Genomic DNA, 72,089 nt, shown 5'->3' with positions numbered 1-72,089 from the left:
GTTCTTAGCTTCGGACCAAGACTGGATGTCACTATTAGTTCTACTTGACCTTATTGCTGCATTCGACACTATAGACCACAACATTCTTCTAGATCGCTTACAAAACTACACAGGTATTCATGGACAGGCTTTAAGATCCTACCTGTCAGACCAATACCATTTTGTAGAATTAAATGGTGAATCCTCCAGTTTATTACCAGTTAATTATGGGGTCCCTCAAGGATCAGTTCTAGGACCTCTGCTTTTCTCTATATACATGCTTCCATTAGGGAACATTATTAGAAGACATGGGATTAGTTTCCATTGTTATGCTGACGACACAGTTATATATCTCATCAAAACCAGATGAAATAGCCACAGTGTCCAAATTAACTCAATGCCTTAGAGAGATAAAAGACTGGATGAGCTGCAACCTTCTATTGTTAAACTCCGATAAGACAGAAATACTACTCATAGGTCCAAAAACCAGTGCACAGAAACTCTCACAATTTAACTTCCATTTAGAGGGATGTACTGTTACTAGTAGCTCGACAGTGAAAGACCTCGATGTTATATTAGACAGCAACTTGTCTTTTAAAAATCATATCGCTCATACTACCAAAACAGCCTTTTTACACCTTAGAAATATCGCCAAGCTAAGAAACATCCTGTTTGTATGCATTCGTGACCTCTAGACTGGACTATTGTAATGCATTACTAGGTGGTTGTCCTGCATCTTTAATAAATAGGTTACAGTTAGTCCAAAATGCAGCTGCCAGAGTTCTCACTAGGACAAGAAAGTATGACCATATAACCCCAATTTTATCATCTCTACACTGGCTACCTGTTAAGTTTAGAATTGATTACAAACTGCTGCTACTTACGTACAAGGCTCTTAATGGTTTAGCTCCCATGTATCTAATAAGTCTTCTAACGCGTTACAATCCTTCACGCTCTCTGAGATCACAAAACTCAGGACTTTTGGTAGTTCCCAGAATATCTAAGTCTACTAAAGGTGGTAGAGCGTTTTCTTATCTAGCTCCCAAACTTTGGAATAGTCTTCCTGATAGTGTTCAGGGCTCAGACACACTTTTCCAGTTTAAACATAGATTAAAAACTCATCTCTTTAGTCAAGTGTACACACAAACATAATACATCCTATAGTATCATGCACTAGTACATCAGACCTGCACATTTTTATGAACAGCAGATATGTTAATCCCTTTCCACTGCTTCTCTCTTTCTACCCATCCCGAGGCATCCAGACACTGTACCAGCTCCCAACGACCTCTGTGGGACAAAGCCTTTGGACGTCCACTGAGCCGAGGCCAACTCTAAGAATCCTGAGACATCTCCAGTTAGACTCTGTGATACTAAGGAGATCCGAAGTCCATGATCTTTACACCAATACAACATATAACTGACTGTATATTACAATCACACCCCCAGTGTCACCCATATGAGGATGGGTTCCCCCTTGAGTCCGGTTCCTCTCAAGGTTTCTTCCTTTACTAATTTAAGGGAGTTTTTCCTTGCCACTGCTGCCTGAGTCACCTCAGATTTGCTCATAGGGGAATAAATACATACACATTGTGAACTATATATATCTAATAATAATCTAGAATTTTTATTCTGTCCATTCTTTTACTTTTATCATTTGTTATTTCCTTTATCATTAATTATGTTTACCTTCTGCTCTATGTTTATGTTCTGTAAAGCTGCTTTGAGACACTGGCTATTGTAAAAAGCAATATAAAAATAAACTTGAATTGAATTGAATTGAATAGTGATCTAGCGGTGTAAGGTAGAGTTCAGTAGTGTGATGGTGGATGGAAAAAAGCTGTCCCTGAACCTGCTGGTTCTGGTGCATAAGTTCCTGTATCTCCTTCCTGATGGAAGGAGGTTAAACAGTTTGTGACTGGGATATGAAGAGTCCTTGATAACGTTGTGAGCTCTGTGCCGACATCTGCTGTGGTAAATGTGTTCAATGGCAGGTAGTTGGGTGCCAGTGATGCGTTGGGCAGTTTTGATCCTCAGAGATGTGAGACGTGAACTCCCAGGAACTTAAAGCTTGAGACTCGCTCTACCTCAGTTCCGTTGTTGCTGACGTAGATATTCAATTCAAGTTTATTTGTATAGCCCGTTTTACAATGGGCTTTGTCTCAAAGCAGCTTTACAGAACATAAACATAGAACAGAAGGTAAACAAAAAACAGATATCTCCTGCTGTTGGATTTCCGAAAGTCCACAATGAGCTTGAGATTGGCACAGCATGCTGACAGATTTCGGATCTCTTCCCTGTAGGTCGATTCGTCGTTGTTGTCGATCTGGCCGACTACGGTGGTGTCATCTGATACTTGATGAAGATGTTGGAGTTATACAGAGGAGCACAATTGTGGGTGAACAGGGAGTAGAGTAGTGGGCTCAGGACACAGCCCTGCAGGATGCCAGTGTTCAGAATGAGGGTTGAGGATACCTGGTTTCCCAACCTAACAGATTGAGGTCTTTTGGTGAGAAAGTCCAGAATACATCTGCAAGTGGAGGTGCAGATACCCAGGTCACTGAGCTTAGTGATCAGTACAGTGTGGAGGACTGTACTGAATGTAGAGCTAAAATCAATGAACAGCATTCTGATGTAGGTGTTGCTTTTATCCAGGTGGGTGAGAGCTGAATGAACAGCTGTGGAAACTGCATCCACTGTTGACCTGTTCGGGCGATAGGCAAACTGGTGTGGGTTCAGTGTAGGTGGTAGGCCCGCAGTGAGGTGATTCAGGACCAGCTTCTCAAAGCATTTCATAGCAATGGGGGTGAGTGCAACTGGGCGAAACTCATTCAGGCATTTGGCAGCTGAGTGCTTAGGCACAGGTATGATTGTTGTGGTCTTTAGGCATGTAGCAACTGTAGCATGGGCCAGTGACAGGTTGAAAATGTCAGTAAAAAAACCTGTGCCAGTTGTCCAGTGCATGCTCTGAGAACACGTCCCGTTATGCCATCCGGGCCATCCACCTTGCTTGCATTCACTCTGCTAAACACTGAGACATCCGTTGTTGAGAGTGAAAGTGGGCTGTAAGCTGTAGATGAGTCTGTGGTTGAGGTGAAATGTCCTGTGATTTGGTCAAAACGAGCAAAACAGTGATTGAGTTCGTCCGGTTGGAAGGCACTGCTGGTTGGTTGAGATGTGCGTTTGTAGTCTGTGATGGTCTGGATGCCTTTCCACATGTGTCTGGGGTCAGAGTTGCGGAAGTGCTCTTCTATGTGGAGTTTGAATATGAGTTTTGCTTTCCTGATGCCTCTTTTCAGGTTGGCCCTGGCTCTTTTGTAATCCTCTGCACTGCCAGATTTAAAGGCAGCATCTTTTGCTTTCAACAGTAGACGGACTTCAGAGTTCATCCACGGCTTCTGATTAGGAAAGCATTTCACATGTTTGATGGTAGTGACATTGTTAATGTACGTGTTAATATGGTCCAAAACGGATGATGTGTAAATGTCCATGTCTGTAAGTCACTCTGGATAAGAGTGTCTGCTAAATGCTGTAAATGTACATGTAAATGAGGTAAACAATACTGGGACAGACTCTTTAAGAATATTAATTGGAAATTTGTTTGGACTTACAATAATAAATATATAATTAACAATAAAATTAGTGAACTATATTTTAAAATTATATACCTAATTTATCCAACAAACCAATTTCTACAAAAAAGTAAAACTGATATATCAGATTCTTGTGCCTGTAATATAAATACAGAATTTGCACCTTTTCTTTTGATTGTAAATGCACTTGGTTTTTTTTGGTTTTTTTGATTGATGTTGAACATGTTTTTGAATCATAAAGTGGGACAAAAATTAATGTACAGAAAAAAACGTTATTTTTTTATGAGGAAAGTAAAATGGTGAAATTTCATTTTTATTTTAAATTTGTTTTATTTGAAAAATTTCATATCCATAAATGTAAAGTGCTCTGAAAAGAAACCAAACATTTTACAGTTTAAGCTTTAAATGAAAACTTATTTTAAAACGTACAGGACTTACAAGCCAAAAAGCTGTCAAAACTATGGACTGTTACAAGGCTGATAATTCCTCTTAGTTGTATTTTTTTCTTTCTTTCTGTCTTTCTTTATGTCTGACCCACTGTCAGGCATAACTGGGTTTCCCCCAAAAAAAAATAACTAAAAAAAAATAAAAGACAAAGAGTGGTTCAAAAAGCCCCTTATGAATAATTTAAAATCAAGGTCCGTGACGTCGCCCGGTATGGCGCAACCCTGGAGACCTGGTGGCCGGGTCTTTCCCCACGGGGCCCGGCCGGGCTTAGCCCGAAGGAGCAATGTGGGGCCGATCTCCAGTGGGCCCACCACCTGCAGGAACAACCGTAAGGGGCCGGTGCATTGTGGATTGGGTGGCAGTTGAAGGCAGGGGCCTCAGCAACCCAATCCCCGGACATGTAATCTGGCTCTAGGGACATGGAATGTCACCTGGCTGGGGGGGAAGGAGTTGGTGTGGGAGGCTGAGAGATACCGATTAGAGATAGTTGGGCTCGCCTCCACGCACAGCTTGGGCTCTGGAACCCAACTCCTCGAGAGAGGCTGGACTCTCTACTACTCTGGAGTTGCCCGTGGTGAGAGGAGGCACCATGTGTTGGAGTTCACCCCGTTGAACGAGAGGGTCGTTTCCCTGCACCTTCGGGTCGGGGATAGGTCTCTCACAGTTATTTTTGCTTATGGGCCAAATGGCAGTGTAGAGTACCCGACCTTCTTGGGGTCTCTGGGAGGGGTGTTGGAAAATGCTCCGACCAGGGACTCCGTCGTTCTACTGGGGGACTTCAATGCTCTTGTGGGCAGCGACAGTGACACCTGGAGGAGCGTGATTGGGAGGAACGGCCCCCCTGACCTGAACCGGAGTGGTGTTCTGTTTTTGGACATCTGTGCAAGTCACAGTTTGTCCATAACGGACACCATGTTCATCAAGGGTGTCCATCAGTACACGTGGCACTAGGACACCCTAGGTCGGAGGTCGATGATCGACTTTGTGGTTGTTTCATCTGACCTCCGGCTGTATGTCTTGGACACTCAGGTAAAGAGAGGGGCGGAGCTGTCAACTGATCACTACCTGGTGGTGAGTCGGATCCAATGGCGGGGGAGGAAGTTGGACAGACTTGGCAGACCCAAATGTACTGTGAGGGTCTGCTGGGAACATTTGGCAGAGTCTCCGGTCAGAAAGATCTTCAACTCCCACCTCCGGCAGAGCTTCAACCAGATCCCGAGGGAGGTTGGATACATTTAGTCCGAGTGGACTATGTTCTCCACCTCCATTGTCGACGCGGCTGCTCAGAGCTGTGGCCGTAAGGTCTCCGGTGCCTGTCGTGGAGGCAATCCCCGTACCTGGTGGTGGACCCTGGAAGTAAGGGATGTTGTCAAGCTGAAGAAGGAGTCCTATCGAGCCTGGTTGGCTCGGGGGACTCCGGAGGCAGCTGATAGGTACCGGAGGGCCAAGCGAGCTTCAGCCCGGTTGGTTGCGGAGGCGAAAACTCGGGTCTGGGAGGAGTTCGGTGAGGCCATGGAGAAGGACTATCGATTGGCCTCGAAGAACTTCTGGCAAACCATCTGGCACGTCAGGAGGGCAAAGCATTGCCCTGCACACACTGTTTACAGTGGGAGTGGGAATCTGCTGACTTCGACTGGGGACATTCTCAGACGGTGGAAGGAGTACTTTGAGGATCTCCTCAACTCTACCGACATGTTTTTCACTGAGGAAGCAGAGGCCGAGGGCTCGGTCTCAGACTCGTCGATCCCCCAAGCTGAGGTCACTGAGGTAGTTGAGAAGCTCCTCAGTGGCAAGGCACCGGAGGTGGATGAGATCCGGCCTGAGTACCTCAAGTCTCTGGATGTTGTGGGGCTGTCTTGGTTAACATGTCTCTGCAACATCACAAGGGGGACCGGAGGGTGTGTTCCAACTACAGGGGGATCACACTCCTCAGCCTCCCCGGAAAAGTCTATGCCAGGGTACTGGAGAGGAGAATTTGGCCGATAGTTGAACCTTGGATTCAGGAGGAACAATGTGGAGTATGGGGTCTGGGGCCCTCTGCTAAGGGCTGTCCGGTCCCTGTATGAACGGAGCAGGAGTTTGGTTCGCATAGCCGGCAGTAAGTCAGACTTGTTCCCAGTGCATGTTGGACTCCGACAGGGCTGCCCTTTGTCACCGGTCCTGTTTATTATTTATATAGACAGGATTCCTAGGCACAGTCGGGGGCCGGAGGGAGTCCGTTTTGGGGACCACAGGATTTCATCTCTGCTTTTTGCAGATGATGTTGTCCTGTTGGCTCCCTCAAAACAGGACCTTCAGTGTGCACTGGGACGGTTTGCAGCTGAGTGTGAAGCGGCCGGGATGAGAATCAGTCCGTGGCCGTGGTTCTCAGACAGAAAAGGGTGGCTTGTCTCCTTCAGGTTGGTGGAGAGCTCCTGCCTCAAGTGGAAGAGTTTAAGTATCTTGGGGTCTTGTTCACGAGTGAGGGAAGGATGGAGCGAGAGATCAACAGGCGGATCGGTGTATCTTCTGCAGTGATGCGGTCGATATACCGCTCTGTTGTGCTCTATTTACCAGTCGATCTACGTTCCTACCCTCACCTATGGTCATGAGCTTTGGGTCATGACCGAAAGGACAAGATCCCGGATACAAGCGGCCGAAATGAGTTTCCTCCGTAGGGTGGCTGGGCGCTCCCTTAGAGAGAGGGTGAGGAGCTCGGTCAATCAGGAGGAGCTCAGAGTAGAGCCGCTGCTCCTCCACATCGAGATCTGTTTCGGATGCCTCCTGGACGCCTCCCTGGGGAGGTGTTCCGGGCATGTCCAACCGGGAGGAGGCCCAGGGGAAGACCTAGGACCCGCTGGAGGGACTATGTCTCTCGGCTGGCCTGGGAATGCCTTGGTATTCCCCCAAGTGTCTGGGGAGAGGGAAGTCTGGCCCCGGATAAGCGGTAGAAGATGGATGGATGGATGGATGGATGGATGGATGGATGGATGGATGGATGGATGGATAAAAAAAAATGATGGCAATACTCGCAAAGATGTAAAAGTGATGTTTATTTTACAGTGCCAAAGAGGTGAATACAGACCCAACACTATGTGTAGCATGCCCCCCGAACAAGGATGAGACTTACTGATGGTTTTTTGTGAACTTTAATACAAACACACATATCATCAACCAACTAACCAACGTAAGAACTTTTGCCTCTTCTGAGGGGCTGCAAATATAGATAAAACATTAGCCGTATTTGGAATATCACTAAATAAAAATTAGAATAAAACTGAGCTAGCCAGAGCGCGCGCCTTGTGAAACAAAAAGGGGCATAGCCTTAGACTGTAAATCAACTATGGAAAGCCAAAAGATTCAAAATAAATGACAATCGCATTTCCTGTCATAAAACATACTTATGGTTATTTACACTATGTACAAAAGTAACAAAGGAGCAAAACTGTGAAAAACAAATGTATGTATGTATGTATGTATGTATGTCCACTACTTTAAGACAGACAAAAGAGTTTGCTCACGGCACCACTCTTGCACGCTCACTAGCCAGGTAAACTGACCCAGATCTTTCTCTGGGACGCCTTCTTATACGCCAAGTCTCGACCCTTTTAGTTAAGACCATCATTAACACAAGAGGTAAGTACAACACAATTATATAAAGAAACATGTATAAACAAAATATTTCTAGAAACAAAAAGCTGATCAAAATAACAAACACCAAAGATAAACAAAAATAATAAACACAGAATAATAATATCTAATTTAACTATTCCCCCTGTAACAGACAGGATAATGGAATATTTTATGTCTTTTTTCTAAACACAATTCAATTTCTTGTACAAACAAAGAACATTGTTTACTTATTACTCCTGTGTAGTAATTTAACAATTTCATTCTGACTTCACTCTGGTTTTTTTTTTTTTTTCCCTGCTTTTGTGACAACAGATGCTGGGAGGTCTGACTGTTGAGTGTTCTGCATTTGATTTTCCACAGCGCTAAGGTGTGATTGAGCATCTGCAGTTTCTGCATGTTTTGTATTGTCAGGACCAACAGTCTCTATTTGGTTGGAGACTCTATTTGGTTGTGAGTCATTCCATGTCTCCTGTTCCTCTTTATAACACCTCCAGAATCCAACTGGACACTGTAAGATCTCGAATCAATGGGCTCCACCACTGTCCCCTTTCTCCACATCTTATGAGGCTCAAATGGTTGTATTCTTACAGAGCCACCTTGTTTTAATGTGTCTAACCACTTATTAGGTCGCCGTCGCGAGAACGAGCCACCACCGCTAGGAGGCGAGAGTGCATCAACTTCATTGTAACTTCATTGTAACTTTTAAGCATTAAATCCTCTAAATACACAGTTAAATTATATACTGTTTGAAAGCTTAGACTCTCAGGATTTTATTAAGTGTACACACAAAGCATAATATGATTTATAGTAATTTAACCATTTGATAGGCTCTTGAACTAGGTGGTGCTAGTTCGGTTTGCTTACTCACCTTTAAACGCTGGTCTTTAAATTTCCCTTTCTTCACATTGTCACTAATGTTAATGTATTTTCCAAAACAAATGCTTGTAAAAATCCCCAAGAGTCCAAGGAACTGGACTTTTAATCCAAAACGCTTTGCTTGCCTCACTAGAATTATGTTTCTGACGTGTCAGATTTGTAGTCGAGGGTCTAACGAATCAAACAAGCCCTCTCATGAGCCAACCAGTGCCTGTGGTGCAGAGATAGGCAGCTAAGAAGCCAATGAGGTCTCTCCATGCTATATGGGTCACCCTCCCGTTGACTGACAATTGCTCCCTCCAGTAGCGATTTGATGTTTCGCGAGCATCATAGCTCTTTAGCCAATAAGGAGACGATTCCAACGAGATGCAACATGAAACATCTGGTGAGTTCGGGCTGTGCAATGAGCATGCACATATAAATTTTTTTAAACTTTATTGCGCAATTCTCGAACTTTTCACACTCTCACGCCTCAGGGTGTCAGTTTACAGGCCTTTTTTCACAGCAGACTTCTAGGCAGAGGGGTTGTCTTTGTTATAGGACTTTTGAACTAAGCATGCAGTCTTTTTATACAAAGTTATACAGTAAACAAATAAACAAGAAAAACATGAACGGACGGACATGTCCGTAGAAAAATATTCATATAAAATCCATTTTTGAGTCTTTTGACTTCATTTTTTTTTGGTGAAAGCCAAGACATGTGGCTATGACCCTCAGTTGTTGTTTACCTACCATCATTAAATACAGCAATGTATGTAATCAGTTTATCAGGTAAACAACTCAGACGGAAGTAAAAATCCTCCATTCTAGCCTCTGTAACTCTGTGTCAGTAAGGCCTAGAATCACCCTGACACTTGTATCAGAAACTATGAGACCAGGCTCACCTCTGTGTGTCAAAGTATATGGGAGCTGTACCACTTTTTAGGTGGGTATGTCATCTAGGTGAAAATCATGAAAATGGGGGGGGCGACAGGTAAGAGGCTAAGTCTTTGGCTGATCCGTTGTAGTAAGTTTGTTGTCATTGTTGATTTGTTGTCAATTCTCTCAATGAATTCTGGATCTTTGGTTGCAGGAGGCTGGGTTTCGTGGGTAGAAGTGTCTTGGTGCGACGGCTAAGCAACCTCTGTGCTGGGCTGGTTGATAATCCATGTGTTGGAGTGTTTCTATGATCCAGGATTGCTAGGTATGGATCCTGTCTTGATATTTGTGCTTTAAACATCAGCCTCTTGGCAGATTTGACCGCTGATTCTGCCTTGCCATTACTCTGAGGATAGCCAGGTGATGAAGTTTTGTGCAGGAATTCCCAATGGTGACTAAACGTCTTAAATTCGTGTGACGAAAACTGTGGGCCATTATCAGAGATGACAATGTCTGGAATACCCTGACGGGCAAAGTGACCTTTCAGCTTTCTTATGACAGTAGTGAATTTAGTGTCTGGCAGATAATCAATTTCCCAAAATTGGAGTAGTAGTCTACTGTAATTAGATAGTCCTTGTCGAAAGTAAACAGGTCTGTGCCTACCTTGGCCCAAGGTCTGTCTGGCATATCACGTGGACGTAGCGTCTCCTTTTGCTGGTTGCAGTCAACTGCGTGGCAGGTGTCACATTGCTGTACATGTGATTTGATCTGCTTGTTCATTCCTTGCCAGTACACACACTCTCTGGCCCTCCTAAGGCATCCTTCCACACCTAAATGAGGTGTGTATTCGTAGTGTTATTTCCCTCCAAAGCTGCTTAGGGATAACAGCTCGTTCGCCCCTGAAGACAATTCCATCCTGGTAGCTCAGCTCCTCCTGAAACTGGTAATAGTGACCTATTTCTTGTGGTGTGTCAGTTTTGTTCTTCGGCCAACCTTGTAATATGGCTTTAATCAGTGTCTGCAGAGTGTTGTCCTTAATCCTTGAAAGGATTAACTGAAGTCTGTCCACTGAGATCGGTAGGTGTTGTGTCATGTTAATAGTCTCTAACTCGCTTCAACCGATTCAGTGGGCGTGCTCTCGGGCAGAAATGCTCTACTTAGCGTGTCTGCTAGCCACACCTCTGGCCCTGGAACATACACAACATCCACATCATATTTTTGAAGTCTTAGCATCATTCTTTGGAGTCTTTTAGGTGCACTCAGCAGTAGCTTACACAGGATGTTCTCTAAGGGTTTATGATCACTTTGTCCTGCTACTTTCCGCCCATATGTACAATGGTGAAACATCTCCATCCCAAACAGTAGAGCTAATAACTCCTTCTCAATCTGTGCATAGCCCCGTTCTGTGTGTGTTAATGCCCTGCTGGTGAATGCTACTGGTTTACCTCCCTGCATGAGTGCAGAACCAAGGCCTCCATCTGAGGCATCACATTCGCAGACCTGCCAACCTTTACGCATTTTGTGTAGCAGGTATGCATTTAGACATCAAAGTACGCTGCTACGATTTGTCACTTCAAAATACGCATTGTAAAAAATTGATGGCTCTGAGTTCAACTGTCTGTGCATTTGCGCACCAGGCAATGAGCCTGTGGGTGTATCTTGAACGTTTGGATCCGATTCACCAAACTGAAGAGTCGTTTTTGCGATCTTAAAATGTTTTCTTTCTTTTTTTTTCTTTACTCCTGAAAGTAACTCAGTGCTTTTTTGTTCATTCTATTGAAAAGGTCAATAATCGATTGATGAGTTTCTATAAAATAGTAATGTCACAAATGTACAATTTTTTTATGATTCATTGTTACATAAGCATACACTACTGTATATATATATATATATATATATATATATATATATATATATATATATATATATATATATATATATATATATATTGTGACGGTTATAATCTTTCTGAATAGGGATGTAAAATTTTCTTTATTATTATTATTATTATTGATACTACAAATCTATTTATTTATTAAGCCAGGTACCCTACACCTATGATATGCTCAAGGCGCTTACCTGATTGAATTATGTTTTTATATTTCATTGTAATCTGCTACCACCTTCTTTTAATGCCTGCAGGATTGCACCTATACATGAAAATTAAATTAATAGGTTTAATAAAATACTGTTCTTCCACTTTTACCTCTGATATTATAAAACTAGAATAGTTCTTAATTATTAACTACAAATTACATCTTCAACAAGTCTAATTAGATTAATGTAATCTCTAGAAAGTATTGTTCTACTTACTAAATTGGTCTTCTTACTTATTAATTACTTTCTAAATCCCAAATTGACCTCAACCACTTGAACAATAAGGAGAGACAAGAAACTGCACTTCTAATGAAACGAACAAACGAACACGAGCTGATGCTCCTTCAGATTATTTTATTCTTCTGACTTCAGGTACCAAAACATACACACGTGACTGTGGATGTCATTGTATCAGATGACCAGTAGATGTCGTCATAACCTCATATATGCTTGACATATACAATATGTTACATGTACCATTGCTTATATCAGTCTTTATATCACTCTTTATATCAGACTTTGAAGGCACTGCGAATCTCAGCTAATGGAGTGAAACTTAAACGAAAAAGGAGAAAACGCAGAGTATAAGTTTTGCTCTTATACTTTAGTGCTTTAAAATAAAGTGCATTGATCATAAACATCTCACATACAAAAACCGTTGAAACTTCACGAACATTACTATTTTATAGAAACTCCTTCATCAATCGTTTATTGACCTTTTCAATAGAATGAACAAAAAAGTACTGAGTTACTTTCAGGAGTAAAGAAAAAATAAAAAAAAGAAAGAAAACATTTTAAGATCGCAAAAACGACTCTTCAGTTTGGTGAATCGGTTCTAAACGTTCACAATATGTTTTGAGCCGAATCAAAGAATCGACACTACAATATTTGTTTCCGGAAGTCTTCATAGCATATTACGATGTTATACCTTTTTAAATCACAGCCCAGAAAAATCCCCCTGTTTAACCACATAAACGACTCCACAGGTTCCAAAACATTCAAGAGCCGATTTGTTGAACGGATTCAAAGAATCGATTCATTCTCAAACGACACACCAACACTATTTACCTCAGTTTATGAAAAGCGTTCCAAACGAGGCCCATGTTGTATTTTAAAACTGCATTAGAACGTTAACTGAAGTTTAAGTACAAATAAAATAAGTTCACAAAATGGAAAATATAATTGTTTCATGGTGTTTTTTCTCTCACAGGAGCGCGTGCTTGTGTCACTCGGACAAAGTCACGTGACTCCTGCTCTGTACTGCGACCGCACAGAAGACTGAACTGAGAGAAAATACAGTTTATTAACAGTTTATTCTTCCACTTCTGAAGTCTGTCACCATATTATAAAGGATTCAGGAAGGAGTCTGAATAATTCCAGAGTGCACTGTATGTTAAGTGGACTGTTAAGCAGAAAATTGTTAAAGATATAAGATAATAAAGGTAGCAAGCAGCACAGAAAGACAGAGCAGTTGGAGTAAAGTTTATTATTTCTGAGGAGACATTGAACATTTTTATATCAACTATAATAAACCCATCCTAATAGTGCATACAGTTAAATAGTCTGTTTCTACATTCTGCCAGTGGTGTATAAAGTTTTAGAAAGCAATAAAGTAAAAGTACAAGTATCGTATTAGAAAAAGACTTTGGTAGAAGTGAAAGTCGCCTTTTATATTACTCAAGTAAAAGTCCTAAAGTATCTGATATTTACTGTACTTAAGTATCAAACGTAATTTTCTGATATTTAATGTACTTAAGTATTTGAAGTAAAAGTAAAAAGTTAAATTTCAGTGATTTTCGGTAGGCATAAGAGGCGCTTCATCTGGTAGGAAGAATCTTTAATTCCAATGTACAGAAACATTTCTTAAATACGGCCACGTGTGTATAACGTTATCTTCTTCACCCTGTTCACCAATTTCATCTATACTACATATGTCATTCTGTTACACTGTGGAGATTATGTCATTAAAACAAATACCTCGCATGTGAAAACATGCCTGGTAATAAAGCTGATTCTGATTCTGATTCACCACTATCGCCAGGTGGTTGTCTACGACAGGGGTGACCAACCCACGGCTCCCGGGCTGCACGCGGCTCTTTGTCCGGTTTCATGCGGCTCTTAGGTTCATATCAAAGTTAGTATTTGTGTCTTTTTATTGTGCGTGTTCGTTTCGCTTGAGTTCAGTATGGAAATTTTGCCAAACGAGCATGTGAGTGGGATTAAAATACCTCAAAGTTTCCCAGTAGTAGCAAGATCATTTGAGTAAACAATTTGTGTCAAGTTCGCTCTCAAAATGTCAGGGAAAAAAACGTGTTCATGTGTGCCCATGTGTATGATGTGACTCTTTGTGGTAACACAGTAAAAAATGTGGCTCTTGGTCTCTGACAGGTTGGCCACCCCTGGTCTACGGTAACGGGAGGTCCTCCAGTATGTGTTTCCATGGCGGTTTCAGTTGTGCTTCCGCCTCCTTTTGGCAACATTACGAAATAGAACATGCGGAGCGTAATGCAATCTAGGAGCAGTGATTCGCCAAAGCTTCCTTATTACAGTAGCACACATTTCTGCTGATTTTATTTTGTAGTAACGAGTAATGAAGATGCTTTTTGGAAATATAACGGAGTAAAAGTTTACATTTTATCTAGGAAATGTAGTGGAGTAAAAGTGAAAGTTGACATAAATTTAAATAGCGGAGTAAAGTACAGAAATTTCTACTTAAGTACGGTAACAAATTATTTGTACTCCGTTACATTACAACACTGCATTCTGCATTCATTACTGTTCCAGTTTCTGATTTTTTTCAAAATGTCCAGTGTTGCTCAGGGACAAATTAAATCTCACACCTCACTTATAGTTTTTATAAACACTTTTACTAACATTTTATTTTGGATCACAAAACCTCACAGATGAGTTATTATAACACATCCAGAATCCAGCGTATAGAGGCTGAGTGAATGTGGTGTGGACTCTGTGGAGGAGCCTCATGGTGTCAGAGACGCTGTAGAAGGACAGAGTTCCTGCACTGTGGTCCACATACACTCCTATTCTGGAGGAGGATGGACCTCAGATCTTAGTCTTAATGTTGTTGTGATAGAAAGAGACAGATGAAGAAGAACACTCCAGACTCCAGGACTGACTGTTGCATCCAAACACACACTCATTGCCCCGTCCTTTCCTGCTGATGTCTTTATATGACACTGATATGTCTATATCACTGCTCCACTCCACCAGCGATCACACACACTCTCCTTACACAACACCTGAGTATAGATGTCAAATGTCTCTGGATGATCAGAGTATCGCTGTTGTGTCTTACTCCATCTCACCACTCTGTTCTTCTCAGACAAAATGAGTTGACGATGTGCTGTGTTTGGATCCAGAGTCAGATAACAGAAATCTACAGTAATAAAATATCCACATGTTAGATGTTTATCACAGGATTTATAATAAGTGTGTGTGAGACACCTGTCTGTGTTTCTATCCTCCTAATGCAGCTCTATAAAAATGAATCAGATCTAGATCAATTATACAGACATTTTAACTCTCTCTCTCTCTCTCTCTGTGTGTGTGTGTGTGTGTTTTGTAAACCTACAGTTTAACTCTGTGTGTGTGTTTGTGTGTCTGTGTGTTTGTTTTTGTATGTTTGTGTGTCTATTTGTGTGTGTGCGTGTCTGTGTGTGTGTTTGTATTTGTGTGTGTGTGTGTGTGTGTGTGTAAAACCTACACTACAGAAAATCTTCTCTGCTCTTTGGTTCTGAAGGTAAATTCATCTGAACTGCTGCAGCTTTGGAGACACAGAGACAAAATGGAGACAGAAAAATGATGTGGAAACAGTTTAAAGTGTGAATGTGAAAAATTTGCTTCCTTACGTTTATTTCAGACGTCAACAACGTCACCATCTCAATTTATTCATCAGCTACGATTTTCTCCACAAATGTAAGATTTGTACTTTGTTTGTCTGCTAAATTGATCTTGATGTCATTTACAAGACTGATGCTAATACTGTGTGATTTTCTGCAGTCTTGTTCCTGCTTACTTTTTATTTCTGTTAGATGAATTTTATGGCTCTTTTTACTGTGATACAGAAACAATGTTTGTTTGTTCACCTTGTGGTCTGATTATGTTGAATTCCTCCTCACAGATTTGTTCAACTAGATTTTTCAGATCTGAGAGAGAGTTCCTCACTCCATCAAATGAGAAACGTTGATTGACAGTGAAGCTGGGTGAGTCGTCACATCCAGGAGAAACACAGAGAGACGGGAAACTCTACAGAGAGGAAACACATCATAGAGAAGGAGAAAAGTGGACGAGAGGAAAGAATGAATCTCAGACTGAATCAGAACAAAGACACATTTGTGATCTCAGACAGGAACATTTCTTGTTGCTGTAATGAGATTTTAGGAGGAAACTTTGAGAGGAACAGCGCCCTCTGTAGATCAGATAATGAATGTTACCTGGAGGAAGTGGATGTCATATAAATATAAAGTAAATATAAATGTGCCTTAAAGAAGTTTCAACACTTTTAGAAGTAAAACAAAATAGACTTCGAAATCAGAAATAAGTTTCACATGACCATGATAAATATCTTCATCATCATCATCATTGTTATGCCATTGGCTGTTTAAAAGTGACTGGTCTGAGCTGTTTCACACGTCTTTACAAAACACACTTTGACTTTTAATAAGAATCCACCTTACACTGAATGACAGTCATATAACCAATCAGATCACCTCAATAGAAATTTGATTAGAAATAAAATTTGTAGAAATTAACTCAAAAAAGAATAATAATATCCAGTTCTCACCTGATTTTTAGTTCTTTCTGCTTTAGCTGAAACTGTATCATGACCTTTGTGTTCTTCCGTCGTACACAAGTAACAGATGAGGCTTTGGTCAGTACGACAGTAGATCTCCAACAGTTTGTCATGTTCAGAGCAGATCTTCTCTTGGAGCTCCTCACAGGCTTCAACTAACTTGTGCTTCTTAAAGGCAGAAGACTGATAGTGAGGTTTAAGATGATCTTCACAATAGGAGGCCTGACAAACCAGACAGGACTTGACGGCTTTGTGTTTTCTCCCTGTGCAGGAATCACACTCCACATCTCCAGGTCCAGCGTAACAGTGAGCAGGAGAAGCAGCTTGGAGTTCGGTCTTCTTCAGTTTCTCCACCACTTCAGTCAGCATTAGTATTAATACACACCTTACAGAAACTGTGACCACAGGAAGTAGTCACTGGATCATTCAGGAGATCCTGACAGAGTGGACAGCTGAACTGATGCACAGAAAAAATGATCTACTGAAATACTGGACTCTGCCATTTTCCTGCACTGAGAGAGAGTGAGTGAGTGTGTGTGTGTGTGTGTGTGTGTGTGTGTGTGTGTGTGTGTGTGTGTGTGTGTGTGTGTGTGTGTGCGTGCGTGCGTGCGTGCGTGCGTGCGTGCTTGCGTGCGTGCGTGTGTGTGTGTGTGTGTGTATGTGAGAGAGAGAGTTCGGTTAAGTTTCGTTTTATACGTTTTGTGTTATAATGTAACAGAGAGAGAAGCTGCGGCTTTACAGAGAAAAGGAGCTCAGACTTTTTTTTAATTTAAAGAATCTCCTCTGTGATTTAAGTTTTTATTATTTGAAATGATTTTTTCATGTATTTGAATAAGCTAAATCATCACATTATATTTATAATATTCAGACACTTTTTACTCAGTACCAGGGGCGGTTCTAGACCTTCTTTAGAGTGGCTCCATGCAGCCCCCTGTCTGTGATCTCTGCCACCCAAAACCTATAAGCATCATTTTTACTTTCATAAATAAACAATAAAAATTACGTTAAAATGCAGGACATGTCGTCGATGGGAATGAAAATGATTTATTTATCTTTTTTTTACTTTGCTTTTACGCGCGTGCGTTGTAGTCTTTCAAAAGTGCGTCATCAGCTGTCTGCTTTATTTGAACGGAGAAACACAGGCACGCGCAACGTGCACGCGCAGTCGGAGCTGGATGCATTTATCTATAACGTTAATCGACGTAAGACGGTTATAGAAGGTAGTTTATGAAATTTACCTGCATTATTAAATTAAATATAAAAGTTATACCAGTGAAATTTCACTATTCTTACTACCAGAGTTGTAGCACAAACAAAATATTAATGCAAACAATCCATTCAATACAAAATAAAAATAACATTCATTGATTTGGTCTTTGTCCTGTGAATATTTTTTATTATTATTGACTGCATTAATTGGACACACTGTTTGTAGAGAATGCACGCATACTGTACATGAATTGATTTGATTCAATACTGGCATCATTATAATCATGCATAAAATTTTGGTGTCCACTTTTGCCATTTCATATAATACCATAACTTTTGGCTTACTATGTAGTCATATAATATATAATATAAAACTTTTAAATTCTCACTGAGGGCTAAAACCCCCCTAAAGATGAAATCCTAGAACCGCCCCTGAATTGAACCTATAATACAAACATGAACAAAAATACATTTGTACTTTTACTCCCCTAAAGGCTAATTCAAAAATATGTGTATTTTAAAATAAAGTTTAATGTTTAAATGAATGAATGAATAAATGAACAGGACGGTTTTCACAACATGTAACAAAAAGCCTGTGGTTCATAATCCAGTGCTCAAAAGCCCTCAATTATCCACTTTTAAGACTCCTAATGGTTCATTTCAACTGTCTGGAAGTCTACATTTTACCTGGCTTTTGCCTTTGCATGAACAGGTGGAGCTGCAGCTTTGTTTGCCTACATCTGAACCTAACAGGATGTTGTTCCGCTTGAGAAAACTTCTCATATTAACAGTACTGTTTAGAGATTCGCAAATGAATCGATTCTTTTAAAACGACTCTTTTAAGTGAATCATTTAGTCAAATTGATTCGGAATCAGAAATTAATTTAGGCGATTTGTCTTATTTTTTGTAAAATCAAATATGCTTTTTTAATGATTACTAATGGATTTACTTCTTAAAACATCAACTGTTAAAAATCAAATCTGGTTATAACATTCAGAAAAGTTATATTTTTTCAAAACGTACTTTAATGCTGTGGCATCGAAAAACACACACATATAGTGTATATAGTTATATAGTTAGGCGATTAAATGTGGAATATACTGTGATCTTATGGAGATATAGTGTTACAGTAGGACACCGCGTTATGAACCGAAACGCATCTCGCGTAGTTCGAATCACTAGAAAGAATCGAATCACTCGATCGAAAGTGACTCGTATGAACTCCGCTGTGAAGCTGGTCACATGAAAGTGTCGCGTTTTGGACGGGACGTGTATAAAAAAAACACAAATCTCATGTAAACGTTACGAGTTATGATTAACTTCAACTGTGTATTAATTAGAGAGGAAATATAGTTTAAATGGGAGAATTAGAGCGAATCTACAAGAGGGAGTCACTTCAGCTCGGGATTCTTGTGAGTAAAGTTAATTAGTGACAAATTACTGATTCATTTATTTGTGTTAAATTCACTATTTTTTGTAACAACTTCTAACTTTTTTTTAACTAAATGCAAATATATTAGCAGCCCTTTTTTTCTAAAAAAAAAAAAAGAAAGAAAGAAAGAATAAAAGCACATATAGAATATTACAGTGAAGCCAGTGGAATAAATAAATAAATAATTTCTTGCTGTATCTGTATAAGGTATTTATATATTTGTTATTTGTTCCTTTATGGCCACATGAACACACAGCTGTTAGAAATGATCTGTGTAGTCCATATGTATAGTGACTGTAACCTGTTATAGTGCATTCATAAAGCACTATAAAGTACATGATTACATTTATTTATGAAAAGTGATCACAATGCTTGCTTTGTGTTATGAATAACACTTATATTATTTTAACAATTCATAATGCATAAAAAGACAGATATTACTACTACTACTACTTCTAATAATAATAATAATAATAATAATAATAATAATAATAATAATAATAATAATAATAATAATCATAATGATAATGATAATGATAGTGACTTATGACTGCATTATAACATTTGGATGAATGCGTCCAATCCACAAGCAACTGTTCACTGTTATATGTATTATATACATATATGTATTATATATGTGTACATGTATTCAGGATATACATTTTAAAATATAGAAATTTATCCGTCATGAGCGAGTCAGAAGTGAGGAAAAAACTCCTGGGACAATATGAGGAAGAAAGCTTGAGAGGAAACAGACTCAATAGTGTAACTGGAAACTTATACTTATATGGTTGATATAAGGAGAGGGAGGGAGGGAGGGAGGAAGAGCGAGGGAGAGAGAGAGAGAGAGAGAGAGAGAGAGAGAGAGAGAGAGAGAGAGAGAGAGAGAGAGAGAATTATTACTTCTGTCTTGTCAGAATTAAATTGCAGGAAATTAATAAATATCTAATAGAGAATCTCTTCAAAACACCCCCCCCCCCCTCAGGTCATTTTCTGTTCAAGTTTCAGCCAAAGCAGCTCAGGTGCTCTCACACTCCTAAACCCTCATGAATCTCCAGTCTCTGTCCACCCGCTGTGGGTCCGTTATTCCTGCAGCGATTCATCGATGGTCCACCTGCAGGTTTTGGTCTCTTTCGACACCGGAAGCACGTCTGTGATCTTCCAGCGTCAGTGGGAATGTTCTCCTGGTGCTCACAGAACCCGTGTTGTGAAGATGCATCTCCCTGACTGGTTGGTTTATCAGCCTGACTGGAGAGTAGCAATGTCTGACTGGGTGCTTAGCTGTTTTATCCGTGTCTGGATGAGCAGCGGTGTATCGTCTGAGTCTGAGCCGGGCCGAGAGTCTCTGGCCAGCGCGGTGGAAACTTTCACCGTCCTCAATCCTCTGAGCCGGCCGTTTAAAGAGCACCTTGTGTGTCCTAGCTGGGAGACGGAGACGATTTGGAAAGCTCACAGATGGAAATCCGAGTGTCCAGTGGAAAACGGTGCGGCCAATACACTCATCAGTCCAAGTTAGAGTTCACATGGAAACAGACAGAGATCAGATTATGTCAGGTTTGGACCCAACTGTGATTGATGTGTCTCCTCTGCTTAATGAGCTGCATTGAAGCTTTGCCTCTGCATCACAGTCTGCTTCCAAGTGAACTCAGTACAGTTTGATTGCAATGAGAAAAGTGTTAAAAAAAAGATTCAAGTTAAACAATCCTGTCGAGTTTAGTGAAGACAAAAACATGCTCTAATGATCTTTAAAAACGTTTCTTTGATAAACATGTATCATATCATCATGTATAGCTTTACTGATAAACATTCAGAACTGGTGGATAAACTAATCCACAAGGAGCAAACACTGGAGGTATAAACACTGAATGCAGCACTGACAATGATGAAAATGATTTAACTTAAATTGATTGAATTACTGAGACAATTATATAATAATTTATTCAGCACCTGCCAGTTCAAATAGCAGTCAAGCCGAAAAGCTTCAAGTTTCACTCTCATTGCAAGCTTGGGGGACGGGATTTAAATTCAGAACCTGCTGATCAGTAGGCCAATACATCCCCAACAATAAAGGTGTGAAAGCATGCCAGGATGTTGACCTGAATTCATCAGTGATGCTGATTTTCATATCTAGAAGTTTCCAGTTTGTTGTCGTCGCTCTACGGCTCCTCTGGGGAGAACTTTGGCATCACTAGAACTCTCCATCCGTTCACCAGCAGATTGCTGGAAGGACAACGTCTCAAATCTGTTACATATCCATGGTAGTTTTATTTAAATATATTAGATTTGTTCTGGTTAGTAACTGATGACATTGGAATTAAAGTGGTAATGTTTTTCTCCTTAGGTGTGCCTTCTCTCTTTGGGTTTTATTAGACCAACATTGTAGAGAACATCTGTGTGGGATTTTACATCACCTAGACACGCAGGAGAATTACGCCACTCCATCGTTGTTACTCACACGTACAGGTGAGTCAAGGTTTCATCTCTCTTCAGCATATCCTCTATGACCTGTAAACAGTAATGCTTTCATTTTTTTTTCCTACCCTGAAGGTCACCTCCATTTACAGCTGGAATTAGAGGGCGGTTCACAATCAGCATTTCTGTCCTCCTTCACACTTCCTTTGCACCAGTGGTGCCTTCTGAACCTGGAGCTGACAGGAAGAACGGTCAGAAGTTTAGCAATCACTCGGAGAAAAGAGATTCTATATCTATTTACATATGTTACATGATATCTAACCTGATACCAATGATTGTGACCGTAGGGGAAAATCACAGCTGCATGTATGGAGAGAGATAAACAACCAGTTATCGAGTCTTCAGAATACACGTGAGTAGGTACGAGAGGAATCGTGGATTTAACCTGAAGTGTAAAGGACTGTATTATGTAGTATTATGTGCAGACAATCAAGCTTTTACACATATTTACACAGCAACATTTATATTTCAGTATTAATACATACTTTCCTATTTAGATTGGGCTGTATTAACTTGCCGAAGAAGTAAATTAAATCTTTTAATCAAACAGAAACGGACGTATGAGACGTTTTCATTCTGAATGACGTTGTGTCTGTGAGTCTGATCTAAAGCGAGTCGGGACTCTGTCGTTCTTTCAGTGTTCAGTGTTTTAGTCGTGTGTTTTTCCCTCTGTTGAGAATCTTACACTGAATTTTAGTGTTGAAGAGAAATAAATCTGAGCTGCTTTTTAGATGAACAAGAACTCGGAGCATCTCAGAGAGCAGGAACGGGTTCGATATCGACATTTACTCTGAAGATACAAACATCTGTGTGGGGAAAAAGAACTGTTTTTGTTTTTTTGGATCTTTTCTATAAGGATCTTTTCTACTCTAGTATTGTAGAGAAAAACAGAAATCCTGATGAAACACTACCAAGTCCTGAGTGTCTACTTTCATATCAGCTTCATATCAACACCACTGTTGAGTGAGACATGATAAATGACTGGTCCTTCCTGTAGCCTCCATTTAAATAAAACTGAAGATGTCTTTGGATGGAGTATCTACATGATGATTGAGTATCTCAATAATCTACATGATGTTTAATCATATTCCTGTAAAACAGACAAAGGAAAATGATTTGCTTCTTATTGAGGTTTATTCCGTGTCTGGGGATTGGGTGGAGGCCCCGGGGAAGACCTAGGACATGCCGGAGGGACTATGTCTCTCGGCTGGCCTGGGAACGCCTCGGTATTCCACCGGAAGAGCTGGAGGAAGTGTCTAGGGAGAGGGAAGTCTGGGCGTCCCTGCTTAGACTGCTGCCCCCACGACCCGGCCCCGGATAAGCGGTAGAAGATGGATGGATGGATGGATTATTGAAGTTTATGGACTTGATAAAGTGGGTTTAAACCATATAATGATGATTTATTAGGAGTCCAATCTCGGGAGGCTCCGATTTTATCCACAAAGAGCTGGTGTGGGTGCAGGTTTCTAATCATCCAAGGAACCACACCTTCCAAAGAAAACACACTGGATTCCGCCTGTTTAATCAGGTGATCTTGGCATTCAGTCAACTCAGGTGTGGCTTTTGTTTGGATGGAGCGCCACGTCAGCCTTCTCCAGATAAGATTGCACATCCCTGCATTATCTGATTCGGTGTAACCATTCATATACGTTCATGACATGACCGTATTGGTTTGAGATCATGGATAGATCTGGTCATAAATACCTTATCAGAATACATGTATGCAGTTGTGAGAGTTATAATAATATACGAGTGTTAGCAGCAGGGGTGACGCGGCTTATTTCAGGAGAATGAGTTTGCCTGGTCATTGAGGGTTTGGCTTTCACGCTTGTGTAACAAGACACCACATCCTACTGATCTGTGTGCATTGAAGTAAACTTCCAAACTCAAACACATATGTGGAGTAATCAGTGATCCCGGTGCTAATTTATTTGCCTGGTGCCGTATAGTATTTCCGTTAGAAGTTTGTTTAATGGCATTTAATAGGCAAGGAAAATAGTAAACATGAGGCATAATTGTCATGTTGCTCTGTTTAAAAAAAAAAAAAAAAAAAGCAACTTTTTTTTCTCCCAGTTACCATTTTCAAGCGACAGCATGTTGATGTTATAATGAGAACTCCAATACAGTTATATAACACAGATAAGTCTCAGCTTGGCTAGTTAGCGATGTGTATAGCGTTTTTTTTTAGTATTAGCATTGATCTGTTTACACAGAGTGGTCTAGAGCAGCGGTCCCCAACTTTTTTTCGCCGTGGACCGGTCAAAGTTTGATCATTTTTCCGCGGCCCGCTGGGGGTGGGTGGGTGGGGGTTGGCGGCTATACAATTAAATGGAAATTAATAATTTCCATTTAATTGTATTTAAACATGCCTTTTTAACTCACTACAATGCTAAATCAACTAGAACCCTGAGCTTGTTTCTTTACAACGAGACGGTTCCATCTGGGGTAATAGGAGACAATGACACCCGAAGTGTGTTGCTTATGTCCAGTTTATTCCGTTGTTTTGTTTCGGTTGCCGTCACTGCAGAAAACCCCGCTTCACACAGATAGCATGTCGGTAATGGCGATAGGGATGTAAGTGCTGTGGTGGCAATCTCAGGGTATTCCGTCATGACTTTAATCCAGAACACCGGCAGAGTTTCTAACTTTCTAACGACGTCTGTTTCGTGCTCATTTATGCTAATTTGTGGGTTAAATTTGAGCAAACACAATATACACATACACCAAGCACTGTTAAACATGACAAAGTACCAGTGAACAGAGAGAAGAGCGATACACACCTTCTCTCTCCACCAAAGCTACAACACCACTGCCGCTCGCAGCCGCTCAGCTCCAGACGTCACCTAAACCCGGCCAGATATCATGATATTGTGCGCATGCGCGTTATCGGTGCGGCTTTAGGTGACGTCTCTCAGCTCCCGGTTAACCTCTCGTCCATGGAAAGTCGCACAAACCCAAGAGAAATACACCACAGTGAATAAAATGGGAATAATTTAATGTTCCTTGGGCGACCCGGGACCATTTGGTCCACGGACCGGTACCGGTCCGCGGCCCGGGGGTTGGGGACCACTGGTTTAAAGGACTAAAGCTCTGCTGCATCACAATGAAGTGAGGGCTAAATACCACTGCATCACTGAATGCCATTGTGGGTAACAGAGCAAATGGTTAGTTAAAATAGACCAACATGCTGAGAGAAGTTTAAAGAAAACACCACCATAACCAACAAGATCACCTACATCAGAATAGTACCCAAGATGTTCCTGCAGTTAGTGCTGCTATCTGCAATGCAGGTTTTCTTCATCAAGGTTTCTCTTCAGGATCTTTAGCTCCATTTCCCTGTTTTGGTGCCCTCTAGTGGGTAAACAATAGAGAATGTTGGTAGGTTGCCACGAAATTTGGTCCAGGAGTCTGTATATAGCTTATCATCTTGTATCACCTACAAGTTGAATTAAAGTTAATTACCTTCCATTGTTGCCTTCATGAATTTCACCATCATGAATATTTAAATGTCATTTTATTAAAGTGAAAAGTGACATGACATACGGCTAAGTATGGTGACCCATACTCAATTCGTTCTCTGCATTTAACCCATCCAAAGTGCACACACACACACACACCGTGAACACACACTCAGAGCAGTGGGCAGCCATTTATGCTGCGGCGCTCGGGGAGCAGTTGGGGGGTTCAGTGCCTTGCTCAAGGGCACCTCAGTCGTGGCCGGCCCAAGACTCGAACCCACAACCTTAGGATTACGAGTCAGACTCTCTAACTATTAGGCCACGACTTGCCCACCGAATAATTATGACCCGAATTCACTGAATTGTGTAGGGTTGATTTTAATCTCAGCAGTTTAAAGAAAAGAAGGCGTCAATGTACATAACATGAATTTATTTGTATAGAACTTTTAACAGTCTCAAAGCAGCTTTACAGAACATAAGAAACATAATACAATATATATATTATATATTGATATATATACTGATATATATATATATGTTATAAGAAGATTACTATAATTAAAAAATTAAAGATTAATAAAATTTGAAATAAAAAAAGTACAAACCTGTTTATATTTTAACGTAGTATCTGGGTGTAGATAATGAAGTAATAAACTTGTTATGGATGGTTACATTACATTGTGAACATTATTATTTATGATGAATATGATCTGTGTAGTACAAAATGCTGAAATATCGAAACAAACAGGATTCCTGTTCATATCACCACCTCTTTTTTGATTCTTTAAATCTCATGAACATGTTTCTGATTGTTGTCTTCTGTTTTAAACAGGTTCAAGATGACGGTAAAGATGGATGATACAGACGGATATTTTGTGGTCGCCGGAGGAAAATTTATGAGAGGCTTTGAAGGCTTTTATGGTCCAGTAACATATTACAGAACAAGATTACCATCTGTTAACCTGGTAAGATTCAGCTTTACTCCGCATTAAAAAAAAAACACTCGAGTATTAATATAATCATAACAAACTTAATGATTTATGATTTTCTTCACAGTCTGAGCTTCAGCTTCCTCAGATTCTGCAGAAGGTGAATATATCTGGATGGTTTCTGTCGTGTCAGCAATTCCGGTCTGAACTCGAACGCAAAATATCCGAGTATTCACGTGAAATTGCTGCAAAGACACCGAAAGGTGTGTGTGTGTGTGTGTGTGTGTGTGTGTGTGTGTCACTCTGTAGGTCCACACGGTGGCGTGTTTTCCTATAAAATTGCACAGTGTTTCCTCGTGCTGAGAGCTTGCCATGCTTTTTTTTTCCAGAGAGATGTGTGGATGTATACACTGAGCTGACACTGAAAACCAATGCAGCAAACTCAAGGACACAGTGCAGCTCTGATAAAGCACTACAGTGTCCTCAGAGACGACCGGTGGCTCGACTGGTTCAGAAAATAATCGACAAACACGGTGAGGGTGAAAACGCCAACGCTTTAAGTGATACTCTGTTAGTTCTTTAGATGCTCTGCGAGTATAAAACATACAAATATATTTATTTATTTGAGAATAGGATTATATTATTATAATGATATATTATAAGTGATACTTGCAGGTTATTTGTTTGTTATACCATGAATTTTCCATTATATTATTATTATTATTTTTTTTTTTTAAAGTGGATTATTATTGCACTACGGTCTGATCTCCCCTTTGGTCACAGCTCACAACCTTGGGGGTAACCAAGGACGATCAAATGTCCTTTTTTAAATGTCCAGTGTTATTCGGGTGTTTTATAAAGCTGGAGCTTTCAGAAAAGAGACAGATTTTATGCTTTTTGGTTTCTTGGTAATATAACAAACTTCTTTTATTCAATTTATATATATATATATATATATTTGTGAACTTTGAAATGGAGTTAAAACAGAAAGCTGGTGATGGAAGGACTAAACGAGAACAGGAACTGGTTTTGCAGACATATTTTAATGCGATGTAAACTGGACATAAATACAAATACCTCTAGTCTATTTCTCAGTAACTTTTAGAAAATTAGTCATACGTACAATCATAGCATTATAAATAAACACGTCTGAAACGTTCCTCAGGCTCCGTGAGTCCGGCTGCCGTCGGCCGAGCTTTGTACGCCGGCGTGCTGCGTGTGATGGAGAGAGAGAAGAGTGTGAAGATGTTAAGTAGACTGATGCCTTCTCTATTACAAGCAGGGTGTTTAGGAGACAACCGAGCGCTTCATCTCGCTTCTGTGCTCCACAGCAGCGGACTTGGTGTTAAGAAGCAGCCCTACAAGGTGGGTTCATGTGCAGTAAACATACAGTACCTTAAAAAAGTACAGTATAATGAGAGTCATAACTTTTTTGTGTTTGTGTGTGTGATGTTCTCAGGCCTGGTTGTTGTCAGTATTGGGAGCTCAGAAGGACTGGAGGCTGGCTCTCCTCCGCATGGGGCACCTGCACCATGTTGGTTTTCAGAGTTTAGCAGCAGATCCTGAACTTTCCTACGCCTACTATTCTAACATCGCCAAGCAAACCTCAGTCGACCGTCTCAAACCTTCCTCACAACAGGTATCGCGTTTTATTTACCATCTAACACTGGAGCTATTTAACCCCTTTCTTCCAATGACTTGATTTTCCTTTCATTTCTGACATGAGGTAAAGTTTACACTCATACACACATAGATGTTTCCTCTACAATTCAAATTTTGACATCGGTTACAGCTTTTATTCACGGAAGTAGTCGTATCATTCATTCATTCATTCATTCATTCATTCATTCATTCATTCATTCATTCATTCATCATTTGTTCAATCATTTATTAAAATAGGTATTTTTTTTAAACAGACAATTGAAAAAATTCAAAATGACCTTACAAAAAATTACAATAAAACTGGGATACTGTGTATCACTTAAACATGATTTACATTGACATTATTTCCTGTGGATAAGGTAACCTTCTGAGTCTGGTTCCTCTCAAGGTTTCTTCCTCGTATTATCTCAGGGAGTTTTTCCTCACCACCGTCACCTCAGGCTTGATCATTAGAGATAAATGTTAGAGATAAATATTAACTTTATGTGAATGTTAATAAAAGCAGTAGACTTTTAATAAATAGAATTTAACTGAAATGAACCATATATTTGGTAAATGTTTTAGACGTTTGTCGAGTCGATATACCTCCACGATGAGGAAATCCTGAAAGCCCAAACCAACGAGGATGACGACATCTTCCTTTGGCTCAAACTCCAGGCACGCAATGGTGTAGCGGACGCAGAGGTAACCAATGCCACGCTTAAACACAGTAAATTCAGCATCAGAATGAACATTTCCTTGAACGTTCAGTGGTGTATGAATATTTGTTCAGCGAGCAGTGGCTCAGATGCTCTTCTGGGGTCAGCAAGGTGTTAATACAGATATCCGTACGGCAGTGAGACACTACGAGAGGGGAGCCACCAAACTGCAGGATCCCGTTTCTATGTACGACTACGCCATCGTGCTGCTAACGGTCAGAAGGTTTTAGGTTCCATTCTATAAACACAGATGATTAGGTAGATGAAGGGTGAGATATAAATCTTACCCATTTCTATCCCATTTTCAGGGCCAAGGAGTTCCACAAGATGTGCCAAAAGCTGTCACTTTCCTGAAAAAAGCAATGGAACAGGTACAAGCTACTGTATAAACAAGCCATAATCAATATTTTTCCATCTCATATATTACTCTATAATATAAAGTGCTAACCGTCATTAACCTCTTTTTCCCGATTCTGGGTAGTTAGCATGTCTGATCCACAGAACAGATCGTATTTGTCATTTTCTCATCAGCTCATTTTTGGCTCAACGTTAAACCAAGCTTTGAACAAGTGTTGAATGGTTGATAAATGTGCTTTGCTGTTCACCGCAGGGCTTCACTCCAGCCATCACGGCTTTGGGGTGGTACTACGAGCAGTTCGAGAAGAACTACGAGCGAGCGGTGGAGCTCTGGGAACAGGCCGATGAGCTGGAGAATCCAGACGCTGCAATGAATCTAGGAGTCTTGCACTCGCAAGGCCTTTATCCTGGACAAGGACCCGACAAAGTCTGTGCAAACATTTACTGCTTAAATTATTGGTTAATTGCTGGATTGGTTGAGTGACTGGTTTGTTATTTTATTTGTTGAATGATTTGTTTGCTAATTGATTGGTTGGTTGCTTAATTGTTTAACTGTTTGTTTTGTTGATTATATATATATATATATATATATATATATATATATATATATATATATATATATATATATATATATATATATTCATAGAGAAATTATAATAATAATAACCTTTATTTTCTATAGCGCCTTTAAAAGAACATCTCAAAGCACTTTACAAAAGCAAAATAAATACAAGAAAAATACTGTACAGACATAATATAAAGATTAAAATAAAAACAACAAAATAGACTATAAATTAAGCACTATGTAAAATCACAAATTAGTCAAAATTAAAAGCTACCCCAAAAAAATGAGTTTTAAGTTGAGATTTAAAAGTACCAAGAGATGTCGCTTGCCTTATCTCAGTTGGTAAAGAATTCCACAGTTTTGGAGCTAGTGAAGAGAAAGCCCTACAGTATCTCCCATCGATTTTAAACGAGTTAAATGTACAGTAAAAAGACCAGTTTCAGAAGAACGAAGGTCGCGAGATGGAATATATGGAATTAAAAGCTCAGTCAGATATTTGGGAGCCAACCCATGTAAAGCCTTGTAGGTGAGCATCAGAATCTTAAAATCAACCCTAAACCTAACAGTGAGCCAATGCAAGGACTCCAGAACGGGAGTAATGTGATCTTTTAACTTAGTTCTAGTGAGTATTCTAGCCGCTGAATTTTGCACTACCTGTAATTTGTTTAGGGTAGCTTTAGACATACCAGCCAACAATTATATTTTGTTTCTCGTTCCTTGCCCCAATTTATAAAGGTGTCAATGCCTTCAATCCTGAGCTATCACTCCATGCAGCTCAACCCTAGACTGGGTCATAAGTCATCATTACTTAGTTATTAGGTTGAGTGATTGGTTAATTTGGTTAATAATTGGTTGGTTGAGTGAATGGATAATTAATTGATTGCTTGGTCGATCTGTCGGCTAATTGCACGTTTGGGTGAGTGATCGTTTGATCAGCAGATTTCAGTTGTTTGAATGAAAGGCTGTTTGGATGGTTGGTATGTTGGTTGGTTGGTTTCTGTTATGAAGTGAATGTGGTTCAAATTGTCACCATCCAGGTGTCTCCTGTCCAGTCCTGCTTTCAGACAAGCTTTTAATTTGCAGATTTATATAAGTTTTTTTTTAAAACCCTTTATTTGGACAGTTCATTTTAGACACTCTGCAATCTCTGAGCAAATTGTCCACACAATAGTCAACCTGTCAAGGGACTATCAAAGAAACATGAACTAATTCTTAATAATATCTCAACATAACCTATAAACTATTAACTCATCCTTTTTCCTTTCACATTATGGAACAGTGGATCAACTTGTCCTTGATGCTTTCACAATTTCATTTACACTCCATATGGATCCTGTATATCGACAGGATATACTGTACATTTTTCTATTTATTATGCAGTCGTTGCTCAACATTTTTTTCTCAACGTATACCGAATGGTTCATAACATTTTTTCCCACACCCTTCTGAAATGCTTCTTGTTGTCATTGGGTCCTGACTTTTCAGTCATCATGTATTTACTGCAACATGATTTGATATTAGAAGTTATTATTAGAAGATATTTGAAAAAAAAAACAAAAAACATTTTACTCCAATCTTCCATTGAACATGCAATTATTCTAAAAGGTTTGCTGTGTATCGTTATGACAATCTTGAAGACTGAGGCACCAAGATTGGATGCTGGGAGCGACGACTCTCCAGGCCTACACTTTTACATACATATACACACACACACACACACACACACACACACACACACACACACACACACACACACACACACACACACATATATAAAGATATGCACCCCCCCCCATCCCATGCCTTCGCCGCTTCGTACCGCCAGTCTGACAAGCGAGTCTGTGACCAGCGCCGTAGATAAAGGCTGCAGGACCTGAAGGCTGCTTGCCTGTGCTGGATTACCTCCACCCCCCACTTCCCTCCCCTGTTGCAAGTCGTGTGTTTATGGCGTACTGTTTATGTGCTTATGTTGCTGAGGTGTTTTTTCATGTTCCCACACTGTACTTCCTCTGGAGTATAGTCTGGGGGTTGTTTTTTCTCCTCCCTTCCCTCATGTTATGCTGTATTTCTTTTCAAATTCCCTGTCTTCCTGTCCTGTCACCCCCCTTGTTATATTGTATGTATTGTATGTTTGGACAGGTTGATGGCTAATTTCACGGTACTTGTGACCAGTGACAATAAAGGCTACTACTACTACTACTACTACTACTAAAATATAGACCAATTATATGAGTCTATCGTGCGGGGAAAAACTCGCTTTGAAATTCCCACTTGTCAAATTCAAATGAAAATGCTAATGGATTTAACCAAAGTCTTTTCATTTATTATTCTCCACTTGAGTAACCTCTTTCACATAGAAGTATGTAACAAATGGCTTGTAACAAATGGCTTGGACTCGGGGGACACAAGAACCGAACAGAAATGGTGCAATAATGGTGTAAGTTCTGCATGAGTACACAAACAATAACAAAAACAGTGAGTAAGCGTGTTATTGCTTTCGTCTGTCTTTAGGTTAAGGCGTATAAGTACTTTCTGAAATCGGCCCAGAGAGGCCACATAAACGGGGGCATTGAACTAGCTGAAATTTGGAGTCAAGGTATTCCTGGATATGTGGTGCGACGTCCATCGGATGCTGTTCTGTAAGTTGAAGGCCAAATTGTACAAAGCTTTCTGATTACCTGAAATCCAAGATGACTTAAAAATAATCAAATGAATAATTTTTTTGCGTATTCAGGCTTCTATCATGTGCAGTACGTTTATATTTAGTCTATGAATTTTTATCTGTAGGTGGGTGAAGTGGGCATCAGAGCAGAATGGATATCTTGGATCAGCCTTGAGGAAAGGCCTGAATGCCCATCTTAAGGGGAACTGGTAAACACGTATAGACTTGTGCACTTTGCATATGTATTATTTATTTTCTACATTTTGAAACGTTCAGATTCAGTAGAAAGCAACACTTATTTTTAAATGTTGTGCCTTGTTGTCTTCGACAGGTTCATGGCATTGCTTCATTACCTGATATGTGCCGAGTGTGGATTTGAAGCAGCTCAGTTTAACGTAGCATTTCTGTGTGAACACAGTCCTGTGAGTCACATGATCATCATGGATCATCAAGATCATCATTAGTGCATCTTGCTTTGCGAAGATTTTGCATCGTTTGACGCACAGAACATGTTTAATCTGCAACTTGCAATGTGTTTGTGTTTTTTCCCCCCAATTTATATTTCCCTATTAGCACGGATCCTTAAATCCAGTCTTTCTGACCGAGTGTATGTTGAGATACTACAATCTCTCCATTCAGAGCCAAGATCCTTCGCCATACGGTAATCCGTGACATTTAACGCTTTTTAATTCAAAGATGTATCTGATGATTACGTTCATAGCAAGACTGCATTAGTTATCTTTATGTTCCAAACTTCTCAGCTCTGGTTAAAATGGGAGACCTGTTGTATGAGGAACATGCACGGGGCAAAAGAGACCTTTCGCATGTAGTCGAGATGTACAAAAAGGCAGCGCTTAAAAACGACCCACAGGTACAGTAAGACACACTTGACCAGAACAATCAGGTCGCATTAGTACTGATGAGATTATTATGTTTATTGACACTAATAGCTTATGTACTTTGTGGTTATGACATTAGACTGCATAGTGGAATACTAAACATCCTCTAAATGCCTTTTGTACATGCCAGAACGCTCCATTTGGGTTTGTGTGTACAGTAAATGTGTGTTCACATTTTCTGCAGGGATGGTACAGTCTGGGGCTGCTTGTTCAGGAAGGTCACAGATTATCACCAGCGCTACTCTCTGAACTAAAGCTGCTACAACATTATTTTGCAGACAGATACACCCTTCTTACCAGCCTGTACCACAGGTATGAATACTGTACATCCTAGTCTCAGGTGATGTAATGAGGCTGTCTGTGTTTTCCTTTGTTTCTGTCTGCTGTCATTCCCTGCTGTTAATTGTTGGCCCCGCCCACTTATTTGTTACCATGGACATTAATTGCACTCAATCTCTTCCCCAGGTGTTTTGTCCTAGTCTTTGATTGTCTCCACCTTGTGTTTGGTTCTTGTTCACTATATCTACTCTGTTTGTCCACTTCCCTGGTGTTAGTCGTTATCGGTATGTAGTATGTTGTCTGGTTATGTCTCTGTTCCTGTTCCCTGTTCTGCTCAGTGTTCTGTCCTGTTTTTGCCTGCTTATCTTTCTCGTTTCTTGTTTTGGCCTGATAAAAAAGTCAGACTGCAATCGGATCCTCACTCGCCTGCGACACATCGTGACAGGTGAGACCAGAGTGCACAGAGCAACTGAGGTCTGAATTTGTGAGACCTCTCTAGTCACAATTGACAAAATCTCAAATCTGATTGGCTCACTGCATTTATGGACCCAATGAGGTTTATAACGACAGGACTTCAATTTTTTATGAAAGCTAAAAAAAGCTAAATTTAAGAGGATGTGTGAGTAGGTTAGGGGTGATCAGTGTTGGGCAGTAACGCGTTATTGTAACGCAGTTACTTGTGACAGTGACTGATACTCTAACGCATACTCTTTAGGCTGAAGTGTACCATACAGACTAACCTGTTTACAGCAGCGACGCATTGTAGGATCGGTGGATGCCAACCTGTAAACTCGGAGACGCCGCACTGTGGGCGTGTGTCCGTTTATTCACGTACGTGCGGCAGTAGCGGCGAGTCGAGGCGAGAGCAAGACGAGTTTCTCTAAGTGGAAATATGCTCATTGTTTTACTTTAGTTGAGCATAAAGACAAAAATCTATTAGTCAAATGTAAGCTGCGTCTTTCTGGTTCGAAGGTCCGATCCATTAATATGAACTTTTAAATAACGTTCTTTAAAAAAAAAGGTAACTAAAAAGTTAGCGTTTGGTGTAGGTCATCAACAAAGTCATCGAGGTACTTTTTGAATGCAGTAACTAGTAACTATAACTAGTTACTTTTTCTTAGTAACTAGCACAATACTGGTGGTGATGTCATATGTTTGCCAACAAGTGGTTTTTATTTGTTTGTAAAAGTTCTGAGGTCTGATTTTCAGGTGATTTACATAATTGTTTATCCATAAAATTGTAAAGATTTAAACAGCTGTGTAGTAAGAGTCTAAACACCAAAAGCTTTGTACCATATATTATAAATATTGTTAATTCTTTTTTACTTTTCTTTTACAGATGCCGAGACTCTAACAGTGACGAAGCGTACCTCCCCTGTACTCTTGCTCTGCTTGCTACACACTTAGACTCCATACACACACTTGGACCTACTACTATGAAGGTTTGTTCCTTCCTAGATCAGACTAGTCTTTCTTTCTTTTTATTATTATTATTATTATTATTATTATTATTATTATTATTATTATTATTATTATTATTATTATTATTTGTTTTAAAGAAAGTAATCCCTTACATAATACTGGTGTATTATGAATACCTACATGAACAGCTCATTCACAAGGAATTGTACTGTAAGGTGGACACTCTACAGCAGGGGTGTCAAACTCAGGCCCGCGGTGTAATTATATTTGTCCCGCGAGATCATATCAAATGTGCATTACAGCTGGCTAGCCGCATGCTCCTCTAATACTACAAATCCCAGAATGCCTTGCCACTGTATTGACGCGTAGTCACGGACAGCAAGCGCCCCTCATTCTCTGTTGACAGTCGTTAACAACCCTGTTACAGTCACATCGGGCAAGTTAATTCCACCCTCCACCAAAATGGCCAAACGAAAGATGGACAATAGTCAAGTCAGGTGGGAGGCAGATTATCTGTTCACGTATATAAAGGACAGATCTGTTTGTATTGTGTGCTAACGGAGCTAACGTGTTTGTAACGGAAGAATATAACATACTGTAAGAAGACACTATGAAACGAAACATTATGAGAAGTATAAGGACCTGGACGTAAAGCAGAAGCTCTAAGAAGGAGATGAAAAAAAAATCTGGTTTCCTGTCAGACTATGTTCATGAAAGCTAAATCAAAAAGTGAAGCTGCTGTAAAGGATGTAAAGCTTTATTGTGGCAGCAGAGACGGCAAAATCTGCCCTTTAATGAGGGAGAGTTTGTCAAAAAGTGGATGGTCAAAGTTTGTGACATGAACATTACTGATATGACTTTTATTTCAAACTTAATTTCTTATGTGTTTGTAATAACAAGCTCTGATTGTTCCAAATCCTGTGTTTAAGCAAAACTAAAGTTTGTTTCCATGTGAACAAGGTTGAACATTACATATCAGTTGCAGTTAATTTTTCTATAAATATTCAGTTTGGCCCGTGACTTTATCTCAGTTTAATATTTTGGCCCACTGTGACTTTGAGTTTGACTCCCCTGCTCTACATAAAGCATTTCAGTCAGGACCACTTCGTAAATAAAGGTTAGCGAGCATACAGTTAGTGTTGGCGGGATGGTTCTGTTCTGGGGGAATTTTCCCACGCGCCTGTCCGGACGGGGCGGGGAGGCAGTGCTGGGGAATTAATAGACACCCCCCCCAACAGCTCAGAATCAGAACTGAAATTGCGTGAGGTGTGAATTTTTTACGTGAAGGATTTAATCGGCGTTGGTGACAGGTTCTGGCTGGAGGAGTTGGGGATGGAGGAGTGTGTTGGTTTGCAGCAGCGGCGATGCGTAGGTGCGCTTGAAGTGGGATGTGGTAGCTCAGTGGTTAAGGTTTTGGGATACTGATCAGAAGGTCATGGGTTCGAACCCCAGGTCCACCAAACTGCCACTGCTGGGTCCCTGAGCAAGGCCATTAACCCTCAGTTGCTCAGTTGTAAGTCACTCTGGATAAGGGTGAAGGGTGTCTGCTAAATGCCGTAGATGTAAGGTGAGGATTTAAAGGAGGGAAATTACGGAAGTCGTGCCGGATTGGTGCGCCTTGTGGACAGCTGATTAGCAGCTGATGCAGCTTACTGCATGGCCTTCCTGAACTAACGCGAGGCTTGATATTTGATGCATTTATCACATTTGATGTATAAGAACATATCTCTTTGCATTATCATTACTTCCAAAATAATCTTAATCTCCTCCTCCGTTTTCCCTGGACGACTAAGCAGCAGACATTTCTCTTTATGTTTACAGCTACTCAGCGCAATTGCGGTTGCCGTCGCCACTCTCTCCTTTTTCAAACTCGTCCCTGTCATCCTTCGGCAGAGGTCAGTATCAAGCCACCAGAGCTCAGGATCATCCGCGAACACAGAGGCACCAGAACAGGATGAGACTATAGCATCCTGAGTCGCACTCAACCTGGAGATTTTATTTCATCATGGTGTGAAAGACATTCAGGAATACCATTTCATTTTTTTCAGCTTGACTGCTAAACAATATTTATAGTCTAATCTTATTGGTTTTCTCGTCAAGTTCCAGAACTAAAGCACCTTGTGGGTATATTGTTGTAGGAAAATAATCACAACTAAGATGTGCTAAGAAATATACACAGCTGCACTTTACCTAATTAACACAACCTGCACAATAGAAGCTCACGTTTGTACACATCTTCTCGTCAGTAAACATCCTGTAACAGGAGGATGGGAATTATTCTGTGATGTTTGTTAGACGGGTTTAGATTTGCACATGTTCTGAATGTTTAAAGAGAGAGTGTGTGTGTGTGTGTGTGTGTGTGTGTGTGTGTGTGTGTGTGTGTGTGTGTGTGTGTGTGCTTTCTGATCCGCTGCTGGGATTAGCTGCATCTGAGCTGCATCTGTAGCATTGAATATAATCTTGAAAAGGAGAGATTGAAAAGCACAGAAGACTGAAGGACATTCAAGCATGATGTGATAAAATAAAGCATCTACAGAAAAAAAAGGGCCTCTTTTAATTTGTAGCTGGATTTGCCAGAATGCATCTTGGATACCAAACAGATTTGATACTGTAGACATCTGTTTTCACTACATCACCGTGATGTAAAGTGTTGTGTAATGATGAACAAGACAAGCAAAAAACAGTTCAAAACAATGTTACAGAGATGATCCATCTTTCATAAAATTCAGAAATATTTCATAAGGCATTCATTAAAAAATTTCCAAACACAATTTCTACATATTTATATCAGAATCAAAAAGGTTATTCATTCGTTGATAAACACGCTAACTCAGTTTGTCGATCTGCTTTTTTACGGTGGCCGAGAAGTGCATAACAAATTAATAAATCCGAAAACACATTAATAAATCCGAAAACACATTAACAAATCCGAAAACAAATTAACAAATCCGAAAACACATTAATAAAGCGGAAAACAAATTAACAAATCCGAAAACACATTAACAAATCCGAAAACAAATTAACAAATCTAAAAACACATTAACAAATCCGAAAACAAATCAATAAATCCGAAAACAAATTAACAAATCCGAAAACAAATTAATAAATCTGAAAACACATTAACAAATCCGAAAACACATAAGCAAATCCAAAAACACATTAATAAATCCGAAAACAAATGAACAAATCCGAAAACACATTAATAAATCCGAAAACACATTAACAAATCCGAAAACACATTAACAAATCCGAAAACACATTAACAAATCCGAAAACACATTAACAAATCCGAAAACACATTAATAAATCCGAAAACACATTAACAAATCCGAAAACACATTAACAAATCTGAAAACACATTAACAAATCCGAAAACAAATGAACAAATCCGAAAAAAAATTCACAAATCCAAAAACACATCAACAAATCCGAAAACAGATTAATAAATCCGAAAACAAATTGATAAATCCGAAAACACATTAATAACCAAAAAGGTTATTCATTCGTTGATAAACACGCTAACTCAGTTTGTCGATCTGCTTTTTTACGGTGGCCGAGAAGTGCATAACAAATTAATAAATCCGAAAACACATTAACAAATCCGAAAACAGATTAACAAATCCGAAAACAAATTAACAAATCCGAAAACACATTAATAAAGCGGAAAACAAATTAACAAATCCGAAAACACATTAACAAATCCGAAAACACATTAACAAATCCGAAAACAAATTAACAAATCTAAAAACACATTAATAAAGCGGAAAACAAATTAACAAATCCGAAAACACATTAACAAATCCGAAAACAGATTAATAAATCCGAAAACAAATTAACAAATCCGAAAACACATTAATAAATCCGAAAACACATTAACAAATCCGAAAACACATTAACAAATCCGAAAACACATTAACAAATCCGAAAACACATTAACAAATCCGAAAACAAATTAACAAATCTAAAAACACATTAATAAAGCGGAAAACAAATTAACAAATCCGAAAACACATTAATAAATCCGAAAACAGATTAATAAATCCGAAAACAAATTAACAAATCCGAAAACACATTAATAAATCCGAAAACACATTAACAAATCCGAAAACACATTAACAAATCCGAAAACACATTAACAAATCCGAAAACACATCAACAAATCTGAAAACACATTAACAAATCCGAAAACAAATGAACAAATCCGAAAAAAAATTAACAAATCCAAAAACACATCAACAAATCCGAAAACAGATTAATAAATCCGAAAACAAATTGATAAATCCGAAAACACATTAATAACCAAAAAGGTTATTCATTCGTTGATAAACACGCTAACTCAGTTTGTCGATCTGCTTTTTTACGGTGGCCGAGAAGTGCATAACAAATTAATAAATCCGAAAACACATTAACAAATCCGAAAACAGATTAACAAATCCGAAAACAAATTAACAAATCCGAAAACACATTAATAAAGCGGAAAACAAATTAACAAATCCGAAAACACATTAACAAATCCGAAAACACATTAACAAATCCGAAAACAAATTAACAAATCTAAAAACACATTAATAAAGCGGAAAACAAATTAACAAATCCGAAAACACATTAACAAATCCGAAAACAGATTAATAAATCCGAAAACAAATTAACAAATCCGAAAACACATTAATAAATCCGAAAACACATTAACAAATCCGAAAACACATTAACAAATCCGAAAACACATTAACAAATCCGAAAACACATTAACAAATCCGAAAACAAATTAACAAATCTAAAAACACATTAATAAAGCGGAAAACAAATTAACAAATCCGAAAACACATTAATAAATCCGAAAACAGATTAATAAATCCGAAAACAAATTAACAAATCCGAAAACACATTAATAAATCCGAAAACACATTAACAAATCCGAAAACACATTAACAAATCCGAAAACACATTAACAAATCCGAAAACACATCAACAAATCTGAAAACACATTAACAAATCCGAAAACAAATGAACAAATCCGAAAAAAAATTAACAAATCCAAAAACACATCAACAAATCCGAAAACAGATTAATAAATCCGAAAACAAATTGATAAATCCGAAAACACATTAATAACCAAAAAGGTTATTCATTCGTTGATAAACACGCTAACTCAGTTTGTCGATCTGCTTTTTTACGGTGGCCGAGAAGTGCATAACAAATTAATAAATCCGAAAACACATTAACAAATCCGAAAACAGATTAACAAATCCGAAAACAAATTAACAAATCCGAAAACACATTAATAAAGCGGAAAACAAATTAACAAATCCGAAAACACATTAACAAATCCGAAAACACATTAACAAATCCGAAAACAAATTAACAAATCTAAAAACACATTAATAAAGCGGAAAACAAATTAACAAATCCGAAAACACATTAACAAATCCGAAAACACATTAACAAATCTGAAAACAAATCAATAAATCCGAAAACAAATTAACAAATCCGAAAACAAATTAATAAATCCGAAAACACATTAACAAATCCGAAAACACATAAGCAAATCCAAAAACACATTAATATATCCGAAAACAAATGAACAAATCCGAAAACACATTAATAAATCCGAAAACAGATTAACAAATCCGAAAACACATCAACAAATCTGAAAACACATTAACAAATCCGAAAACACATCAACAAATCCGAAAACAGATTAATAAATCCGAAAACAAATTGATAAATCCGAAAACACATTAATAACCAAAAAGGTTATTCATTCGTTGATAAACACGCTAACTCAGTTTGTCGATCTGCTTTTTTACGGTGGCCGAGAAGTGCATAACAAATTAATAAATCCGAAAACACATTAATAAATCCAAAAACACATTAACAAATCCGAAAACAAATTAACAAATCCGAAAACACATTAATAAATCCGAAAACACATTAATAAATCCGAAAACAAATTAACAAATCCGAAAACAAATTAACAAATCCGAAAACACATTAATAAGGCGGAAAACAAATTAACAAATCCAAAAACACATCAACAAATCCGAAAACAGATTAACAAATCCGAAAACACATTAACAAATCCGAAAACAGATTAATAAATCCGAAAACACATTAATAAAGCGGAAAACAAATTAACAAATCCAAAAACACATCAACAAATCCGAAAACAGATTAACAAATCCGAAAACACATTAATAAAGCGGAAAACAAATGAACAAATCCAAAAACACATCAACAAATCCGAAAACAAATTAACAAATCCGAAAACACATTAATAAAGCGGAAAACAAATTAACAAATCCAAAAACACATCAACAAATCCGAAAACAGATTAACAAATCCGAAAACACATTAATAAAGCGGAAAACAAATTAATAAATCCGAAAACAAATTAACAAATCCGAAAACACATTAATAAATCCGAAAACAGATTAACAAATCCGAAAACACATTAATAAATCCGAAAACACATTAACAAATCCAAAAACACATTAATAAATCCGAAAACAAATTAACAAATCCAAAAACACATTAATAAATCCAAAAACACATTACTAATTCCGAAAACAAATGAACAAATCCGAAAACAAATAAACATCTGGTGATGAGTTCACCCCAGACCTAAGGTCTCCACTCCTGACCACAGAATCCAGACTGCTTCTGGAGAAACACTGGCATTCCCATGTCAACTGTAAGAGATGTAATCCCTACAGCAGGTCCTGCATCTGTCCTGAGGTCTCTCTCCAGTAGGACAGACTGTACCAAAAGGGACATTTCCAGTGGGAGTCATTCAGAGGGCATTGTTCTAAGGTTCCTGAACCATCTCAGCTGGCTGTTCTTGATTTAAAAGTACAGCTGATTTATGACAAGGCTTTCCTGGATTGCCAAACAGTCCTGTGGAGGAACTTTATTTCTCTCTTTACTCTAAACCTAATTAGTTTAGTCAGACTCACAGTTCATGACCATGGGCACGGTTAGGAATGTAGAAGAGAGAGCTTGTCTGAAACCTCAGCTTTTGCTTCACCGTTGCAGACCAGTACAACGACTATAAGTCTGATGCTGCTGACTTCAGTGTGAGGAAGTTTCAAGTTCTTTGACCAGGACCAACTGCTCTACTCCTGAGGGGAGCATCTGGTACCAAGTGCACTAATGAGCAACCTTGCGGTCAAACAAATAGCTTGTGTCCTAATGTCGTGGCCTAATGGTTAGAGAGTCTGACTCCTAACCCTTAGGTTGTGGGTTCCTCCTAACCCTAAGGTTGTGGGTTGGAGTCTCGGGCCGGCCACGACTGAGATGCCCTTGAGCAAGGCATAAATGGACAAATTCTGAGTATAGGTTACCGTACTTAGCCTTATGACACGTCCCTTACTGAACTGCACAAGCCAATATCATTTCACTTCAGAAATTCTGCTCTAAATAACTCTGTGATTCTGAAGATGGACAATAAAGTCCAACAGAAACCATGTGGAATTAATATGAGATATTCTTTTGCCCCTTATTCTCCAAGAAGAAATGATATTTGGTGCATATGCAATCAAAAAAGTCACCTTATCTCCCTGAGATTTGAAACATCAAAGACTCATCCTTTTGGACTACTGGGAAAAATGTCCAACTGTGAGACACTCAGATTATACTGCTATGTATTCCCAAACCTGCCGGAGGCTTATCTCCTGTGGGAACTTCAGAGAAGAAAATAAACCTTCTTCTTCAAGAAGTTTGCAAACAGAGTCCATATTGTGTCCATATATCACAGTATCTATAATATATCTAGTTCTATGTGTCTTTGGAAGTAAAATGACATGTGATGCTCCTAATGTGAAAAGGTCTACTGCAATGATCTAGTATGCCCAAGTACCTGCCATATACATTCAGTTAAATTTAGTTGTATTGCATGGTGGCTTAGTGGTTAGCACGTTCGCCTCACACCTCCAGGGTCGGGGGTTCGATTCCCGCCTCTGCCTTGTGTGTGTGGAGTTTGCATGTTCTCGGGGTTTTCCTCCGGGTACTCCGATGTCCAAAGACATGCATGGTAGGTTGATTGGCATCTCTGGAAAATTGTCCGTAGTGTGTGAGTGAATGAGAGTGTGTGTGTGCCCTGTGATGGGTTGGCACTCCGTCCAGGGTGTATCCTGCCTCGATGCCCGATGACGCCTGAGATAGATAGATGAATGAATGAATAGCACTTTAAACAATAGATATTGTCTCAAGCAGCTTTACAGTACAATTTATTTGTATTTATTCTTATTTATCCATAATGAGCAAGCCTGCAGTGACTGTTACAAGGACAAAACTCCCTTAGATGGTATGAGGAAGAAACCTTGATAAGAGCCAGACTCAAAAGTGAACCTCATTTGTGTGACATTGGGGGGTATGATTATAAATGATTATAAACACTGGAGAGTGTGATTATAAATTATTTCAGACTGCAGTTGATGGCTCCCCAGAAGGTGGATCTGTCTACAGATGTACTGCAGGCACTACCCCAGTGGTAGATCCTTGTACTCCTAATTAGTATGCAGTTATTATTTTTTTTTGTGTGTGTGTTTAATACAAATCTTTGGGATGACTCAAATCTGTTAAGAAATGTCACCCTACTGGGAGGATTAATCTGCTGGTTGTCACATATGCCCAGGACAGTATCCTTCCCCATCAACAGAAGGGTGTCCTTGGCAGTGTATTAGTTCTACTTAATCACTTCCTGTTCTTGTTTAGTTTGCACTTCTTGCTCATGGACTATAAAAGCTATTTACACACACAAAGTCTTGCCTTGTGTATCCAGTGGACATTTCACTGGCTAAGAGTTTGATGTTGAATAATTAATCGCTGCACATAGAGCCTAATGGATCTCTGGAGTCTCTCTTGTTACACCAGTGAGTTTATTACATTTTAATTTCACTTTAAATGTCCAGCATTCGAGACTAATTTTTCTGCAGTGACAAAAAAGGAATAAAAAGCAGAAGGCCACAGTTTTTTTCTTCCCCACACGTCAGTTTACACGTTAAATCCTTTAGGACGACCCTTTGGCACATTTTATCAGCCTCGTTTTGAGAAGTACACTTTATGTCCTCTACAATGTGGCAAATTCATTTCGCAGATGGAGTTCCGTGGCCCTGGTGGTCTCCGTCTGGGATATTGCTCCGTCGCACTGCTCTGCCTTTGCAATTCTAATGAGTGGCCATTCATCAAGACCTGATGGCTGGACGTTTGGCTCGCTGTATAAATCTGCTGATAATATCAGAAACATGTGTTCACGATAATATGCTTCTGCTGATCGTGGTTTAACTGTCCATCATGTCTGAATAGTTACTGAAGCAAACCGGCCGCACGGCGTCCAGCTATTACAGGTGGATTTATTGATTTTCAGTAATTTATGGATCTTTAACTTCACAACTGTAGCCTACTGTATGTGTGCTGTAAAATTGTTTGTCCACTTATTGATTTCCATCCATAAATACAGTGCCTGATTAATTTCGATTTATTAGTGATAACTAAAATCTATCGAAGAATGATTTTCGGTAGCTTCGCTATCATATTAACTGCGTAATTACTTTATGTTTTGATTTAGCACCTCTGGGAAGGGGTAAGTGAATAGGCTCTTAAATGAAATGGCAGGGTGGAAGTGTGGGAAGTGAAATGAAGAGGTTTGTAGTGTATGAGAGCTGTTCAGCTGCGTTCCTTACTGATCCATGAGGACACGATGTTAATATAATATACATAATTAATGCCAAATTCAAATGCATTAGTGGTCCTGCTTGATGCCGATGCACAGTGTATCGAGAAGCAGACGCTCATTCATTTTACCTGACATGCATTTACTGAGCCCGGGGTTCCACTGTAACTGGGATTCTTCCTCTGACATTAAAATTCCTAACAGTGCCTTTATGTATTTCAAGGACAGTTATGGAAATTTATCCTTAGAATATGTTCTAAATTGTTCCTACAGAAAGAAGCTGAAATAATCCATTTCAAAAGGAAAATCAAAGCTGCACCTGAATATTCCCACAGAGTAAAGCAGTAGGTACTGAATCAAATGCAGAAGGTACCAAATCAAATGCAGTAGGTACTGAAACAAGTGCATTTGGCACAGATTCAGTTGTAGAAGGTACCGAATCAAATGCATAAGTGTCTGAATTAAATGCGATAGGTACTAAATAAAATGCAGTAGGTACAGAATCAAATGCAGTACATACTGAATTAAATGCAGTTGGTACTGAATCAAATGGAGAAAGTACCAAATCAAAAACTTTTAGTACTGAATCAAATAAAGTTGGTACTGAATCATATGAAGTAGGTACAGAATCAAATATAGTAGGTACTGAACCAAGTGCATTACGTACAGATTCAGTTGTAAAAGGTACCGAATCAAATGCAGAAGCTACTGTATCAAATGCATAAGGGTCTAAAACAAGTACAATAGGTACTAAATAAAATGCAGTAAGTACAGAATCAAATGAAGTACATACTGAATTAAATGCAGTTGGTACTGAATCAAATGGAGAAAGTACCAAATCAAAAACTTTTAGTACTGAATCAAATAAAGTTGGTACTGAATCATATGAAGTAGGTACAGAATCAAATATAGTAGGTACTGAACCAAGTGCATTACGTACAGATTCAGTTGTAAAAGGTACCGAATCAAATGCAGAAGCTACTGTATCAAATGCATAAGGGTCTAAAACAAGTACAATAGGTACTAAATAAAATGCAGTAAGTACAGAATCAAATGAAGTACATACTGAATCAAATGCAGTACGTACTGAATCAAATAGAGAAGGTACAGTACCAAATCAAATACATTTGGTACTGAATCAAATGAAGTTGGTACTGAATCATATGAAGTAGGTACTGAATCACATGCAGTAGGTACTGAATCAAATCCTGAAGGTACTGAATCAAATAGAGAAGCTACAGTACCAAATCAAATACATTTGGTACTGAATCAAATGAAGTTGGTACTGAATCATATGTAGTAGGTACTGAATCAAATGCTGAATGTACCAAATCAAATACAGTAGGGACTGAATCAAATGGGGAAGGTACCAAATCAAATACAGTAGGTACTGAATCAAATGGGGAAGGTACCAAATCAAAAGCATTAGGTACATCATCCAATAGAGTTTCTAGGCTGATGGCATCCTACTGTAAGTCTGTGACCTACCGAAACAGTGTTGACGTACTCACTGTCAACACTCATCTGTCAAATGTGATAAATGTAAATGTTACTGAAGTTGGCACTGTCATAGTATGCCATTTGTTAACCCACTGAATCAAAATCTCAGTAATTTATTCCTTTTCTCTGTAATAATGTTGAAGTCACCAACATTCTGTGCTGTAGCTCCCTTCTAGGCATATATAACATTTCTATATATCATTTCATTATACTCCAAATCTCAGTTTAAGAAATGAACAACAGATATGTGGGCAGGATTTTCCAGATCATGGCATCATGCCTGAAATCACAGTCAAATGGCAGCATGCGTCTAATATTACAAAACAAGCATTCGGTTTAGGTTAGAAGTGCCAAGAAATAGCATTTCATTTGAGGAAGAACATATTTTGAGATCAGTGTTTCAGACCAGAGTTTTAAGATTTTCCATAATGTTTTGTCGTATCGTCCTGTCCATCCTTCAAGCTTATTCAAATCTCCTCATCCACATCACCTCATTGCCGTCTTCCTTCCCATAGCTTCCTGTAGCCGTCTACATCAGATTTAAAACACCACCACCACCACCACCACAAAAAAAATAAATCTCGGTGAAGACACTTATTATTCTCTGTGCTGTTAAACCTTCCCTTCGAGCTGCAAGCACAAGCTCGACTCGACCCACCATCCTACAAGGTACAAGGACGACATACATCAAGACTTTTTTCTGTCCTGACTTTTTGCAGGTGGTGGAATGAACTTCCTTCCCCTGGCTGTAAAGACCCTCCTCTTCACTAAGCTCTGAAGTCATCACTGATTCTACACAAAGACCCCCCCCACCATGCTCTCTGTGTCTATAGCTGTACTAACTCCCACACTATAGAGGCATTTTATCCGAACGGTATTCTCAGACTCTGACTTCTTCGGGGTAGCTTGAGGATATGTTTTGCGATAGATGCTACACATACTGTATGCCAAGGTTTCCTGTAAGGACATCAGCAGTGGAATAAATATTTATGAAAGGAGTCTTCAGTGTCAGATCTTTGTAACAGTCAGAAATATAAGAACGGATTTGTTTTCCTACAGGGATGCGGTTTCTCTGTAACAGTAAGTTCATTACAGTAATTAATGAGAGTACATTACTAACAACATAACATGACAAGTTGTGTGTTTTTACTTTCAAGTTGTGTGTATTCATTTCTATTTCATTAAAGTATTCATTAATAGCAAATTAATAACATTTATAACAGCACATGAATAACTTTAATAACATTAATAACGGTGTAATGATAACAGCAGTAATAAGGACATGAATAACATCTTTTATGGCATTTTCTGAGCAAGAAATGGTTAAGGGCCTTGCACAAGGGCGCAGCATCGGTAGCATGGTGTACCTGGGATTTGAACTCACAATATTCCAATCATTAGTCCAAACCCATCAATAGCATCAATGACAATTTTAATTAATTTATTGAGTTTATTGTCATGTATGTATGTGTTACACCACGCAGTGAAATTCTTAGTTAATGTATGATAATAATAATAATAATAATAATAATAATAATAATAATAATAATAATAATTACTATGATTATATTTATATTTATATTTATTATTATTATTAATTCATTCATTTTCTACCGCTTATCCGAACTTCTCGGGTCACGGGGAGCCTGTGCCTATCTCAGGCGTCATCGGGCATCGAGGCAGGATACACCCTGGACGGAGTGCCAACCCATCACAGGGCACACACACACTCTCATTCACTCACACACTCACACACTACGGACAATTTACCAGAGATGCCAATCAACCTACCATGCATGTCTTTGGACCGGGGGAGGAAACCGGAGTACCCGGAGGAAACCCCCGGGGCACGGGGAGAACATGCAAACTCCACACACACAAGGTGGAGGCGGGAATCGAACCCCCGACCCTGGAGGTGTGAGGCGAACGTGCTAACCACTAAGCCACAAAGCCATTATTATTATTATTATTATTATTATTATTATTATTATTATTATTATTATTATTATTATTATTAAATTACATGAATAAGAAGGTTAATAACACTACATGAAGAATTCTGCACTAATACCTAAATGAATAATTACTTAATAATGACCTTTTTATGAGGGATGAACTAACTCATGAACTAACGAAGCTCGAACCTGAACCCCAACGTCTTCAAGCTTAAATACTAACCAGCTTTTGTACATGTGAGTTCACACTTAAATGTTATTCCTTAACTCTGTAAATCACACCCAAATCACTACAAATGAATTTTATATAACATTGGATTTAAATGTTAATCGATCATAGAACCTGCTAAATGAGTAAATGTTACAGAATCGATTTCACAGAGGAACAAAACCCTTCAGGATGAATGTTCTAATCTGGTGCTGAATATTTCCACAAAACCACACCACACAAAGTGTTTTATCCCATTTATTCCTTTCTTATCTCCTTTCTGCATTGACATCTGCACGTCATTTCGGTAGCAGACCGAACGGCTGGAACATTAAGCCGACTCTTGGTTTTCGTTCAGACCTTCAGGCAACATGAGCGTTCTGATTACCGTCTATTAATCTCTTCTGCTCTACACTTTACTCTGTTATTGGCAAAACCCGGGTTAATGCGTGTGTGTGAGACGGCGCTGCCTCGAGGATGAGGCTCGGCCTGTATTTTCACGTTCGGGTTATTTAGAGAAACACAGAAAGTGTGACATTTAGGCATTAAAGGCATTTAAATGTGAGTCGGATCGTGAGAGGGTCACATGAGTGAACATGAGAAAGAACGAATGTGGCACAAGCAATACTGTGATTGCAGGAACCTCAGATCACTCTCATTAAATCTGTTGAAATCACAGAGGCTTTTACTTCAATTGTATTGGATTACCAGGAATACAGCGCTCTTATTACAATCTGTGATTTTTCTTCCTCTCTCTCCCTCCCTCCCTCCCTCTCTCACTCTCTTTTTCCCTCCCTCCCTCTCTCCCTCCCTCCCTCTCTCTCTCTTCCTCTCTCGCTCTCTCTCGCTGGTGTGTTGCAGAAGGGCTGAGCTCTAGAGTGTGGACTGTGCCGCCAGTAGTGTGTGTGTGTGTGTGTGTGTGTGTCTGTGTGTGTTTGTATGAGAGAATGTGTGAGTGGTCAGGAATTTTTACGGGGCTCAGAATATTTGGAGAGTTTGTGTTCTTGTGAAAAGGAAATACACCTTCTGTGGCGCTACAGGACACCGAAACAGGTAAGGTGTGTGTGTGTGTGTGTGTGTGTGTGTGTGTGTGTGTGTGTGTGTGTGTGTGTGTGTGTGTAAGCTTAGGTGAGTGTTCACAGAACCAACTTCTTTTATATTAAAAGCAAAAAAACATTTCAGTTTAATTAGATAAATTCACGTCCGTGCGATAAACAAACTCGGCTCTCGTCACAGAGTCTCTTATAAACATATGTGATATTGTTTAATAGTAGTAGTGATCAATTGTGTAAGCGTTTCATATTTTAAAGACAAGGCAGAAATCTAAATAAACAAAATCGTAACAAATTTGATGTTAAAATTTAATCACAAGCTTCCAGCGAGCACTTTATCTCCATTACGGTTGCAGTGGATCTGGAGCGAATCCCCGAGAACACACCTAGGATGCAATGCCGGATCATTATAGAGCTTCACATTCACACACTCATTCACCACTCTGTCAAAGAAACGCCACACAAACTTGAACCCCAGTGTAAGATTAATCCACCAACTCTGGAGTGGAGCCTTGAGGCAGCAACACTACCTGCTTCAGCACCACATATATAAGATTTAAAGCGTTTATTGCCATATGCACAGTAAGTTTCCCAGTAAAATGAATCTCTTCCATTGTAAATTGAATGGGGTAAGTCGTGGCCTGTGGGGCAAGTCGTGGCCTGTGGGGCAAGTCGTGGTCTAATGGTTAGAGAGTCTGACTCGTAATCCTAAGGTTGTGGGTTCGAGTCTCGGGCCGGCCACGACTGAGGTGCCCTTGAGCAAGGCAATGAACCCCCCAACTGCTCCCCGGGCGCCGCAGCATTAAAGGCTGCCCACTGCTCCAGGTGTGTGTTTATGGTGTGTGTGTATGTTCACTGCCGTGTGTGTATGCGCACTTTGGATGGGTCGTACTTAGCCGTATGTCATGTCACTTTCACTTGCAATGTAACTGTCAAAAGAAATGGCATTAAAATGAACAGCTACTTGATATAATATTCATATCTCTGGTTATATTACTTATGGTCTTGCACTATAATTTTTTTTTAAATTAAATTCTATTATTACTCTATTCATTCATTTATTCATTCGTTCTCTACCGCTTATCCGAACTACCTCGGGTCACGGGGAGCCTGTGTCATCTCGGGATCTCAGGCATCATCGGCATCGAGGCAGGATACACCCTGGACGGAGTGCCAATCCATCACAGGGCACACACACACACTCTCATTCACTCACACACTCACACACTACGGACAATTTTCCAGAGATGCCAATCAACCTACCATGCATGTCTTTGGACCGGGGGAGGAAACCGGAGTACCAGGAGGAAACCCCCGAGGCACGGGGAGAACATGCAAACTCCACACACACAAGGCGGAGGCGGGAATCGAACCCCCCTGGAGGTGTGAGGCGAACGTGCTAACCACTAAGCCACCCTGCCCCCCCCCCCCATTATTATTCATCTATTTTTATTTTATTTTTAAGACACTGCACAAGTGTTTATATGGCCAATAAAATTTTAAATTAAAGGTCAACATTATCACCTTTTTGAGGGATTATATTTCATTATTTAACCAAGAAAACCTTCCAATGTTAACATCTGTCATTTATTTCTGTCATTTATTTCGGTCAGATTATTATTATTTTTTTGTATGATTTTGTGATTATCATAATTACTTATAATGTTCTTACTTCCTTTGAACTTCTTAAAACTGACTTCTTAGAGGATTAACTAGCACACTAAGTAACTTGGCGGATGGTTATTTGATTTACAGTCGTATGCAAAAGTTTAGGCACCCCTGACAATTTCCGGGATTTTCATTTATAAATATCTGGGTGTTTGGATCAGCAATTTTATTTTGCTATTAAATAACTGAAGGATATTAAAGTAATATTTCAGTAGTGAAATTAGGTTTATGGGATTAACAGAAAAGGTGCAATATGCATCAAAACAAAATTAGATGCTTGCATAAATTTGGGCACCCTTGCCATTTTGTTGGTTTGAATACTACTTAGCACTAATTAATTGGAACACACAATTGGTTTGGTGGCTCATTAAGCCTTGAACTTCATAGACAGGTGCATCTGATCATGAGAAAAGGTATTTAAGGCCAATTGCAGGTTCCCTGTTGTTCCCTTTGACTCTTCTCTGAAGAGTGGCAACATGGAGGCCTCAAAACAACTCTCAAATGACCTGAAAACAAAGATTGTTCATCATTATGGTTTAGGGGAAGGCTACAAAAAGTTATGACAGAGATAAAAGCTGTCAGTGTTCACTGGGAGGAACATAGTGAGGAAATGGAAGACCACAGGAACAGTTCCTGTAAAGGCCAGAAGTGGCAGGACACGTAAAATATTGGAGAGGTGAGGGATGGTGAGAACGGTCACAAACAGCCCACAGACCACCTCGAAAGACCTACAACATCAACTTGCTGCAGATGGTGTCACTGTGCATCGTTCAACAATTCGGCGTACTTTGCACAAGGTGAAGCTGTATTTATTGTTCCCTGTTTTTTTTGCATTATACCGTAAACTATAACTAATTGCGAGTGGGGAACCAAACAAACTTGGGACCACAGGCATTTTAGGGTTGGACGCGTTGTATTTTGTCTGTACGAAGGTATAGTAAGGGCTTAGGTTATCTCTGATTTAATATTAATAGTTAACATTACATACATATCGTGACAACTCTATATGTAGCAATAATACTTTATTATATCTTCTCCACTGAGTGCAACAGTGAGCACAAAAGTTCAAGCAGAATATTTAACAGCTTTGGGAATCGATCGCCTGCATAAACAAGGAAGATGTTTCGCTAGTTTGGGTTGCAGCCCATCAGGTACAGTGCAAACTCTAAGTGATGATCTTGGACAGGGAGTATCATCTTCCTCTGTTCCAGAGCTCTGTCTCTTTCTCCCAAAGGGTGCACTGCTCTGATTGGTTGCTGACTTATTGGTGGTCTTTTGCCGCCAGACCCCACCGAGCTATTTCATGCTCAAAAGGCGACAGTCACAATATACTGTATGTGTAAAACTTACGATCACATGATGAGTATTTAACACCTGTAACGGATCGTATGTTTGGAATTTTTGGTATAGGTTTGCTAATTATTTTAATTTAGCATTTTTTTCAGTGAAAAACGGTAGTAGCTATATATAGCTTCTAAAGTTATTTAACCGCTTGAAAAAACTGCTTGTTTAGTAGGTAGAAAGAAAACAACTGCTTGGTCAGTTGATGATGTAAACATATGAAATATTACATATTACTCACATAGTAGAAAATGATGAAAAAAAACATCTTGTGAAATATATACTGTACCTTATTTCTCCATGCAGGAAAATATATCGCACAGTATACATTAAAGCAGAGAAGAACCTCTAGGCTCTCAATTGAGTCAATTCTACGATATCCTGCACTTAAATAAAACTCTGAAGCGATCGAAGCTGCAGGGTCTTGGACAGTATTTCATCGTGTGGAAAAGTGCAATGATCCGCGCAGCTGGTAAATCAGAGCACAACGGGACGTCTAATCTCAAACAGGTTGCCATGTTTGATTGGAGCAGTGAATGTTGATCTACAGGCGAGCAGGCAGAAGGAGGAGGTGAAGCTTCGAGCGACTCAGACGTCTGGTTATAGACGACTGTGTCACTCCAATCTGTTACTTCTGGGCCTGTGGCCAACACTGCGCTGGCCTCTTAGCAAAATCACTGACCACTAACTTCTACACTGGAGTCGGGGAAAGTTCCCGGAAGTGAAAGAGCTGAGAAATGTCTGTATTCAGTGGGACTATGAATGAATCCAGTAGAGAGCGATATTTAGGACCTTGTTATGATTACTATAGTATATTAGTGTCATATGCATTAAAGCACTTCACAGGATGTCGATCATCTCCGTGTGACCACATTCCTGTCAATGTTATTATCAACAGACTTTTATTTTAATTTGAATTCAATTTTATTTTAACTTTAACATTACAATGCATTTTCAAATGTGGACATCTTATAATTCGTTGGATGCTGGAAAAATATTGGCACCCAGTGATAAAATGTTATCTAGATCTCTGTTTAATCGGTTTGTTCAATTTTCCTTAGAAGTAATTCAGAGGCGTTATTACAACACATTGGTATGATGATGCAGAGAATAATAATAATAATAATAATAATAATAATAATAATAATAATAATAATCTGTTTATCCACTGATTCTTATATTAATGTATAGAAAAGCAGCTGTTTATCAATTTCTGACCAATTAGGAGGGAAATTCTTCTTCTTCTGAATATTGCAGTTTAAGATTATTATGATATACATGATTATTCTGAAAAGAGAATTTATTACAGGCTGCGATATATCTGTAGTCAATAAAAATCGAAAACTAATTTGTTTGATACAGAGTTTAATTAAATCAGTATTTTATTAAAATGTTAAATTCAGTATTTGGTACAAATTTAAATTTAAACTGTTTTTGAATAAAAATGTTTATTTTTTCGATTCCCGCCTCCGCCTTGTGTGTGGAGTTTGCATGTTCTCCCCGTGCCTCGGGGGTTTCCTCCGGGTACTCCGGTTTCCTCCCCCGGTCCAAAGACATGCATGGTAGGTTGATTGGCATCTCTAGAAAATTGTCCGTAGTGTGTGTGTGTGAGTGAATGAATGAGAGTGTGTGTGTGCCCTGTGATGGGTTGGCACTCCGTCCAGGGTGTATCCTGCCTCGATGCCCGATGACGCCTGAGATAGGCACAGGCTCCCCGTGACCCGAGGTAGTTCGGATAAGCGGTAGATAATGAATGAATAAATGAATGAATGATTTAAATGTAAAAATCTGTACTTGAATCAAATTTAAAAATATGTATTTGATTAATATAAAAAAAATCCCTATTTTGATAAAAATGTAGATATATTTAATATATTCAAATTTAAAATATAATCCGTTTTGGTTAATAAAATGTTTAAAAATCTGCATTTGATGTAAATAAATAAATAAATAAATAAACAAACATGACTAGCACTTATATGAACGTGTGTCGGTTTGTTCACATCATTTTAACAGCATTGTGAGCTTTAGAGCTGTGAAGCTGCTCGTCATATCCCTCTTTCAGCATCGCTGCATCATGGCGCTGTTTTGTCATCTATGCAAATGGGAATGCATTTAATCTCAGCCAAGTAGTTATTGATGAAGGGATGAAGGGATGTGATGGAAGACAGAAGGCTATTGATTTTACCTCCTCTCTCACATTGCTGGTGTGAGGTGATGGTGTGAGTGACAGCAGTCCTTGGACGTGGTTTAGTGACTGGGTGTGTGTGTGTGTGTGTGTGTGTGTGTGTGTAAATGTGTTTGATTTCCTGATGTTTTCTCTTCATGTGTTTCTAGACCAAAAGTTCCAGCATTTTAAACACTGGTTATAAAAGAAACAGGAGAAAATCACATTTAATGATTTCATTCCCACTGAAGGACTCTACATGTATCTCCAAGTATATCTCTACGTGTATCTCTGTGTCTCTCCTCATGTATCTCCATGTGTCTACATGTCTACATGTATCTACATGTACAGTATCTCTACGTGTATCTCCTCGTGTATCTCCTCATGTATCTCCTCATGTATCTCCTCATGTACAGTATCTCCACGTGTATCTCCACGTGTATCTCCACGTGTATCTCCACGTGTATCTCCACGTGTATCTCCACGTGTATTCTCTCTTATCATCTCTTCTTTTGTCTTCTCCTCATCTCATGTCTTCTCTTTTCTCATCCCATCTCTCCTTTCCTCTTTACTTCTCATCCTGTCTCGTCTCTTTTCTTCCTTTCTCTTCACTACTCTTCACCTTTCATCTCTTCTCTTTCCTCCTCTTCTCTTTATTCCTCTTTCTCTTCTCTTCTCGTCTCTTTTCTTCTCTCTCTTCTCATCTCATCTTTCTTTTTTTTTTCCATCTCTTCTCTTACAGAGTGACTTCTAGTGTTTTGACCATACTTTTTGCGCAGGTCCATTTTTCAGCCCCCAGTTGAGTAAAATTGATATTTAACTGAAAGTTAATGCAGCTAACAGTGTGTCATGTTATAATGACGTTAAACCTCTACGTCACCCACCGACATTTGTTTCCCAGTCCTTGTTTAATCTGCTCTCACTAACTCCAGCTATTTTTATTCACTTGTATGACAGAGATAATACTAATACATCATTATGTGCAAAAATAACTCTATAAATATAATGACCTGAATGCAGGGCTACAAAAATATCAATAGATTTTGATGAATTGTTGGTTCATAAAAGCTTTATATTAAATGAGTGAGCCTCACAGAACAGAGAGGAATATTTAATAGCCACACACTCAGCGGATTAGATCACGCTCGGCTCTTTTACACCGTGACTCTTACTGCTGTACAAAGACAGACTTTTTTATAAAAGTGCACATGACTGAGGCTGAGATGATTTTATTTTTAAAGATTTTAATTTAGTTTTTTTTTTTACACTGTGCATGTTTGCTGAGATCTGAATCCAAGTGTGATGGTTTCAGACTCTGGTGCATCTTATATCATCAAAAATATGAACAAAGAACACGACCATATCGACTCGACTCACCGCATTGTTCATGTTTTTATTATAAATATATATAGGCCGTCTCACCTGCGTGTGGGAAGTGATGACATGACGTAATTGGCTAAAACACACACACACACACACACACACACACACACACACACACAGAGAGGTTACTTTACTTCCTGAATGAGTGCAGACTTTGTTGTTCACAAGAATAATCTTAGAGCTCATGGAAATCAAGTCCAACGTCAAGGTCAGATGTAAGTTTCTGTAGATACAATCAGGATGAGATTCTCTTCTGAAGCTGTGTGAGAGAGAGAGAGGGGGGGGGAGCATGTGAGAGAGAGAGAGAGAGGGGGAGCGAGCATGTGAGAGAGAGAGAGAGAGAGAATGTGAGAGAGGGAGAGAACTGCGATGAAGACTTGTTTAAATGTTTAACATACAGAGAGTAATATGTTCATCAGTAACTATGTGTATGATTAGATGGCCGGAGAGGTTTGATTGGCTGAGACTTGGGATATGACGCTTTTATCTACATTAACTTGACGGCCTACAAAATTTGTGAACAAAAGATTACTTTGATCTTGAAGTTTGAAAGTTTGATGGTAATTGTGTAGTGAAACGTGTTTCCATTTCCAGCACCTGATGGTGTCATGGCCGTGGTCTGATGATGGACAGCCTGAAGCGTGCTGCTGTACGAGCTGGACCTTCTGACCTCATCACTCTTCCTCTGATGTGGATCCTCCTCTTCTTCACGTTGGTGGATGCACAAGGTCAGTGTGAGTGTCTGTGTGTTTATCTCCACACGGCTCTGTGTGGTTTCTACGTCTGCGAGATAATTATGGATCTTCTGAACCACCGGATCGTGTGATGATGATGATGATGATGATGATGATGTGTTCCGTATGCGCATTGTTGGATGATTTAGAGCTTGGCTTTGTTAAAAAAAAAAATTGAACTAAAAAGCGTTTGGATTGTTTGAGGTTAATCTGTGTCTCACAACTGGTGGTCATGTTCTTCTGTAGTAATTGTGCTTCATATTTGATTTATAAACCACTAAACCCCATCTGGGGAAATTTGTGTGCTCCATATTTATGCTAACAATTTTTATCATGTTGAAACCAAACCTTGTAAACGTTACTATTTGTTTTACGAGTATATAAATCTCTGCATGGCCTTGCACCATCTTACTTATCAGATTTGTTAACTGAACATAAAACGACTCAAAATGTACTTAAAATTCCAAGGACCAAGTTAAGCTGGAAAGGGGATCGTGCATTTGCGGCAGTAGCGGGAAGACTTTGGAATAGCTTACCCATGTACTGTACGTCAGGGATGCTGATTCCTGTTATTGTGTGTATTGACAGGGATGCACACAACTTTTTTTAGCCAGGTTCTCAGGAGAGCACTTAGAGAATGGAACTGGTACTCACCCTTTGCGCTGCGAAACTAAACATCATCTTCCTCACTGCCCTCCTCACTGTCCTCAATTTCAACTGTAGTACAGGATGAACTTACAGCCTCCTGGGTGGTGGAAGTGGTTGCACCTCCCTGGTTAAGTCTACGATGGGCTGTCTGCATCCATAGCTCTACTCCTGGCTTTGGGTCAAATGTATCTGGACTCATCTTTGACAAGTGAATTGTTCATTCAATGCGTGAGTATGTGACAGACGGGATCTGTACTTGTTTTTTATTATATTGAGGTGTGAGAAACCCCTCTCACAAGCAGCACTGCTCAGAGGAAGTGTAAGGGACAATTTAAGAATCGTTGCAGTCACGATCTGGATCGCTCGTATTAACTATCTTCTTGACCAAGTCATACACAGAAGATGCTGCCAATCGCTTTCCTGCTTGCTTTAAACACATCCATTCTCTATAGTGGAGTCATTTGTATATTTTTTTGCTCCACCTCTGAATAAATAAAACTGTAATAAACTTGACAACGGATCGATTAAACGTCACACAATAGGAAACCTCCCTTCAGCTGATTTTGCAGTGCACAGAACATGCACAAGGGAATCCCCGATCGCCACCATTCGCCGTAGATTCGGTAAAATGCCGTCGTACGTACCGACACTGACATCTTTTGAGGTGGCGGAATGCCAAAGAAGCTACTTAAAGTTTGCTGTTTTTTGGACATCTCTCACAGTATTTATATCTAAATCGATCTAAAATGGCGACTGTGCATTAACGCCCGTCAACGACGTCAGCACGCACGTGAGCGTTTAGAGCATATTAACAGCGAGCATTTTTTATTTTGGGGGCGCATGCGCACCAGTTGTGTGCATCCCTGTGTATTGATATTATTAAAATTGTATTTATTTCCTTTTTATACTTAGATGTTGTAAAGCACATTGGTCAACATGTGATGTTTGAATAGTGCTGTACAAATATAGTTGACTGACATATGACCTCACATTTTATAAAAAAATTTGGCATACAGAGCTGATTGATTTTTTTTTTGTTTTGTTTTCCATCTAGATTTTATGTGGATTGATATAACGGTTGTGTTTGTCTGAAGTTTTATTTATTTATTTATTTGTTTATTTATTTGTATTAGAACAGTGCACGTTAATCAACAAATCAGCAATAAGCATCAGTGTAAATATGCCAGAATTAGCACAATAGCTAAATTTCATCCGTTGTCCTAAGGCAAGTATCACAAAACACAAATCACTTATAAACACAACGTGCATGTAGACATGTTAGACAGAACAACGGAGACTTGTTGAAACTGATGATTAATAAAAGATCTAAAATCAATTCTACGCAAAATTTATTTATATAATGTTTTTAACGACGGTCTCGACGCAACTTCACAGAACATAATAAACATGGAACAAAAAAGACTAATATTAGACTTCTATTTAAATGTGTTTGTATTTATCCCTAATGAACAAGTCTGAGGTGACTGAGGTTACTGTGGTGAGGAAAAACTCCCTTAGATGGAAGAGGAAGAAACCTTGAGAGGAACCAGACACAAAAGTGAAGCTCATCCTCATTTGGGTGACACCGGAGGGTGTGATTATAAACTGTTATAAACACCAGAGAGTGTTATTATGAATAATGTCCTTAATACAATCAGATACAGTCTGAAAATCCTGAGAGGAAATGAAACTTGTGATCTTCTGCTTTTCTAATCAATCAGCCTCATGGTTTGATGTGTTTTGAGATGCTTTTCTGCTCGTTACGGTTACACAGATCGTTTGTTTTTAGTTCCTGTTAATCTGGTCCGATTAAACTGGCTGTGTTTCTGAAATACAACTCGCAAAAGACTTAACATTTTTACTGCTAATTCTTGCTAGTTATCAAACACAAGCTAAACTGACAGGACTATCAAGTGATTTCTTAAATATTTATTTGTGACTATAACTGGTTGGCACACGAGTTTCTAAAATATGTTGCATACTGCCGCTAATATTTGCTGCAAATTCTTTTATAACAAAACTTGTTATTCTTACCTGTTTATTAGCTCAAAGCTAAGCAGCTACTTAGCACAAGCTAAAAAGCCAGGATTTGACAAATATTCCATTCTTAGTGTTTGTAATCTTTACTGCCTTCAGTGTTTGTAAAAAAGTTACTATTTTCTGCTAATGCTATCCAGCTAATAATAACAACAACAACAATAATATATAATAATATAAATATATAGGTTCACTATTATTATTATTATTATAATTATTATTATTATTATTATTATTATTATTATGAAGCGATTCTTTAAATATTTGACATTTACTACTAATGTTAGTCACAGGAATTTTGATATCCTTAAATATTTATAATCTGTTAGATGAAGCTAATCTGACATTGTGTATATAATCCACTGTTAATGCTGATCATCTAGCTAACATAAAGCTGCTTTAGAAAACGTCTATATAATATTTTCTTTCAGAGCTATTTGTAGATGTTTTTTTTTTACTGTTAATAACCAACAAGCTAACATGAGCTAAACCGCTGAGCATTATTTTAAGTCATGTTTAAGTCAGTCACAATCTTTACTACTAATGCTAACAGGTCAAAGAATTGACCTCATGTTTGATATGAATGTTAACTGAAGTGCTTGTGTGTTTGAGTCATTTGTATGCTTTGCACTGCCAATACCCCATTAGAAGTTTGAATGAACAGACTTTTAAAGTGACCGGCGAATATACAGTAGTTATATTGTGTCTTCCTCCCGTTACTGCGATCAAGTTTTCTCCTTACTTACATACTTACTTGCATTCATTACTTTCTAATGGACCGTTAGTGGCGTAAATGCCACGGCAACGTCAGCGGCTGAACGACAAAATCGTAACAAATCTTGACGCATCTTTCGCCGAGGGCTGGTGTTTATTCTGAGTGAATTTTGGAGATCCCCTGCATGAGCCCCGTCACGTCTCATTTCTCAACCTGTGAGCGAGCAGCAGTGAAGTTGTGAGGTCTGAGTTTAGGTCCTCTCTTAATTGGCGTCTCCTGGGCAGACAAGGCCACGTTGCCCTCTGCTGTCAGCCCCCAAGCTCGCTCCCTCCCTCCTCCCCCTGTGGCCAGGCTTATTTATAGCTGGGCCATATAACTACTGTAACACATACACACGACAAGCCATTCATCCAATGAGCTAAGGCAGAAAACAATCTGAGAAGTTCTTCACTTGCCAACTCGTGGTAGACGGGAACTGAAGGTTAATTCTGCACTTGTTGTGATGGTAGACGGTGAGAAATGGAGCAACACTTTGACTTTCAGCCTTCGTTCAAGCAAAACAGGTGTGATTAATGAGATTCGAGCGTGTTGCATGCCAAAACAAGATGTTATCCAGAGTCAAGGGGACAGGACCTGATGACAAACCACAGACACACACACATACAAACAATGTATGATCTTAGGCTTATTTAGTGTGCTTTTGAAAAGTATATAGATCTCTAACCTCTAAACTTTGGTGTTAGTGTAAATTAGCAAAGTTAGTAGGACTTTCCACTTTGTTATCCAGAGTGAGTTGAATATATCATATTTTTATACAACTGGGCAGGTTATAAAAGCATTGAAGTGCCCAGTTAGTGAAGACTTTACTGCTTTTCTGTGGTGAGATTTTAAACCCGCAAATTTCTGATCTGTAGTCAAACATCCCAACACTTGAACTACCACACCTCATTACCAGAGATCGGTTAAATAAGAATGCGCCATCGCTAAGAACAGTGAGAGAAAAACATGATCAGCAGTTAATGATTCACTTGAAAATCAGTGCTCAATAACGCTTGTTATTCTAGTCAACTTTTTTTTCTATTTTTTAAAGTAAAGCTCACTGCTAATATTTTTACTGCTCCTAATTTTACTGCAAATAACAACCAGCTAATTATCATAACTAACCTGCTATTCTTGCAAAATTAAGTGTTGCTGTTTAAGTTCTTAAATGTTTGTAATCCTTACTGAATTGGCTAGTTAGCAAGCTAGCTTGAGCTAACCTGACAGGATTTTTTACATTTACATTTTCAGCATTTGGCAGAAGGGACATTTTTAAGGGATATTATAAAATGTTAATCATCTTCCCTACTACTGCGATCCAGCTAATAAGAATGAACCTATTAATTGAGATGATTCGATATCAGTGATATCAGTTGGCTAACTGGAGCTAACATTAGTTAACCTGACAGGATGTTTAAGTGATCTCAATTTCCTGGGTGACCAACTAGTTAACACAAAGCTGCAAACCTTATACACGATACATCTTTTACTTTTGTTTTTTACTGCTAATAATTGACTAGCTAACATTTTGCTTTTTAGCGCGTTTTAGCTTGTGTCCATAATTTTTACTCATAATCTTTACTGCTAATGCTAACAAACTCGCTAACCTGATCAAATCTGTTATTATTTCTGAAGATTTGAAGTCAGAATCATATGCAGGTCATAAAACTAACTTGACTGGATTTTTAACTTCTTTCTTTTAGTGGTGTCCAGGAAACTAACATGAGCCGACCTGACAGGGTTTCTTTAAAATATGTATTGAAACGAACGGATATTTAAGGCACTGCTAACAGTAACCCTGACCGCGTTCCTCTGTCCTTGTGGCTGCACACTAACTTCGTTACTGATCTTCAGGACATTGTTTGTCTGTGTTACAGGTTCTGATGCTGGCGCTCACTTGGTAATTGCACATCTTTCCTTATGAAGCTTATATACTAAGTGCTTGTTCAGAGGCAGAAATGTGGGTAGTCGGTTTAGTGTCTGTCTACTACACATGGTGATCAGAACTGAGCTGTAAGACATGTTGTTCAGGGGTCTTTGTTAAATTAACGTATTCATAATTATATTTAGCGATTAAATGTTGTAATGAATCAAGTACAGATAGTTAGTCACAATTGCCGACCTGTGAATTTTCGATGGATGATAAAAGCGATACGACAAAATTGTAGTAATATTTTAAATTTCATGCAGCAGGCGATCATAGCAGCGTATGTGGTACGGAACGTTGGGCCTTATGAGATGCCTCACTCCAGTCTTCCTAGCGATCGACAGAGTCCGTTATCTCACTGGTAAAGCACACTCCTTTATCATCACGATACTTGTCTTCAGACACAAGTTAACGTAGATATCAACGACTTTTATTACAGTACACTAAAAAAATACTGATCACCGTTATTTAAGACTTCCGGGGTGGCTGGGTCATGGCTCGTTACTTGGTGACTAGATCTCGTCACATGTTGCAGTGTCATGAGCTGAACTCAAATGGACTAAACTTGATTTGATGTCCTGACTAGACGATATTGACGTGGATGAATCTGTCATTTGGAAAAATAAATTACAAATGAACGTGAGTTTTAACTGAAACCGTTTTAACCCCCTGTTTTGAAATCCCTTAATTAGTTCTGGTGCCATTACTGTATAATCGATTAATATGAATATTCCTAGGGTGAAGAAAAAAAATCAGTATTTAGGGTGCTTTCACACCTGCCTCGTTTAGTTCGGTTGAATCGTACCAGAGTTAGATCGCTCATTTGGTGCGGTTCGTTTGGGCAGGTGAGAACGCAGTGATCGAACTCTGGTGCTCACCAAAAGTGGACCGAACAAGCGTACCGAGACCTCCAGGAAGAGATGGTCTCGGTTCGCTTTCAAACGAAGTCTGGTACGGTTCGTTTGTGGTGAGAACACGGTCCGAGATCGAATAGACCTGACTGCAAAAAGTATTGCGCATTTTGGACTAAACCAGCTGCCGTAGTGGGGCGTTGGCAATATTTTCGGAAGATTAGCATGTCACTATAATGTATAACACCGTGTATATTCCATGTCTATAGCACCTAACCTGTAAATCTTGTATATCCATAACATATATTTATCTGTGTATTATCCTGTTTATACGGTAAATATTGTACATCTTGCTCTTGCTGCTTGCGCTTCTGATTAGACGTCAAACTGCATTTCGTTGCCTTGTATTTGTAAATGTGTAATACCAAAGTTGCCGCAGCATTAAAGGCTGCCCACAGCTCCGGGTGTGTGTTCAAGGTGTGTGTTCACTGCTGTGTGTGTGTGTGTGTTCACTGCTGTGTGTGTGTGTGTGTTCACTGCTGTGTGTGTGTGTGTGTTCACTGCTGTGTGTGTGTGTGCACTTTGGATGGTTCAAATGCACAGAACGAATCCTGAGTACGGGTCACCGTACTTAGCCGTACGTCACGTCGCTTTGTTTTCAAACAAGTTCTGTGGCAATCACACTAAAAAAATCTCTTTTGAAGGCTAAAATAGAATGGGACCCTGTAGGAAACATCTGGAACCTCTGAAACTTTTTTTTTTTAAGTTCCTGCATGCTTCAATGTTTTTCAGAACAAAATTCTAAATGATTCTTCTGAAGAATCACATGGATTTTTGTTGCACTACGGTATTATCTACTATTTATTTAATTAATTTATTAACTAATTAATTTATTATTATTTCTTTCATTCGCAAGCAAACCAGAAAACATTTCCACCTTGAGTATGTGTGAAAATTACACACACACACACACACACACACACACACACACACACACGCACACACAGGTTGTGGTTCACATGCAGGTTCCTGGAGGCTCTCTATACAACCTACAGTATGCAGGATCCCCGAGCCCGTGCTGATCCCGTGAAGCCGCATCACCTCTGATTTATCTGAACTCTGTGGGATAAGGAATTACCGCCACGCTGTAAACAGCTGTTCTGCCAGATGTCTGCTCTCAGAAGGACCCTAATTAAGACCATCTCAATCTCTTTTTTTTTTCCAGCTCTCGTTCCCGCTCTCTAAGGTGCCCATGCTGGTCAGGGTGTGTTGATTAATTTCTTATGAAAGCTGCTCTGGCACTAATTTATCTGCAAATCACAAGTTTGTTAATGTGCTTATTGATGTTGGTCTAAATAGTAACTACTTACAGTACACACGGTTGACTTAAAAAAGTGTTTTTTATTAATGGGGTCGTTTGGAAAGATGTCACTGTCATGCACTTATGCTGGCCATATCATGCACACTTTATACTGTAAATAAAGTTTATTCATATTAATATTAGTTACTTTATTCATTCATTCATTCCCTACCTCTTATCCGAACTTCTCGGGTCACGGGGAGCCTGTGCCTATCTCAGGCGTCATCGAAGAGCACAAGAAACAACACCATTGGAGCAGTGAAAGTTAAGGGCCTTGATCAGGGGCCCAACGATGGCAACTTGTCCGAGCTGGGGCTTGAACCTTAAGCTTCTGATCGACAACCTGATCTGCACACTTGCTCAGCTGCTCACCATTGCCTTACCATTGTATATACACACCTGATTTCTGTTTATAGTAACAACAATATATTATATAATGACCATAGTACATATCCTACTGTATATTATTTTTTATAGTTTTATATATATATATACAGTACAGACCAAAAGTTTGGACACACCACCACCTTTTCAACAGAACAATGTCCCCAAACACACCCCCAGGCTGTGTAAGGGCTATTTGACCATGAGGGAGAGTGATGGGGTGCTGCACCAGATAACCTGGCCTCCACAGTCACCGGACCTGAACCCGATCAAGATGGTTTGGGGTGAGCTGGACCGCAGAGTGAAGGCAAAAGGGCCAACAAGTGCTAAGCATCTCTGGGAACTCCTTCAAGATTGTCGGAAGACCATTTCAGGTGACGACCTCTTGAAGCTCATCAAGAGAATGCCAAGAGTGTACAAAGCAATAATCAAAGCAAAAGGTGGCTACTTTGAAGAACCTAGAATATGACACATTTTCAGTCGTTTCACACTTTTCTGTTACGTACGTATATAATTCCACACGTGTTCATTCATAGTTTTGATGCCTTCGGTGTGAATCTACAATGTTCATAGTCATGAAAATAAAGAAAACTCTTTGAATGAGAAGGGGTGTCCAAACTTTTGGTATGTACTGTATATATTGTTGGAGTCTTCAGTGTTAGCATTAAAAACCTGAACACTTTCTCCAGGTTCTATGACACATCAAGTTCCCTTTTGAAGCCTAATATATAAAAAGATACCATTAAGAAAGAATACATTTTTTGATGCTTAAATAATGTGGAATATCTACCCTACAAGTCTGTTCGTTGTTACTATAGAAACCGTATTAACCTACGAAAGTCTTAAGAAAACGATAGAGGAACAATAATAATAATGCGTGGCCTCTTAGGACTTTCGTATGAACGTATAATTTAGTATAGAGAACAAACCAGAAGGCTTTTTTTTTACTGTACGTTGACATACCGATTTGTTTTCGCTTACGTCAAGCCGACATTTCTACTCGTGTAGTAAAACCGTTGAGCTTCATACGGCGAGATGAAGTGCAGTCTGAGTGTTTTGTTACATGTCAATGTAGCTACTGCGGAATAATAATAGATCTAGTGCGAAAGCATTCCTTAATTTGTCTTTAGAAGATTTCTTGGATTTATCATAGAAATCACTCTGACATCCATTAAACAGCCCCCCCAAACAACCCCCCCACCCTCTCAGAAATAAATGGACTTGTGATGGATATTAGAGCCAGAAAGCATTGAGCATTAGCAACTGAAAACAAAGCGGAGTTTAATACAGTATAGCTGGCGCACGTCTGACACACGTTACAGCTCGATTTGTAAAGTGTAGTCCTCTTCTGTTATTAATGGTGCGCATGGACGTGTGTGTGTGTGTGTGTGAGAAACTCTGATGGCTTCATCTAGCTTATAGATCTCAAATTAAACAGCTCTTCATCATAAGACTGTCAGAAAAGCGGTAAACACAAGAGTTTATCACAACATAGAGAACGTTATCTATTCTTTCCTCTCTCTTTTCCCCAAAAAATGAGTCATATGAGTTTAATCATCGCTGACAGGAAATTTGTTTTCTGATTTCTGATAATTGGCCATCTGTGACAGTAAAGGAGGCTGAGGCTACCTGCAGAGTCCAGGGCGATCTATCTCCTGGCTGTGACTCGTGCACGGACGTTAGCGATGGCTGTAAGTGTAAGTGTGTCTGTAGGTTTTGCTCCATTGGGTTTTAAGAAACAGAAGCGTGTTTATTCCATGTAAACAGCATGAACATGTAGATGTATTGTAGCTTGAACATTTTGTGGTTATAGGACAGCTGTCGGTAAACAGGTGGTGAGATACATCTGACGTTCTGGGCTTCAGGATGGTTTCTTTATTTGTCACATAGATATTACATACATTTAATCTAATAGTGAAACGGTTTCTTAGTTATAAACTAAACACACCAAACAAACCAAGTTAAAGAAAAATCCTAACTGATCGTCTAAAATCTGGACGTCGTGGCCTAGCGGTTAAGGTGTTGGACTGCTGATTGGAAGGTTGTGAGTTTGACTCCCAGGTCCACCAAGCTGCCACAGTGAGGCTCTTGTGCAAGGAACCTAACCCTCGATTGCTCAGTTGTTTAAAATGAGAGAAAGTGCATAGGCTAATTGTGTAGATGTAAGTGTTACGCGCACACACACCCTACGAGATGGCAGTGCTGTTGTCTAGCTTAGCATAAGGTATTTATGTAGGTTTTATTACCTGTATGATGCATTTGTGTTCCATCACTATACACTTTACTGATGGTATTCTAGGTACTTTTAGTACTTTTACAACAACCACAAGTTTTTTTATTGGGGGGGACATGGTGACTTAGTGGTTAGCACGTTCGCCTCATACCGCCAGGGTCGGGGCTCGATTCCCGCCTCTGCCTTGTGTGTGTGGAGTTTGCATGTTCTCCCCGTGCCTCGGGGGTTTCCTCCGGGTACTCCGGTTTCCTCCCCCGGTCCAAAGACATGCATGGTAGGTTGATTGGCATCTCTGGAAAATTGTCTGTAGGGTGTGTGTGTGTGTGTGTGTGTGTGTGTGTGTGTGAGTGAATGAGAGTGTGTGAGTGAATGAGAGTGTGTGTGCCCTGTGAAGGGTTGGCACTCCGTCCAGGGTGTATCCTGCCTCGATGCCCGATGACGCCTGAGATAGGCACAGGCTCCCCGTGACCCGAGAAGTTTGGATAAAGCGGTAGTGAGTGAGTGAGTTTTTTATTGAAAAACAATTGGTCACCATGACCCTAAAACCTTATTATTGATGCTACCTGATAATTAGGAACACAAATGTGTGTTAGTCTATAATCGATCTCTACACTGACCTGGTGTGGAGCTGCTAACACACCCCTCAACCTGTCTGACTGATGCCTCTGATCCCGACAGATTTCTAGCTTTCATTTTGTTTTGCTTCACAGATTTAGCATGCTATTATCCTAATAACAAGGTGAGGAGGCTCCAAACGTTTGTTAGCGTGACCAGCCAGTGTGGTGCGATGAGCCGTGTAGGCGGCTCAACCGTTGGAAACGGCCAAATGCACAAACACAGGCTGTGGATATGGAAGAGAATAGACATGTTCTTGGCTGTGGAGGGAAAATGGTTTCATGATCCACAAATGTTTAGTTTTACTGTTTCTTAGCAACCTGACAACCTGTCAAATATCATCTTAACAGGCTTTTAAAACACAAACCTTTTTTTACCAAAAAAAAAGACAAAACAGATGCGACATTTGTCATCCCGTATCTCATCCTTAACACCTTTTGAAGGATGTAAAATGGTACTGAACAAACTAAACACGAGAGAAATCCTTCCCATATCCTGAATATATTGCCCTAACCCAGACTCCACGGTGCTGCCATCTTGAACTTGTCTAAGATTTGAAAGTAAAATTGCAATTGACCTTATAATATCTCTTAAGTTAGTACATTAGCTATTGAAACCTGCTCAATCAGGATAAACATACTAAACAAACCTCAAGCAAACCCACAGGATCATTAGCTTTGCATCTCAATAAATTAGAATGTTATGGAATTTATTTCAGTAATCACTCAAATAGTGAAACTCGTGTATTATATAAATTCAGTACACACAGAATGAAGTCTTTGGTTCTTCATTCATTCATTCATTCATTCATTCATTTTCTACCGCTTATCCGAACTTCTCTGGTCACGGGGAGCCTGTGCCTATCTCAGGCGTCATCGGGCATCGAGGCAGGATACACCCTGGACGGAGTGCCAACCCATCACAGGGCACACACACACACACACACACACACACACACACACACACACACACACACACACACACACACACACACACACTACGGACAATTTTCCAGAGATGCCAATCAACCTACCATGCATGTCTTTGGACCGGGGGAGGAAACCGGAGTACCCGGAGGAAACCCCCGAGGCACGGGGAGAACATGCAAACTCCACACACACAAGGTGGAGGCGGGAATCGAACCCCCGACCCTGGAGGTGTGAGGCGAACGTGCTAACCACTAAGCCACCGTGACCCCCCACTCTTTTGTTCTTTTTAATTGTAATTATTTTAGCTCACATTTAACAAAAACCCAGAAATAAAAAAAATAGAATATGGTGTCATGCTAATCAGCTAATCAAAACTTCTGCAAAGGTTCCCTGAGCAATCAAAACTAGGCTACACAATCATGGGGAAGACAGTCATGAGGCTGACCTGACCGTTGTCCAGAAGACAATCATTGACCCCCTTCACAAGGAGGGAAAGCCACAAACATTCAATACCAAATAAGCTGTTCACAGAGAGCTGTATCCAAGCATGTTAACAGAAAGTTGAGCGGAAGGAAAAAGTGTGGAAGAAAAAGATGCACGACCAAGCGAGAGAACCGCAGCCTTGAGAGCCTCGTCAAGCAAAATCCACTCAAGAACTTCACAAGGAATGGACCGAGGCTGAGGGCCTCCGCCTTGTGTGTGTGGAGTTTGCATGTTCTCCCCGTGCCTCGGGGGTTTCCTCCGGCTACTCCGGTTTCCTCCCCCGGTCCAAAGACATGCATGGTAGGTTGATTGGCATCTCTGGAAAATTGTCCGTAGTGTGTGTGTGTGTGAGTGAATGAGAGTGTGTGTGTGCCCTGTGATGGGTTGGCACTCCGTCCAGGGTGTATCCTGCCTCGATGCCCGATGACGCCTGAGATAGACACAGGCTCCCCGTGACCCGAGAAGTTCGGATAAGCGGTAGAAGATGAGTGAGTGAGAGTGAGTTTATATATTCATATTTAACAAACAGAACATGTGTACTGTATGTACACAATACTTTTAACTGCACTCTGCTTCCACTTATGAGAAATCTGAGTCAATGGATTACGAGAACGATTCGTTCATGAACGTAACCTCACTATTGTACATATCTCCCTGTGCTATATCAACATTACTCCTGTATAATGGTTCATTTCCTGGTTATAAACTTCTAAGCAAAGCAGAACAGTACAATTTGGACAGATTTGTGCCAGTCTACTGTGTATATCCAGTCCCCCGATGCTTCCCTGATGTCTTTTTGTCTTTATAATTGCCCATGAGCCCCGAGGGCAGGAGAGACGGCCTCCACTCAGCCCAGAGGACACTGATGTTTTAAAAGCCAGACTGATTCTATTACTCGGAACATCTCGTCTGCTCTCAGCTGCTTCTGCATTAAACTTTCATTTGACGTCCTGCTCGTACGGGACACGAGTTCTATTTAAATCTCTTTAAATGCTGGGTTTTATTTCTCAGAGGTCATTTTCTCAATACGGGAGGAATGAGTTTATGTCTGTTATAAAATCAGCAAATGACAAATTGTAAATTAATAAACAAAGTATATTTGGATGTCTAAAAAAATGGGAAAAGTGTAGCATGTCAAAATAAAAGATGAAAAAACATAAGATGATGATAAGGAGTAGTACTTGCTCTGCACCAGAAGCGGTTTGCTTACGCCCTCTGGTGGTGTATTGTGTACATAACAACCAAAATGAATCACAACGTTTTTATTTTTATTTTTATTTGTGATTCATCCATTCATTGTGTAAAAGACTAAAAAAAATAATTTATATACATCATACACGGTGTGATTATGCAGAGAAGTAATAGAAAGTAATAGAAGACCATATTTTACTTTAGAGTAGGAAATGAGGAGAGCATATAGACAACATAAAATGTAATATACGAATAGAGACAATGTGATGAAGAGTAAAGTGCCATTTTAGTGCAGCAGTGAATGTAGAAATATTATATTCATGTAATAATTTAAGATGTGTCGATGTAGGCATGTTGTTCATTCATCGATTATAGCTTTTTACTGTGAGTAGATTTTCACTTAATCACTTAATGCATCATGTTCATTTATAATTACCTGAATTACACGGTGGGGTTCTTCAGGGTGGCTTAGTGGTTAGCACATTCGCCTCACACCTCTAGGGTTGTGGGTTTGATTCCCGCCTCCGCCTTGTGTGTGTGGAGTTTGCATGTTCTCCCCGTGCCTCGGGGGTTTCCTCCGGGTACTCCGGTTTCCTCCCCCGGTCCAAAGATATGCATGGTAGGTTGATTGGCATCTCTGGAAAATTGTCTGTAGTGTGTGTGTGAGTGAAAGAGAGTGTGTGTGTGCCCTGTGATGGGTTGGCACTCCGTCCAGGGTGTATCCTGCCTCGATGCCCGATGACGCCTGAGATAGACACAGGCTCCCCGTGACCCGAGGTAGTTCGGATAAGCGGTAGAAGATGAATGAATGAATGAATTACACGGTAATTTGTTTAACAGAAGTAGGACCAATAATAATAATAATAAATGAATGGATTTAAATCAGAGTTTAAAGTTCAATTCATATTATATTGTTTTTGATTTATTATGTTTCTCTCTTTCTGTCTTGATCAGTATGCGTATGACCTTATTTATTTATTCCTAATGCATTTATCTCATCAATTCTACATTTTTCCTCTAAATCACTCTGAGCATCTATACGTCGTTATTACATCACTGTATTTATATCACTATATAAGCTAAAGTAAACAGATGTTGCACTACAGTGCTGTTGTCTAACGCCTCTAGATCTAATCTAACGCTGCTCTGAGCTCATATGAGCAGGTGCAGGACTCGGGTTAAACACTAAAGGGCACCAGCATCCTGCTTTTTCATGAGTGTAGAGTGGAGGAATTGTCCAGGAGGAGGACGAGTTTTACTCAGAGAGACGACTGTGTAATATTATTATTATTATTATTATTATTATTATTAGTAGTAGTAGTAGAATTATCCAGGCTGTAGCTCTTTTGACTCTTTCTGTCCTGTGCTGAAGTATCAGAAGGAAACGTAAATCAGATTCAGCATTGTATCGTTGTCTGTCTGTCTGTCTGTCTGTCTGTCTGTCTGTCTGTCTCTGTCTGTGTAGCCTAAAGATAAGGACCAGACCGGTTAAACCAAGGAATATGCTGTACTGTATTCTACTGGAGAACAGAGACAGTTAATGTAAAGAAAAATCTGCTTAAATCAGCATTTTATCAGCTGCTGCTTCTTCTTTCCTCCTTCTCCGTCTTCTCCTTCTCCTCGGTCTCCTCCTTCATCTCCGCCTTCATCTTCTCCTTTGTCTTCTCCTTCAGTAGTAGTAGAAGAACGAAATCTCTTTCCGTCCGTCCGTCCACCTCGTAAGGAAGCAAACGACATGGAAACACTTTCCTCTTCGTGTTCTTATTTGTCGCTGATGACAAACATTTTAATCTTTGGTTTAAACTTCTAGGATTTTTATTGAAATTACATAAGATGAGTCGTTTCCCATCAGCCATTAGAATCCTTAATTCTGCTGTTAAATGTGTTCAGTGAGAGGGACAGACTCCCAAAATCTGGAGCCATAATGACTACAAGCCATTAAAATATAACATATTAATAATCGTGTACGCGGGAAAAGAGGAACCTGACTTGATGCTGATATTAAATTTTTTTTTTGATTTCTTCTTCTCGTCTTTTTCCTCTCAGGAACCCATTTAGCCTTCTGTTTTTATAAGACATCTTTAAGGGTCTGTAAGGCCTTGGGTTTATTGAGCCATGTGATGCTAATACAGCTGTGCAGCTCCGCTCGGCAGTAGCAAGGCTCATGAAACATTACGGATGGCGCACCGAGGATCGCGGGAGATACGACCCGACGTACTTCAGCATCCCTCTTCAAGCCCCATTAACTCTTTCCCGACTTGTTATGCACCGGGGTCTCGGGTTCTCCGTCAGCGATAACGTTCATCTTTATTTCCATATAAATGAAAAGAACAGTTGTTCTGCTCGGTAAAAGCAAAAAGTCTGGTTTGTGCACTGGCTCTGCTTTATGAGCTTGGGCGGGAGAGAGGGGGGGATTTAATGGTTAACGTTTTCTTCATTTTTTTTAATGGGAACGATTTTATGTAAAAGAAAAAAAAGTAGTAATCGTCCTTTACAGTACTATAAAGGAAGTGATTGTGATTTCCCGCTTTCGTTGTCCAATCGCTCGGAAATATTCTCTGATATCCTTTTGGAAAACTAAAACGCTTACATGAAATTAGTTCTAAATCGTCCCACTCGACCCAGGAGGTGTGTGTCCCATCTAATAGAGCTGCTTCGATTGGCGCTCACGTTCTCTCTCCC

General features: G+C 39.5%; 1 protein-coding gene and 2 long non-coding RNA genes across 4 annotated transcripts; 2 read left to right on the top strand and 1 right to left on the bottom strand.

Annotated features, from left to right (window-relative positions):
• Window positions 1-14,310: 14,310 nt before the first annotated feature.
• On the bottom strand, window positions 14,311-15,244 carry LOC113649093. Its single transcript, XR_003442068.2, has 2 exons — window positions 15,184-15,244; window positions 14,311-14,856 (listed from the first exon to the last, which is right to left on the bottom strand). It is a non-coding gene; the product is annotated as an uncharacterized LOC113649093 (long non-coding RNA).
• Window positions 15,245-18,668: 3,424 nt separating this feature from the next.
• On the top strand, window positions 18,669-36,861 carry LOC113649073 (protein sel-1 homolog 3). Of its 2 annotated transcripts, none has more exons than XM_027156676.2 (23): window positions 18,669-18,894; window positions 19,900-20,398; window positions 21,046-21,172; window positions 21,256-21,377; window positions 21,462-21,577; window positions 21,674-21,738; window positions 25,677-25,809; window positions 25,901-26,036; window positions 26,163-26,306; window positions 27,056-27,138; window positions 27,233-27,412; window positions 28,000-28,119; window positions 28,208-28,348; window positions 28,442-28,504; window positions 28,744-28,917; window positions 31,567-31,694; window positions 31,843-31,926; window positions 32,049-32,139; window positions 32,291-32,378; window positions 32,479-32,588; window positions 32,801-32,928; window positions 34,235-34,337; window positions 36,139-36,861. In XM_027156676.2, exons 1-23 carry the CDS (start codon window positions 18,841-18,843, stop codon window positions 36,289-36,291), a joined length of 3,042 nt encoding a protein of 1,013 aa, XP_027012477.2. In that variant the 5' UTR covers window positions 18,669-18,840; the 3' UTR covers window positions 36,292-36,861. The 2 variants fall into 2 exon arrangements, with proteins under 2 accessions (XP_027012477.2, XP_027012476.2); XM_027156675.2 differs by having other exon boundaries at window positions 26,939-27,138.
• An 11,679-nt stretch (window positions 36,862-48,540) lies between these two features.
• Window positions 48,541-57,889, top strand: LOC113649114. Its single transcript, XR_003442070.2, has 3 exons — window positions 48,541-48,703; window positions 55,856-55,989; window positions 56,584-57,889. It is a non-coding gene; the product is annotated as an uncharacterized LOC113649114 (long non-coding RNA).
• The last annotated feature ends 14,200 nt before the right edge of the window (window positions 57,890-72,089 follow it).

Source organism: Tachysurus fulvidraco, chromosome 11 (assembly GCF_022655615.1).
Source record: "Tachysurus fulvidraco isolate hzauxx_2018 chromosome 11, HZAU_PFXX_2.0, whole genome shotgun sequence".
Lineage (NCBI taxonomy): Eukaryota > Metazoa > Chordata > Actinopteri > Siluriformes > Bagridae > Tachysurus > Tachysurus fulvidraco.
This window is presented reverse-complemented; position numbering and strand designations above follow the sequence as displayed.

Bases quoted from the DNA above. Each gene is read 5' to 3' on its own strand.
- LOC113649073 (XM_027156675.2), top strand. From the start codon at position 18,841: ATGGGAGAATTAGAGCGAATCTACAAGAGGGAGTCACTTCAGCTCGGG. The intron at 27,413-27,999 runs GTATCGCGTTTT...TAAATGTTTTAG, and splicing joins TCAAACCTTCCTCACAACAG to ACGTTTGTCGAGTCGATATA. The intron at 28,120-28,207 runs GTAACCAATGCC...ATATTTGTTCAG, and splicing joins ATGGTGTAGCGGACGCAGAG to CGAGCAGTGGCTCAGATGCT.